Source organism: Oncorhynchus gorbuscha, linkage group LG06, assembly GCF_021184085.1.
Source record: "Oncorhynchus gorbuscha isolate QuinsamMale2020 ecotype Even-year linkage group LG06, OgorEven_v1.0, whole genome shotgun sequence".
Lineage (NCBI taxonomy): Eukaryota > Metazoa > Chordata > Actinopteri > Salmoniformes > Salmonidae > Oncorhynchus > Oncorhynchus gorbuscha.
In genome coordinates this window covers 37586184-37658272 of record NC_060178.1, presented here as the reverse complement: position 1 = coordinate 37658272, position 72089 = coordinate 37586184, and the positions used below count along the sequence as shown (strand labels likewise).

At 42.6% G+C, this 72089-nt stretch overlaps 1 protein-coding gene and 1 long non-coding RNA gene across 15 annotated transcripts in view; one reads left to right on the top strand and one right to left on the bottom strand.

The window, feature by feature from the left end:
* The window catches only part of LOC124037908 (receptor-type tyrosine-protein phosphatase F-like), a 448750-nt gene extending 424173 nt beyond the window's left edge, over positions 1-24577 (bottom strand). For all 14 annotated transcript variants that reach the window (XM_046353139.1, XM_046353145.1, XM_046353141.1 and 11 more), the window contains exon 1: positions 24247-24577. The gene's annotated coding sequence lies outside the window, so the exon portion shown is untranslated. The remainder of the gene's footprint in view (positions 1-24246) is intronic.
* Positions 24578-30565: 5988 nt separating this feature from the next.
* On the top strand, positions 30566-54401 carry LOC124037125. Its single transcript, XR_006839120.1, has 4 exons — positions 30566-30626; positions 52367-52435; positions 53177-53235; positions 53395-54401. It is a non-coding gene; the product is annotated as an uncharacterized LOC124037125 (long non-coding RNA).
* The last annotated feature ends 17688 nt before the right edge of the window (positions 54402-72089 follow it).

Sequence of the window (72089 nt, the reverse complement as noted above, 5' to 3'; positions counted from 1 at the left end):
ATGATCATTGCAACTCCACGAGGTGAGAACTTGCATGGAGCCCCAGGCCGAGGGAGATTGACAGTTCTTTTGTGTTTCTTCCATTTGCGAATAATCGCACCAACTGTTGTCACCTTCTCACCAAGCTGCTTGGCGATTGTCTTGTAGCTCATTCCAGCCTTGTGTAGGTCTACAATCTTGTCCCTGACATCCTTGGAGAGCTCTTTGGTCTTGGCCATGGTGGAGAGTTAGGAATCTGATTGATTGATTGCTTCTGTGGACAGGTGTCTTTTATACCGTAACAAACTGAGATTAGGAGCACTCCCTTTAAGAGTGTGCTCCTAATCTCAGCTCGTTACCTGTATAAAAGACACCTGGGAGCTGTTATTCTGTCTCTTACTGTTCAAATAAACCTACCATTAAAATTATAGACAGATCATTTCTTTGTCATTGGGAAAATGTACAAACTACCTTTTTCCCTCATTGTAGAACCCTCTTTGCCTTCCAAAGAATCCTTCTTTCCTTCCAAAGAATCAACAAAGGATCCTTTCTTCCAAAAATATTTTTTAGAATGTTAAAGGTTCAAGATGGAACCCTTTGCCTTACAAAGAACCCTTGTCTTCCAAAAAGGATTCTTCTGATCAAAATGGTTCTTGGATGAACCCGATCCTTCTGCAGAGAAGCCTTTTGAAACCCTTTTTTTTAACAGTGTAGGTATCCTTTGAAAATATGATCATGCCATCATGGTGATCCAGCTATCATAGCCATAGAGACAACATGGTATTGTCTAAAATACATACAGTATGTATTAATAGTGTACAGTATGACTTTTGGGCCTCTTAGCGTATTCATAAATACAGTGATATGAATTGTATTACCAAGTATGTATTTGTGCAGCACAGTGATGTTTTACCCACAGCACTGGCTTTCGAAGAAAGGAAATTCATAAATAAAAAAAGTATTCACAAATTACCAATTCCATAATTGTGAATGATTGTAATTTCTTTCATTGTGACACAGATCGGCATATTTAAAAGTGAGCTGTTAAAGCCTCTTCACAAAAATCACTGCAGCGGCACTAAACTTTAATTGACAACAAATCTGTAACAAGGGAGGAAGATCATCAGTATTCAACAATTACCACCAAAACACTTCTAGGTGATTTATCCCACGTTTCATGATTCAGATCTGTATTACAAGTAAGCAGCCTTTGAAAAAGCATCCTACCTTATGTAAACACAACAAAAAGAAAATATCTGATGCAAATTGAAACATTCACTATTAAAGCTGATTTAAGGAGAATATAGCCTGGTCTGCATCCCAAATGGCACCTGTTTCCCTATATAGTTCACTCCTTCCCCATATTTTTCACTGCTTTGGACCAGAGACCAGAGTATTTCCAAACTAGTACACTATAAAGGAAATAGGTGCTCCTGAGTGTTGCAGCAGTCTAATGGCACTGCATTTCCATGCTAGAGGCATGACTACAGACCCTGGTTCAATCCCAGGCTGTTTCACAACTGGCTGTGATTGGTAGGCTCACAATTTGCCCAGCGTCATCCCGGTTAAGGGAGGGTTTGGCTGGAGTAGGCAGTCATTGTAAAATAAGAATTTTGTTCTTCACTGACTTGCCTAGTTAAATAAAATAAAAATGTGGGGCACAGCCATTGTGTGCAGGCCATTCTGTCTTTTCCAGAGTCAGTGTGACGTAGAAGTCCGTCACTGGCCTGCAGTTGGTACTTTAACCCACGCACACATTCATCACTCCTCCCTGCTCCATTATAAGATAAGTTAACAATGTGGGTCGACACACAAATTAACTTCTGTCTTAGTACATACATTTCACACTTGTCAGTGTTCATATTTAATATAAGCAATATTTATTATACTTATCTATGTTGTGGATGAGCACGTTGTTTGTTTGTTTGTTCTGTTCCTCTCTCTCTCTCTATCTCTGTAGCTTCCGGGTATGCTGGATAAGGACCGGAGCTAAGGGAATTGGGCTGACTTTGTAGTTCCTGAATGGTTCATTCATGTAAATGGGCATATTGAAAGATATGTCATTGTAATTTGGTAAATGTTATGTTGTGAAATTGCTTCATAAACATGTTGCAATGTATATACTTTAGTATGTTTAGTTAAATGTAAAATGTAGGTTTGACTAGGTAATTGCTTAATTAATTAGGGTTAATTGTTCTGAGGGGAGGGGCTAGCCCTTCAAAAGGAGCCTATCTTTCAGTTCATAGAGGCATTTTGAATTGAGCTGTGAATGGGTAAAGTACACGTTAGCTAGTCATTGTGTGTGTGTGTGTGTGTGTGTGTGTGTGTGTGTGTGTGTGTGTGTGTGTGTGTGTGTGTGTGTGTGTGTGTGTGTGTGTGTGTGTGTGTGTGTGTGTGTGTGTGTGTGTGTGTGTGTGTGTGTGTGTGTGTGTGTGTGTGTGTGTGTGTGTGTGTGTGTAGATAGATAGATATATAAAAATAGTATGAGATGTAGAATGCAAACCCATACATCTCAACACAGCCAGCATGCTTCCTCCAATCAGTCTACATTAGAGGGAGCATCAAGGAGCTTGCTGGCTACAGCACCACTGCACCAAGCCCTGTCTCTTCTGCTCCTGCCACAAGTGTTCATCTGCCCAAATATATTTGTGCAGGCATGGATGTGCCTAAGGGCCAAAAGGGCACAGCATGGAGGCGTTGCTGTGTTTGCAAGATGAAGTCTCCCATCACATGCACCACATGCTCAGTGACCCTCTGCTTTACATCAGAAAGAGACTGCTATGGCATCTGGCATCAGCAGCAGAATATTGTCTAGAGTTTTGGCAAAGTGATGGGGGCTAGGATCAATATGTTATATCTGGAGTACTTTTCCTGTCTTATCCGGTGTCTTGTGTGAATTTAAGTCTGCTCTCTCTTTCTCCTGGAGGACCTGAGCCCTTGGACCATGCTTTAGGACTACCTGCCATGATGACTCCTTGCTGTCCCCAGTCCACCCGGCCTTGCTGCTGTTCCAGTTTCAACTGTTCTGCCTGCGGCTATGGAACCCTAAACTGTTCATTTTTACTCTTGAGGTGCTGTCCTATTGCACCCTCTACAACCACTGTGATCTCCACCCGGCACAGCCAGAAGAGGACTGGCCACCCATCATAGCTTGGTTCCTCTCTAGGTTTTTTCCAAGGTTTTTGCCTTTCTAGGGAGCTTTTCCTAGCCACCGTGCTTCTGCACCTGCATTGCTTGCTGTTTGGGGTTTAGGCTGAGGCTATATAATTAGATTTGATTTGGTAGAGGACTGAGGGTCTTCCAAATATTGAACGTGTGTAAATAGTTACCCATGTTATTTTGTAAATGTATATATATTTTTTTCATATTTGTTTATCAATAAACATTTTTTCCCATATTTTTTTTTCCCATTTATTTTTCTCAATTTTTGGGGCGGAGGGGGGTGTGTTAAAATACCATTTTGGTATTTTGTATATAGATATTTGTTTCAAAATGTATACCTTCACCAGTTTGGGTACATTTGGGCTACTTGTGTGGGACACCTGGGTGACTTCATGATAAATGTCATGTAGCACACATTTTGGAAGTTATCATTCTGAAACCTTGCACAAGTACTGTTGCCCTCTTATAGTTTTCACTGAAATTGTCCCCATCCTATCTGAATGTTTGTTTTATCTTGTTCATTTTAAAGATGATATAAAAATAAATGTATTTATTTTCATTGTATTATCTAAACCAGATCAATTGTGTTATATTCTCCTACATTCAATTCACATGTACCCAAACATCAGTGTTTTCTTTCAAATGGTACCAAGAATATGCATATCCTTGGTTCTGTGCCTGAGCTACAGGCTGTTAGATTTGGTTATGTCTTCAGGCGGAAATTATACAAAGTAGGGGGTAGCTCTAAGAGGAAAGGTAAAAGAAAAAGCAGAACTCGTCAGTGAGAGCCCAAGATTGGGTCTTCCAACACCAGGACGACAAAGGCTCGACGCAACAGGGACTTCAACTCTACAGCAGGATCCCCAAGCAGTGATGAGGCCAGCACCACGAGACCAGTCCAGCAGGGTTAAGGTCCATCTTCCAGCATTCCTGAGGAAGGAGCCAAAGATACCCTCATACCAGCTAGGGGAGGACATTGAAAACTACCTGCTGAGGTTTGAGCGTATGGCCAAGACGTGGCAGTGGCCGGAGGTAGAGTGGGCCTGCAGGCTTGTCCCATTGCTCACGGGCAAGACCTTAGAGGCTTACACAGCAATGGATGAGGGGCTGTCCAACGTCTACAAGGGTTTGAAGGAAGCGCTGCTGGTGAAGTTCGACCTCTCCCCAGAGACCTACCGTCAACGCTTCAGAGCTGCATCGACGCCATCGGGTGAGACAGAGACGTACCACCGTCTCAAGTTCTACCACATGACATACGAACCTGGGTCCGAGAGCACGAGCCCAAGGTGGGCTTATGGCACCAAGCTAGCACTGCAGTACCTTAATGCACGTAAAAGGGGGCCCACCACGACCTGCAGCACCCGCTCCATGGAGTCTCAGAGACAAGGGACATCAGAGAGGTAACTCTGGGGGTTATGTGTCTGGGAGGAGGGAGTTAAGGGATCATGCAGTTCGTTCTGATGGGAGGGGTCTGACCTGTTTTTTCTGACGGCAGCAGGGGCACAAAGCTTCAATGTGTCCGCTACATATATCCAAGCTCTCAGGTTACTGTTATGTACCCAGAGAGGGGGATGGTGTTCAGAATAGACAGACTCGGGAAGCCTTACTCGGGAAGACTCGGAAAGTCTTACTGCAATGATTGACACCGGCAGTTCCCTGTCGATAAAAAAGGTAATGTACCTGTTAATGACATTGATTACGGTCATCAGACACTGATCCAATTGGCCATGGTGACCAGTCACAGCAGCCCACAGCTGAGCTCACAGTTGAGATTCAGGGTCAGAAATACCTCCTCAAAGTTGGGGTAATGGAGAAGCTACCTTTTGAGATGATTTTGGGGAGGGATGTGCATATACTCTCTGATCTGTTGGGAACAGTGGGGGGTCAGCTATATGAGCAGTCAGTTTGCCAGTCTGATGTTCGGGTGTCATGTTCAGTTGTCACTCATGCCCAGGCCAAAGCTGGTTTACAACCTCTGCCTAACTTGTGCCAGGGGGGAACCAAAGGGCCCAGAAAGTCACGCCGCCAGGGGCGTCTTGAGAATTATGTGGCAACCCCTGTACCTGTGGCTGATGTGTCAGGGTTAGAGGTGCAATGGGATGTTCCGAAATTTTTTGTTACACTGCAGAAATCTGACGCAACCTTGAAATGTTTGTTTGACAAGGCCTTAGCTGGGGACAGTCAATATTCATGTGGGGGGATTTACACGATAGACAACCACATACTCTACCTTGGGTCAGAGGCAGATAGCAGGAAGTTGGTGGTGCCATCTACTGGTTCTCAACCTTGCACATACAGTTCCATGGCCAGGTCATCTAGGGCAACATAAGACCTATTTTAGGCTAGGCTCCCGTTTCTTTTGGCCCTCCATGTATCCCGATGTACAAACCTACTCTAAATCATGCCCCACGTGCCAGAAAACCAGTGCTGTCCGTAGGTCTGACCGGGCTCCTCTATGTTCACTGGCAGTTATCTCTACCCCATTCAAGAGAATTGCAATGGACATTGTTGGACCCTTGGAGAAGAGTAGCGCAGGTTACAAGTATATATTGATGATCTGTGACTATGCCACCTGGTTCACAGAAGCCTTCCCATTCCGGTCCAAAACCACTCCAAAAATAATCTGTGCTCTTGTTCAGCTCTTCTCTCGTGTAGAAATCCAAGATGATATCCTGACGGACCAAGGGACAAACTTCACCTGAGCATTAAAGGCTTGAGAACCACTCACTACCATCCCCAAACGGATTGGCTCGTAGAGAGTTTCAATCAAACGCTCAAGAACATGCTGAGGAAGATATGGCTGACACTGGTAAAGACTGGGATAAGTGGTTACACTTTCTGCTTTTTGCTTACAGGGAGGTGCCTCAGGCATCGACAGGTTTCTCGCCATTCAAACTCCTCTATGAATGGCCAGTGCAGGGACCACTGAAGAAGTGCTGGGAAGGTTCCCCAGTAGCTACCTCAGGACAGGGGATTGTCCAGTATGTCCTCCCGATGCGAGACAGGTTGGAGCGGTACCGTGAGAAGGCTAGGGCAAACCTTCAGCAAGCCCAGAAGAGAGGGTATGACCAGCACGCTCTCCACAGAGAGTTTGAGCCAGGACAGAAAGTCCTTCTCCTCCTTCCCTCATCTACCAGCAAGCTCCTTGCGCAGTGGCAAGGACCATACCTAATCGGGAGGAAGATGGGGCTCAGTGACCTACGAGGTGCTGCACCCGGAGTAAGGGTAAGAAGAAGCAAACCTATCATGTGAACCTCCTCAAGGCCTGGGAGGAGAAAGAGGAACTCTCCAAGGGAAAGTCCTTTCTGGTCCGCAGAGTAGAAGAAGAGGATGAGTCGGATGGGGTCACAGAGGCATGGAAAGGACGAGCAGAGGTCATACTGGCTCACCTAGAAGAAAACAAGCAAGATGAGCTGAAGCAGCTTTTTGGCAAGTATCCGGCCCTCTTCAGTCAGAGACAAGGAAGAACCAAAGTCCTAGAACACGTCATTCATTTGAAGCCTGGCCAGAACCCTGTCCACCAGCATCCTTACCGTGTGCCTGAGAGGCTGGTGGTAGCCCTCAAGGAAAAGGTCCACACCATGATAGAGATGGATGTTGTCGAGCCATCTTCAAGTGAATGGAGCAGCCCTATTGTCATTGGCCCAAAGAAGAATGGCTCTTTGCGCGTCTGCATGGACTTCCACAGGGTGAATCTTCCAGTTTGATGCCTACCCCATGCCCCGTATTTATGACTTACTGGAGGGAATAGGCAGAGCTCATTACATCACCATATCGTATGGTATATAAATTGTTGAGATGAATTCCTTCTTAGAAGCCGCAGTGGTTCTTCTTTCACTGGAAGGAATCTGGGTTTGTATTCATTAAGCATATCAGAGCAGGTGGGCTGATCTAGGATCACCTCCCCCCCTTCCATGTAATCTCATTCCATTATGCTCAGAAAAGGCCAACCTGATCAGCACTCCTACTCTGAGACGCATTACTAGACCCTGTAGTGGTAATCAGTGGGGGTCGCTGAGGCAGTACCTCTTTCAGGAGGAAGACATTTTACCTTAATAATCATGACTCCATCCACTTTGACTTGATTGATCATGCGGCAGGGTTGACAAGACACACAATTAAAACAGTGTAAGGAGAGTAATTTCACTCTAATGGCACGACTGATTCAAACGTAATGATGCATCGAGAACAGACGTAATGACCCTACTAATCTAAGTGTGATTTAATGATGCACATACCCATTGTAACTCAATTGAAAATAGAATATTCTGGCTCGATGATTGTGAGACACAAATGCATGGCAATAATGACAATATCAAAGCAATTTATAATTCCCCTCTATTCCTCCTCTCTGTATCTTTCACTGACTACTGGAGGTACAGCATTAGTCCTGGATAATGATATGCTAAAATACAACTCTCCCATCAGTGTCTGTGAGAAGAGATTGTTCTTTTGAGGCGGAAGCCAAGCCGAGCTGTATCTTTCTTCGAGGAGGCAGGAAGGTGTATTCGGGGGGAGCTGTCACTTTGCAGGAATATGTTTGGCAGGAGCACAGAGAAGGGGGACATATTTCACAGCAGAGCAGCAGCAGTGGAGCCTGCCTGCCTGGCTGCCGCTAGTGCTTGTGCCATCTCGGTCGTGCACAGACTCGCGGCAACTGTCGTCTTCCTCTTAAAGACAATCCTCTAGAGTCGACGCCTTTTGTTAACGCTCAGCCTCCTGCTTGTCACAGTCTCCTGCCTGTCACGGTTCACTAAGAGAGGATTCTTTTCACAAAGGGAAAATAGTCACACGAAGCAAACTTTTATCTGCCATTATTTGTAATATAACCAGTCCCACCCTGCAGGTTCCAATACCATATATGTTCTATATAATAAGAGCTATATGGATTCGGATATGAAAACAGTTTACACAGGAACATCTGTAGATGTTTGCAATGTGTTGAGGGAGTAAAGGTGCCTCAAGGTCAAAGTTTTTAATAGAATGTACAATTGTTTCACAAGACAATTTTTTTTATTGACAACACTGATTCCCAATCAATGCACAAGGTGTGACAAGTAATTGAAGCTTCATTCAATCGGTAAACAAATAATTTCCCCGTCTAATGCGGAGTAAAAGCACCCCCCCACCCCTTCCTCTTTCTCTCCCTTCCCTGCCTCCATCTCTCCCTCCCCTCCATGGATGTTGGGAAGTGAGGCAGAAATGTGATATTGTACAGCCGACTGTTTGGTAACCGGTCGTTCCAGACCAGGGATGGGCAACTCCAGTCCTCGGGGGTCGGAGTGGTGGCCACAATTTATTCCCATTCCTAGCAAACACAGCTGAATAAACTATTGCATTCTAAACTGAAAATGATTAGTTGATTTTTGGAGTCAGGTGTGTTAGATGGGGCAAGGCCCCTGAGGATTGGAGTTGCCCCATCCCTGATCCAAACCATTGATTATAGTTTCTGTCCCTTAATGCAAGGTTTGTTTCCCAAACTCGGTCCTGGCTCCCCCAATGGTGCACATTTAGGTTTTTGCTCTAGCACTACACAGTTTATTCTCTCCGGGGGGAGAGAGAGTGGGAGACAGACTGACAGCAGCCGGGCGCTCCAGTCTGATAGAATGCATCCCAAATGGCACCCTAGTCTGTATATAATTCATTACTTTTGTACAGAGGCCTATAGAGCCATATGAACTAGGTACTCTATGGGCCATGGTCAAAAGTAGTGCAATAAATAGGGAATAAGATGCCATTTGGGATGCAGACTGACAATCACACTGACGAGAAGGCCCGTTATCTTCCTGCTATACCCCCAATATGTGTTACTGGTTCATCCCCAGGTTAATCCATCTCATTGATCCATTGGGATCAGTTTTCTGGACCTAGACTAAGCCTATACTTAAAAACACTTTCAATTAATTAAGAATCTTGCTTTTTGTGTCCAGGAGTATGCTTAATCTGGATCTTGGAAACCAGTCATTGTTCCTACTGCACCAGATGGGAAGACAAAATATGATGTTCTAGAAATACATACACTTTTCAACAGTTTTCTGCATTCTTTTTTGTTTATGTTTATTCAAAGAAATCCAATTACACAATTGAACTAAACAGTTGAGGCGGATTCAGTTCTGAGTAACTCGGCTGTGAAGGCAAACTTTGATTGATCACCAATTACAAAATGTATGGTAATAAGTGTATGAAATAACTCCCATACTTTTCTTTTTGGCAACTGTGTGTATGTACAGTAGCTTTCTATCTTAAGGAAAAATATCTTTAATAATATACTCATGGGTTGATGGAAAAGCAATAGATAAGAGAAGAAAACAACAGTTCATCCTTGTCCTGAACACATTAAAACACAGCCTCCCTTCCTTCTGGCAGCTTGCAAACAACATCCACACGGTCATAAATCCACTCGCTCTTTTTGTTTCACGCCTTTAAAAATGTATAACTGAAATAAACTTGAACTGTGGCCATGGAAATGCTTATATCCTCTGCCAGCTCGGTGCGGCACGGCCAGTAACACTGTCGTTGCTAACTATTCGCTGCTTCGTGGCCCATAAATCACACCACCGGAAAGTCTGTACCGGAGCCCGGTGGCCAGAGGAGAGAAGTACGTTTTCAGACCCATTTAACACTGATAATGCCTGCCGTTTCCCACAGGCCCCTGTGGGCCGCAGCTAGGGCCAGTCATGAATCACTACCTTCCAGGCCCTCTACCTCCAAGCCAGCGTCCCTCTCTACGCACACACACACACACACACACACACACACACACACACACACACACACACACACACACACACACACACACACACACACACACACACACACACACACACACACACACACACACACACACACACACACACACACACACACACACACACACACACACACACACGCACACACGCACCCCTCTCGCTATACTCCCCTGCCGCTGACATTGCTCAGGCAGAGGGTCAGAACCACACAGAGCCCTGGGGAGGGGTGGAGAGGTGGGAGTGGGGGGGGGGGGGGGGCAGAGAGGGTGAATGAGGGTTAAGAGGTGAAGAAGAGGGATGATGACAGAGAGTGGTCGAGGAGGGGGTTAAAAGTTGCGGAGGGTATTTGTTTCTGTCCCTCCCTTAGCTCCTGTCTGTTATAGATCTATAATAAACAATTCTGTGCTCACTGCTGGTGAGGTACGATCTTTTAATAATCCTGTTGATGTGTGTGTGTGTGTGTGTGTTAGGTACTCTGAGTGCATTGCATTAAACCACTCAATTGGTCATGTAGCTAACACCATACAATCTGGATGTGCTGTACCTAAGCCAATAAAGTCCATCACACAAGGACAATAAATAGAGCAAAGGTTGCCGAAGAAGCCTAGTAATTCAAGTTCCTTCCTACAACGACTCATTTGACCTTTATCTCTGTCCCAGGTGACTCGGGTGTTTGTCTCCACAGGGTCACTGCAGCAGGGCCAGATATTCACAGGTAGCTTGGCTTGAGACTGTGCTGTAGACAGACCGACCCAGATGGCCAGAGTGACACGAGAACAGAGTGGAGTCTAACCATAATGCCAACACTGTGACCTTGCTACAGCTATGGCAATCTTGAAGAAGGATCCTCATATTAAATCACAAATATACTCTTAGAGCCTATCAGAGGTGTATAGCTACATTTGTACTGACAACTTTATTCTTTTGAAACTTTTCAAAAGCTTAATTTGGTGAAAAAAAACTATATCTCAGAAAATATTTAATGTCAGCATAAATGTACCTCCTGATTGGGTTTTCCTCTCCAGCTTCACTTTGATCAGGATTTAAATCTGACTTTAAACAGGTGTTGTTGGACTGCAGGGCCACACTTTACTTATCTGGTCCAATCAAATTGGTTGTCACTATCAGGCCAAATACTGGGAACTAATCAAAGAGGATGAGGCAGCATCATTTACCTAAACAACACTAGACATATCAGAAATGTCTGAAGAGACTTTTACATAATATACACTACATGACCAAAAGTATGTGGACAACGGCTCTCGAACATCTCATAAATAATCATGGGCATTGATATGCAGTTGGTCCCCGCTTTGCTTCTATAACAGCCTCCACTCTTCTGGGAAGGCTTTCCACTAGATGTTGGAACATTGCTGCGGGGAATTTCTTCCATTCAGCCACAATAGCATTAGTGAGGTCGGGCACTGATGTTGGGCGATTATGTCTGGCTCGCAGTCAGTGTTCCAATTCATCCCAAAGGTGTTCGATGGGGTTGAGTGTTAGGGCTCTGTTCAGGCCAGTCAAGTTCTTTCACACCGATCTCAATAAACCATTTCTGTATGGACCTCGCTTTGTGCAGGGGGACATGGTCATGCTGAAACAGGAATGGGCCTTCCCCAAACTGTTGCCACAAAGTTGGAAGCACATAATGGTCTAGAATGTCAATGTATGCTGTAGCTTTAATATTTCACGTCACTGGAACTAAAGGGCCTATCCCGAACCATGAAAAACAGCCCCAGACCATTATTCCTCCTCCACAAAATGTTAGTTGGCACTATGCATGTAGGCAGGTAGCGTTCTTCTTGCATCCGCCAAACACAGATTCATCCATCGGACTGCCAGATGGTGAAGCGTGATTCAACACTCCAGAGAAGGCTATCCACTGCTCCAGAGTCCAATGGCGGCAAGGTTACACCCCGACAGCCAAACCTTGGCATTTCGCATGGTGATCTTAGGCTTGGTGCGGCTGCTCAGCCATGGAAATCCAGACCATGAAGCTCCTGAAAAAAATATATTTTGCTGATGATGCTTCCAGAGGCAGTTTGGAACTCGGTAGTGAGTGTTGCAACCAAGGACACTCAGTGGTACGTTCTGTGAGCTTGTGTGGCCTACCACTTGCGGCTGAGCCGTTGTTTCTCCTAGACGTTTCCACTTCACAATAACAGCACTTATAGTTGACTGGGGCAGCTAGAGGAGGGCAGCAATTTGACCAACTGACTAGTTGAAAAGGTGGCATACTATGACGGTGCCCCATTGAAAGTCACTGAGCTCTTCAGTACTGGCCATTCTAATGCCAATATTTGTCTATGGAGATTGCATGGCTATGTGCTCAATTCTCTACACCGGTCAGCAACAGGTGTTGCTGAAATAGCCAAATCCACAATTTGAAGGATTGTCCACATACTTTTGGCCATGTCGTGTAATTATCTTCATAAGCAGCTTCATAAACTCAGCAAAAAAAGAAACGTCCTCTCATCGTCAACTGTGTTTATTTTCAGCAAACTCAACATGTGTAAATATTTGTATGTACATAACAAGATTCAACAACTGAGACAAAAACTGAACATGTTCCACAGACATTGTCACGCCTTGGTCATTGTATTTTGTGTTTTTCTATGTTTGGGTAGGCCAGGGTGTGACATGGGTTTATATGTTGTGTTTCGTATTGGGGTTTGTATTATTTGGGATCGCGGCTGATTAGGGGTGTGGTATAGGCTTGGCTGCCTGAGGCGATTCTCAATTAGAGTCAGGTGCTTATCGTTGTCTCTGATTGGGAACCGTATTTAGGCAGCCTGAGTTTCGCTTTGTATTTCGTGGGTGTTTGTTCCTATCTCTGTGTTGTAGTCACCAGATAGGCTGTAATTAGTTTCACGTTCCGTTCTGTTGTTTTTGTATTTAGATTCAGTTATTTCATGAACCGCGATTCTTTCATTAAAGTCATGAATAACCTACACGCTGCATTTTGGTCCGACTCTCTTATTTCAACAGACGAACGCCGTTACAGACATGTGACTAACATAATTAGAATAATGAGTCCCTGAACAAGTGGGGGGGGAGGGTTCAAAATCAAAAGTAATAGTCGGTATCTGGTGTGGCCACCCGCTGCATTAAGTACTGCAGTGCAATAAATAAATAGAAAATACATGTAAAAAAAATAAGTATTGCACTGCATCTACACCTCATGGACTGCACCAAATTTGCCAGTTCTTGCTGTGAGATGTTACCACACTCTTCCACCAAGGCACCTACAAGTTCCCGGACATTTCTGGGGGAATGGCCTTACTTTACACCCTCCGATCCAACAGGTCTCAGACGTGCTCATTGAGATCCGGGCTCTTCACTGGCCATGGCAGAACACTGACATTCCTGTCTTGCAGGAAATCACGCACAGAATGAACAGTATGGCTGGTGGCATTGTCATACTGGAGGGTCATGTCAGGATGAGCCTGCAGGAAGGGTATCAACTGAGGGAGGAGGATGTCTCTCCTGTAACGCACAGCATTGAGATTGCCTGCAATGACAAAAAGCTCAGTCTGATGACGATGTGACACACCGCCCCAGACCATGATGGACCCACCACCTCCAAATCAATCCCGCTCCAGAATACAATCCTCGGTGTAATGCTTATTCCTTCGACGATAAACGCGAATCCGACCATCACCCATAGTGAGACAAAACCGCGACTTTTGCGACGATGGGCATCTTTCTTTTGGTGTTTTTCAGAGTCAATAGACTCTTTAGTGTCCTAAGTTTTCATAACTGTGACCTTAATTGCCTACCGTCTGTAAGCTGTTAGTGTCCTAATGACCGTTCCACAGGTGCATGTTCATTGATAGTTTATGTTCATTGAACAAGCATGGGAAATAGTGTTGAAACCCTTTACAATGAAGATCTGTGAAGTTATTTGGATTTTTTCGAATTGTCTTTGAAATACAGGGTCCTGAAAAAGGGCCGTTTCTTTTTTTTTGCTGAATCCATGAAGGTGCTCAAGAGAAGGGGAGTTTCTTTAACATTTTATTATTTCTTGTTGTTGTTGCGTTCTCACAATGGAACCTGCATTCCTCCACACACAATCCTACCTTATCCTTGTAACCTTAGTCTGCTCTTATGGCCTGCCCACTTCAAATCAAACAACAGGTTTTCAATGGGTTTTAAGTTTGAGATGGCCATTGAATAGAAAAGAGCTCTATTTTCATGTCATTTGACCAAAGCACTGGTCAGATTACATTTGACATAATAGTACTTTTGCAGATGCTCTTATCCAGAGCTGTTTAGAAAACTTAAGGCGTTTACATTTGTTGGATGACATTAAAATAGAGCTCCTTGGCCACACACACCAGTGGTGGGATGCATAAGCAGAAAAGAACCCCATACCTTCTGTAAAATATGATGGTGGATCTTTGATGTTACAGGGCTATTTTGCTTCCACTGGTCCTGGGGCCATGTTATTAAGGTCAACAGCATTATGAACTATACCCACTGCCAGGATATTTTTGCCAAAAACTCATTGACTCTGTCAGGAGGCTGGAACTTGGCCAGGAGTGGATCTTCCAGCAAGACAATAACCAAACAATATCCAACATCCACAAAGAAATTGTTAATTGGCCACAAAATCAACATTTTGCAATGGACATCTCTGTCTCCAGACTTGAAACCCATTGCAAACCTGTGGTTTGAATTGAAGAGGTGCACACGATGGATATCAAGGATCTGGAAGGATTCTGTATGGAGGAATGTATCCAATCAAATATTTTTTTTCCAAACTCTGGCGCGTTTACCCCCTTAGTTCTATCTGCACTTGGGAGCACACTAAACAACACACGGTGGTTCTCGCAAAAAGAGTAGTCTTGGTCTGATTCAATTTGTCCTTTGGTGCAGTTTGCTGCAGGTGAGAAAGCAGTCAGAACCAAAGGCTACATCAAAAATGGCCCCCTATTCCCTGTATGGTGCACTAATTTGGACCAGGGCCCATAGGGAAGCTCATAGGGCTCTAGTCCAAAGTAGAGAACTATATATAGGGAATAGGGTGCCGTTTGGAACTAAACATATTGGTCACACTCCAACCCCTATCTATGTCTTGTCAGAGGAGAGTACCTACCATAAAACCCCTCGTATAACAGACAAACCATCGTTGGGTTCGCCTATCTGTATATATCCACAATTGCCGTTTAAACTGATGGCCACAGGCGGTGTATCTATCCAGCAGGACACTGATAAATGACAAATATCAAACCCACCCGACAACATCATAACATTTAGCTGTAGAAGATGGATTGAGAGATGGCACCCTATTCCTTATATAGCACACAACTTTTGTAGTGCACGATAGAAGGAAATTAGGTGTCATTTGGGAAGCAAGCTGGGTCTGTCATTGTGGCTAGATTACAGAGAGAGAGGACCTTTCAGATTCTAAACAAATGGGGGAGTCAGACTCTCATTTGTATGTCAGACAATCTAATCAGGATCATGGCTTTCTGGACTGGACCTTTCTAAATGGAAACAACATACACACATGGAATTTAAGTAATGTCTTCTAGAATTAAATATATTGACTCTTGTCAGTGGCAACACACTGGAATTCTAAAATGTATATATTGTAAGAGGTGAATAGTTGAAATGAATGTCAAATTTACAAACATTTGCTTTACAATTGACATAATTCATTATTATCATTAATAGTCCAGCATAATAGCAGAATGCACATTTTCACGAATTAAATATAGACATTTCTCCGTCTCCGTTGTGCTGAAGAAAACCTTCTGGGTGTTTTTTCACTAGATGTAACTGTGGTGAAGCAGCTACAATACGTTGCTCTGCTATATCCATTAAGTAGCCACAGCTGTCATGTTCAACTGTCAAAAATATGAGATTCTCTTCTACCAATCCCCTCCTGTGTGACTCCTACACCATAGAAAAAAAGGGTTCCAAAAGGGTCCTTTGGCTGTCCCCATAGCAGAACCCTTTTAGGTTCCAGGTAGAACCCTTTTTTGGTTCAGGATAGAACCATTTTGGGTTCTATGCAGAACCCTCTGTGGAACATTTTCTACATGGAACCCAACAGAGTTCTACCTAGAACCAAAAGGGTTCTACCTGGAACCAAATGGGTTCTACCTGGAACCAAAAAAGTTCTTCAAAGGGTTTTCTTAGAATGTAGCATACTGTACAGCCAGCTAATTTGGCTCGCTCTGTTTCTGGAGTCCATCCCATGTTGGCAGTGTAAAGTACCACATGGTATAGTAAGTAGCACAGATATCTGGCAAGGAAAATATAAAGATCTTCGCAAAGTAGAAGAAAACATCTATTTTTGCTAAACTGTTAAATCATCACGGTGGAATCGAATGGCTCGGGAGTAAATTGGATGATGATTGCGACACAAATGGCACCTTTTTCCCAAAATAGTGCAGTACTTCTAAAAATAATACCCTATTTTCCTATTTAGCGCTCAACTATTTAGAAGTAGTGCATTATATAAGGAATAGGGTAGTATTTTTGACACAAGCTAAATGGGATGATGTCCAAGGTAGTTGTGAAGTGGCTTACACAACAGGCCCACACTCACATACAATGCAGTACAGGCCTAAGTGCAGCTAGCTTTTAGTCTAAAGCCCATGACAATTTCACATTCTTTCTACATTAGAGCCATACACTATGTAACAGATAGAGAGCACTTGATAGTTGACAGTGTTCAAAAATGGAAAATGATAAGATCCACTGTCAGATGGAGAAAAAAAAGTGTAAAAACATTCAACCCAAGTGACGTTGACACAAGCCAAACCACACTATATATATATATATGTCATTTAGCGAATGCTTTTACCCAAAACCTATGAACACAAGACACCTGCCTTTATTTTGTCCTTCTTATAACGCAAAGGTAAAGTGTTTTCTTCTGATAAAGTGGAGGTAAAGTGTTAGGTGTTGATGGTCCTAGACTAGAGTATTATAATGGGAGATGGATAGGACTCTAGATAAGTGCTCATTTGAATAAACATCAATGTGAAATTAAGCGTTAGACAGCAGTATGCTTTTATCTGTTTCCTCTCAGATGTTAATTACACACGGTGGTCTCCCAGGAAGGACAACGCTTAGTTACTAATTTGATCTCACCCTGTAAAGAAATGCTAACCATCTTCAGTGTTGACAACAACAACGAAACTCACAGTTCTGTATTCACAGATGGTAAAGGGTTATGTTGCAATTCAACCCACTTTATGACAGATTTATTCTTAAATGTCATATTCAAAGTTGATGTGTTTCATTGTACATGAAAGATTATAGGCCAACCCAAGTTATCTGATCAGCTTTTACAGCTGAAGATAATTTGATCAGTTTACCATATGCTAAGCTGATGCGTTACTTGTTATGTACAGTATGTTGTAAGCTATTCACCAAAAAGAAAATGCTCTCAGTCACTTTCCCACTGCACAATTTACACAGTGGGAATACCTAAAGTATGCAAAGAAGAAAATGTGTTCTATCTTCAAGCAAACAAAAAGAATAAGTATAGCCCCTGTAATCTAAGGCATTTGGTGAATGTGTGTGTGTGTGTGTGTGTGTGTGTGTGTGTGTGTGTGTGTGTGTGTGTGTGTGTGTGTGTGTGTGTGTGTGTGTGTGTGTGTGTGTGTGTGTGTGTGTGTGTGTGTGTGTGTGTGTGTGTGTGTGTGTGTGTGTGTGTGTGTGTGTGTGTGTGTGTGTGTGTGTGTGTGTGTGTGTGTGTGTGTGTGTGTGTGTGTGTGTGTGTATTTCTCTCTCACCCATTCACTCTTTCTCTCTCTCTCTCTCAATTAGGTAATTACTGCCTATTTGCAGAAAGACAGACAGGAGGGTGGGAGAATAAGAGAATAGAATGACAGAGCTGCCTAGTTAAGAGACTCCGCTGTGGCAACTTTTACAAAGTAATATGGGAGAAGGGCAGGACAATCTGAATCAACAACATGCCAATCATCCTCCTCTATGGTCTACATCGCTCTAACTGAGACAATCCTGCAGGTTGAGCAATGAAAGTATAGCAACACCTTTTGGCTGTATGATCAAAAGATATCCCAATATTTTGAACAATGCAAAAGTTTTTGCTGTTATAACATTTAAAATGCATAGCTACAACTACAAAGTGTAAGTGTCCCCCTTCTCCTCCTCCTCCTCCTCCTCCTTGTACTGACAGTGTTTCACTTCAAAGTGCAGAAATTGTCTTCTCAACAGGTGAAACGGAGCCAGAGAACGATGCAGCAAAATCCTGCTATACACAGCCAAAATTGTACCCTGAGTGCAGTGGTGGAATAAGTATTCAATTGTCATACTTGAGTAAAAGTAAAGACCCCATAATAGAAAATGACTCAAGTAAAAGTGAAAGTCACCCAGTGAAATACTACTTGAGTAAAAGTCTAAAAGCACTTGATTTTAAATATACTTAAGTATCAAATGTAAATGTAATTGCTAAAATATACTTAAGTATCAAAAGTAAAAGTACAAATAATTTCAAGTTCCTTATACTAGGCAAACCAGACGGCACCGTTTTGTTGTAATTTGAATGTACGGATAGCCAGGGACTCACTCCAACAGTCAGACATCATTTACAAATGAAGGATGTGTCCGCCAGAAAAATGTGTGAGTCCGCTGGAAAAAAGCATTCAAAATTAGTACTAAGCATTCAAAATTAGTACTTTTAAGTGTCAGAGAATATATGTGGAGCAAAAAGTACATGCTTTTATTTAGGAATGTAGTAAAGTAAAAAATAAAAGTTGTCGCAAATATTAATAGTGAAGTAGGGTTCAGATTCCCCAAAAAAACGCCTTAGGTAGAATTTACACCACTGCCTGAATTCCAGTCTGCTAACCTGAGTGCCAAATTCTTGATACTCATTGTCATGCCAATGACAGCATTGAAGTTAAAAGCACAAACAGATCTGGGACAGGCTACCAAAAATGTGCATTTGTTCATCAAATGAAGAAAATAAACATCTCTGTTGAATTCAAAAGAAAACATGATTAGAAAACACCATCATCCTGTATAGGCCCACACTCCAAAATGTTGTATTTGTTCATCAAATAATGAAAATACAAGTTTCTGTTGAATTGAATAGAAAACACTATTGTATGTTGTTGCGGCACAGTGATTACAATGTATTTCTAATTATTTCCACCTATTGCCTTCTGTGACAAAGAGAGCGCTTTTAATGAAGTTTAGTCTTAATTAATGAAGTTTCCAGAATTCAAATCAATCCACTAATACCTATTCTGACATCGCAGCCATCACAGACAGAAAACACAGTGGCAGACCACCACATACACAACGACACAGTGGTAGAATTACTAGATACAGTGCCAATTGCCTTGATAACACAGTGGGGAAATCATAGCCTTTAGAATTGAGTCCCGAATGGCACCCTAGTCCCTACATAGTGCACTACTTTTGATCAGGGCAAAGTAGTGTGCTATATAGTTAGTAGGGTACTATTTTGCACTCAGTTAGGTCTGTGGCTGATAGGATCTTCCCCTTGCCCTGTGACGAGACAAAAACATTGCCAACCATACCCTGTATGCTGGTCGAACAATGGGCCGGTGTAATTGAAATCCCAGAGCCACTCTGTTGCTGTTCAATTGTTGGGAAATGAAAGCAAAGAGAGAACCTGGACTTTTCTGCAGATAGGTCAATCAGCTTCTGGCAGTTTCTGAACCCAATATTTGTATGAATTTGGCTCTAGCGTTCAAACCATTTTGGCTATAATCTTTTAAGATCCTATTCCTGGTGGGGTAAGTGTGTGTGTCAGTGCTGTGTGTACGTTGATTATGCAAACAATTTGGAATTTTCAACACATGAATGTTTCCAATAAAAACAAGAAGTGATACAGTCAATCTCTGAGACTGGCATGCATAGTATTGATATTAGCCCTCTGATTAAAGTGAAGAGAAAAACGTGCCTCTCTGTTCTGGACCAGCTGCAGTTTTTCTAGGTCCTTCTTTGCAGCGCCTGACATTATGACTGGGCAATAATCAAGATAAGATAAAACTAGAGCTTAAAGAATATGCTTTGTGGAGTGTGGTGTCAAAAAAAGAAGAACATCTCTTTATCATGGACGGACCTCTCCCCATCTTCAGAACTATTGAATCAATATGTTTTGACCATGCGTTCATCCACCTCTGGCCTGCTCGCCTCCCTACCACTGAGGAAGTACAGCTCCCGCTCAGCCCAGTCAAAACTGTTCGCTGCTCTGGCCCCCCAATGGTGGAACAAACTCCCCTCACGACGCCAGGACAGCGGAGTCAATCACCACCTTCCGGAGACACCTGAAACCCCACCTCTTTAAGGAATACCTAGGATAGGATAAGTAATCCCTCTCACCCCCCCCCCCCCTTTAAGATTTAGATGCACTATTGTAAAGTGACTGTTCCACTGGATGTCATAAGGTGAATGCACCAATTTGTAAGTCGCTCTGGATAAGAGCGTCTGCTAAATGACTTAAATGTAAATGTAATGACAGTTTACAATCCAAGGTAACACCAAGTAATTTAGTCTCCTCAACTTAGTCAACAGGCACACCATTCATTATCAATCAAATTCATTCACATGTATTATGAAGTCCTTTTTACATCAGTCGATGTCACAAAGTGCTATACAGAAACCCAGCCTAAAACCACAAACAGCAAGCAATGCAGATGTAGAATCAGTATTTATCAGATCATTATCAATCATTATCAGAGTCAGCTAAGGTCTAGAATTTAGGGAATGATTTGTACCAAATACAATATTCTTAGCGTGTTAGTTTAAGGTTTCTGGCAAGGGAAGTTATTATAATGTTAACATGTGACTGACTGAGTAAAGACTGAGTTAGCCTGTTGAGCTAAAGCATAGGCAATGGTTGACTTGGATGGGTCTCTTCAAGGAACAGTGGCAATTTTAGCATGTAAATCTTGAGATCACGGAACCAATTATCTTGAAATCACGGCCAGTAGATGGTCAACTTGATTTATGATGATGATTGCTAGCTAAGATTGTGAAAGTATGAGTATGAGTCAGTCCAATCAAAGCTACTGTACTTACACTACCGGTCAACAGTTTTAGAACAACTACTCATTCAAGGGTTTTCTTAATTTTTACTATGTTCTACATTGTAGAACAATAGTGAAGACATCAAAACTATGAAATAACACATTTTGAATCATGTAGTAACCAAAAACGTTTTGTTACGTCTGTTGTTGGAATCAGACCAAGGTGCAGCGTGGATAGCGTGGGCTGCAAGGGACTATCATTTGTTTTTCAACAGGACAATGACCCAAAACACACCTCCAGGCTGTGTAAGGTCTATTTTACCAAGAAGGAGAGTGATGGAGTGCTGCATCAGATGACCTGGCCTCCACAATCCCCCGACCTCAACCAAATTGAGTTGGTTTGGAATGAGTCGGACCGCAGAGTGAAGGAAAAGCAGCCAACAACTGCTCAGCACATGTGGGATCTCCTTCAAGAGTGTTGGAAAAGCATTCTAGGTGAAACTGGTTAAGAGAATGCCAATAGTGTGCAAAGCTGTTATCAAGGTAAAGGGTGGCTGCTTGAAGAATCTCAAATATAAAATATATTTTGATTTGTTTAAAAAATATATATATTTTTTGACAAGAGTGTGACACAGCTTTGAGATTGCCTGCAATGACAACAAGCTCAGTCTGATGATGCTGTGACACACCACCCCAGACCATGACGGACCCTCAACCTCCAAATCGATCCCGCTCCAGAGTACAGGCCTCGGTTTAACGCTCATTCTTTCGATGATAAACGCGACTCCAACCATCACCAGTGGTGAGACAAAACCGCAACTCGTCAGTGAAGAGCATTTTTTGCGAGTCCCGTCTGGTCCAACGGCGTTGGATTTGTGCCCATAGGTGAAATTGTTGACGGTGATGTCTGGTGAGGACCTGCCTTACAACAGGCCTACAAGCCCTCAGTCCAGCCTCTCTCAACCTGTTGCGGACAGTCTGAGCACTGATGGAAGGATTGTGCATTCCTGATGTAACCCGGTCAATTGTTGTTGCCATCCTGTACCTGTCCCGCAGGTGTGATGTTCGGATGTACTGTTCCTGTACAGGTGTTGTTACACGTGGTCTGCCACTGCGAGGACGATCAGCTGTCCATCCTGTCTCTATGTAGGCGTCTGACAGTACGGACATTGCAATGTATTGCCCTGGCCACATCTGCAGTCCTCATGCCTCCTTGCAGCATGCCTAAGGCACGTTCACGCAGATGAGCAGGGACCCTGGGTTTCTTTCTTTAGGTGTATTTCAGTCAGTAGAAAGGCCTCTTTACTGTCCTAAGTTTTCATAACTGTGACCTTAATTGTCTACCGTCTGTAAGCAGTTAGTTTCTTAATGACCATTCCACAGGTACATGTTCATTAATTGTTTATTGGTTATTGAACAAGCATGGGAAACAGTGTTTAAACCCTTTACAATGAAGATCTGTGAAGTTATTTGTATTTTTACGAATTATCTTTGAAAGACAGGGTCCTGAAAAAGGGATGTTTCTTTTTTTTGCTGAGTTTATAGAGTGTGCATGTTCAATATGGCATGCATAGATAGTCAATGTTCTGTGGAGATCTTCACAATCGCCTTAATATTCTAATATTCTGCGCAGAATCTCGAACGGCATTGATCTCTTGCACCATGTACTTTTATTGTAATCTCAACTGCAGTCCAGGTCATTTGGTTCTGCTATTGGAGAAAGAAGAGTGATAAACACATTATTCTGTTGCTTAAATAATAAAAATATCTGACATTGTATTCCCATTTAAACTTTGCTGTGCTTTAAAATAGTTGAACGCGCAGTGATAGACATTTGGGCGACAACTGAACCGTATATCAGACATTGTTTTCCATTGGAATTTGGTTGTGCTTCGAGATGGTTGAAAGCATAGGCGATAACACATTGGACATTCAACAAAATGTTTGCTTTAAAAAAAAGAAATACTAACCAATTATCCACATTGAAATGACGTAGTGTGCCCAGAGGGTTTTATTCTACACAAATGACAGTGGGAAAGAAATGCCTAGCCAGGCAAATAGATTCCAACCTTGATGGCATAATTTAGGGGCTCTGAAAGTAATGCATAATGTGGATTGATGAGAAATAACTGAAATAACTGAAAATAAATGATTTATCCCAATAGACCCATACATCGTCATATTCACATGTTCCATATAATGTGACAATAAAGCCATGATAGCCTGTTTCCCTATTTGCAAACAACCAGAAATAGATCAGTGCATAACGGTGAGTTCCATCACAAACACCAGTTTGCACAGACCACTACTGCGTTTAGACAGGCAAGCCCAATTCTGATATTTTTTTCACAGATCTGAAAAAGATTAGGAGTGAAAAGATCTGATGCATTTGGTCAAAAGACCAAATAGCGGACAAAAAAAAAGGAATTGGGCTGCCTGTCTAAACGCAGCCTGATTTGCTTCTTTGTGGACGGCAGATATGTGGGTTTGAATAATGGCCTTCAAGTAGCCTATGTATTAGACAGGTGTAGGATCTTAATTTGAGCTAGTTTGCTACAGCAGGATAACAATCCTGCAGCAACAGCAAATGTGAATTATTATGTGGATTATAATGGACATTTTTGTAGGGGTCGATAAATTTTTGTACCGTAAATATCAAAATGGAAATTACAAACTTCAGAAGCCTTTTTAAAACTCAAATACACCACACATTTTTTCCTGCATTGCAGGAAAGTTCGCTTGCATCAGGGTGATCAAAATAAGATCCTACACCATTATTTTAACAAATAGTCTACTAAGATTTTACAATTATGTTAATTAGTATCTTATTGGTAGCCTATCCAATAGCAAATTCGATACATGTCAAGTATTGTGCAAACAACTAGGCTGTTATAAAACGGAATAGTTCAAATAATTTACATGCCAATGTGTTGTGACAAAGGACACAATGTTTCGTTAATTGACCCCTCTCCATCCTGTAATTCACCCAACCTGTTTGTCTCTATGTAACAGGTTCAACGGGTGAACAGAGCAGAGCATAGAGCTGCTTGACAGGTGCTCCTGCCTGCTATTTGCCCGTGAGGCGTGTACACAGCCGTATTGATCTCGAACAAGCTCTGAATCGATTGACATTTGGATGTATTCTGTCATGAAGTAGCCAGAAAAACAATATCCCTCTCATACTCAGCACACAACTTTTCAAGATGACGAAATTATTCTTACCAATAGCCAGGCTATATTCCAAATCAGTGGTCATCATAATCAGTGGGCTAAAATGCGGCCACCCCTGAACAATACATGTGATTCAAATGTCAGTCAAACAAACACCACAATCATGAATTGTCAATAGTATATGAAATGCAAAAACTCACTCTCTCTAGGTCCCCTGGTCATTGGCATTTCTGTCTTAGAAAATAGCAACCACTTGGTTCTCTCGATCCACTTCAGAAAGAATACAATTCCTTTCCTTCTCAGTCCCGATGTCCACCTCTACTCTCCTCCGGGCGTGCGTCCTCTCCGTAATAGGCTACACAATGAGGAATTTAAAGTATAATCCTTGAGATGTATAGGACCTGATGGACAGTTCTGCTGAATTAGACCATATATTTTCCAAGTAGAGAAGTAATGTGTCCGAATGTCTCCTCTCCTCTCAGTAGCTCAACCGCTGTTTATCGCACAGTGAAATGCGCTCTTTCTCGCTCTCCTCTGTAGCGCTCAAGAATGCACAATAATCCCTTCTCTGCTCTCACACAAATTGTTCGCAGCATTCTCGGGCTTTGTCGGATATGGTCGATGATTTACGGAGTGATGAGGATTTAAAACAATACATATATATATATTATGGTTTAATTTTTCCTTTTCAGTTCGTCTCCATATTAAAAGTAAATAGCCTGATAACTGTGATGATGATTTTCATTTTAAATATTGAGGGTTCAGGCATTAGGCAATAGAGATGAACATGTAGCGTATAATTTATTATTTGTATTATATTTTTTCAGAGTACGCCTAATATCACTTTCATTAGGCTTTGGAGTTATCATCCAGGGTTGAAAATCAGGGTGGAGTTGTTGGGTGTAACTAAGGTAGGCAATGTGACGAATGTAGGCTAGCAGTAAGGAGGCAGACAAGGATAGAAGGCTACACTGTAAAGGGGCTACCATGAATTTGACAGTACAGTAGCTTACAGGCAGCTTGGTGGCAAGTAAAATTCTGTATTTCATATTACAGTACAATTACTGTAACATAAATATGTTATCAAAGCAAGTACTGTGTAATGACACACAGTATATTGTAACGGTCTGAGTGTAGTGGGTGAGGAGTCAGGCGCAGGAAGAAGAGAGTTCAGGGGAGTGCTATTTTAATGCACTGAGAAACGGCCAACATAAGCCAACCCTCACGAAAACACAGGGCGTAATGAACAAACAAATGCCCCAAAAAAGGGGACTTAAACTGTCCAGGAAAAAACCCACAAAATGGGAAAACACAAAACCCATAGACGTGCACACAAGTACACCAAACAGACAGTCACAATAATTAATCCCGCACAAGGAACCAGGCGGGCCGGCTGACTAATAAAGCCTTACTACTAACTACCTAACTCAAAACAGGTGCACTCAATAAACACATAAGGAGGGGGAGGAAATAATCAGTGGCAGCTAGTAGGCCGGCGACGACGACCGCCGAGCGCCACCCGAACGGAAAGGGGAGTGTAATTCGGGCAGAGTCGTGACAGATACCATGAAATGTATTGTATTATACTGTAAAAACATATATACTGTAACAAAAAAAAGTAAACGCTACCTTAATCGGAAAGAATGAATGAAAGGATGAAGGAAGGGGAGGGGTTTGTATTTCACAGTATTTTACTGTAATTACAAAGAAATGGTGCAAACCGGTTAGCTGCTAGGTAGAATGTTTTGAAACATTACAGCATGTTTTATATCCATTGCGCTTTTAAAGGCCTTAATAACTTCTTATGGCTGCAGGGGCAGTAATTGAGTAGCTTGGATGAAAGGTGCCGAGAGTAAACGGCCTGCTCCTCAGTCCCAGTTGCTAATATATGCATGCTATTATTAGTATTGGACAGAAACCACTCTGAAGTTTCTAACTGTTTGAATGATGTCTGTGAGTATAAATGAACTCATATGGCAGGCAAAAACCTGAGAAGAGATCCAAACAGGAAGTGAGAAATCTGAGGTTGGTCGTTTTTCAACCCAGCCCCTATTGAATACAGAATGGGATATGGATGAAGTTGCACTTCCTAGGACTTCCACTAGATGTCAACCATCTTTGGAAACTTGAATGAGGCTTCTACTGTGTTGTGGGCCTGAATGGGAGCTGAATGAGCCAGGTGTCTGGCAGAGAGCCAAGGGCTGGTCACGTGCAATTCACATGATAGCGACCTGCGTTCCATGGCTTCTCTATACACAAAGGAATTCTCCGGTTGGAACTTTATTGAAGACTTGTGATAACAACACCCTAAAGATTTATTCTATACTTAGTTTGACAAGTTTCTTCGACCTGTAATATAACTTTTTGAAGTTTTCATCCGACGTTCGGATGGACCTGCACGAGCGTTTGGATTTGTGTACAAAACTCGCTAACAAAAGTAGCTACTTTTACATAAATAATGGACACTATCGAACAAATCAAGCATTTCCTGGGAGTGCATTCTGATGAAGATCATCAAAGGTAAGGGAACGTTTATCATGTCATTTCTGATTTCTGTTGACTCCAACATGGCGGATAATTTTATTTATTTTCTGAGCGCCGTCTCAGATTATTGCATGGTTTGCTTTTTCCGTAAAGTTTTTTTGAAATATGACACAGCGGTTGCCTTAAGGAGAGGTATATCTATAATTCCATGTGGAAACTTGTATTTTCATCTACATTTATGATGAGTATTTCTGTTGAATTCATGTGGCTATGCAAAATCACTGGATGTTTTTGGAACTAGTGAACGTAACTCGCCAATGTAAACTCAGATTTTTTATATAAATATGAACTTTATCAAACAAAACATACATGTATTGTGTAACATGAAGTCCTATGAGTGTCATCTGATGAAGACCATCAAAGGTTAGTGATTCATTTCATCTCTATTTGTGCTTTTTGTGACTCCTCTCTTTGGCTGGAAAAATGTCTGGGTTTTTCTGAGAGTTGGTGGTCACCTAACATAATTGTTTGTGGTGCTTTCGCTCTAAAGCCTATTTGAAATCAGACACTGTGGTGGGATTAACAACAAGATTACCTTTAGAAATACAGGAATTTTAATGAATTTGAATTTGGTGCCCTGCACTTTCACTTGTCATAACATCCCGTTAACGGGATTGCAGCCCTAAGAAGGGATCCGCCCCTTTAAAAAAAAATGTCACCTAAAATGTCATACCCAAATGTAACTGCCTGTAGCTCAGGCCCTGAAGCAAGGATATGCATATTCTTGATACCATTTGAAAGAAAACACTTTGACATTTGTGGAAATGTGAAAGGAATACAGGAAAATATAACACATTAGATCTGGTAAAAGATAATACAGAGAAAAAAAAGTGAATTGTATTTTTTTTGTACCAACATCTTTGAAATGCAAAAGAAAGGCCATTATGTCTTATTCCAGCCCAGGTGCAATTTAGATTTTGGTCACTAGATGGCAGCAGTGTATGTGCAACATTTTAGACTGATCCAATGAACCATTGAATTCCAGTTTAAAATGTTGTATCAAGACTACCTAAATGTGGCTAATTTGTTTATTAATAACTTTTAAAGTTCAAAACTGTGCACTCTCCTCAAACATATGCTTTCACTGTAATAGCTACTATAAATTGGACAGTGCAGTTAGATTAATGAGAAATTAAGCTGTCTGCATATTTAGGTCTACTTTGTAGTTGTCATTTTTTATCAACTATTGCATGAATGGAATGAGTATTAGTATTAAAGCCAAGGTCTGCTTGATCTGAAAATGTGGTCAGAAGCTTGGTATGGAGGGTGTGACGCAATTGCGGAGCCTCAGGAGGCATGCAGAGGCCAAATTGAGCTTTGTACCGCATCGCTGTGCTCCTCCCAAGTATTGTAACACCATGGATGGGACCTTACATCTCCGCATTGACATGATTGGTTGACGGTAGGTGGGGGAGGGTGGGAGGTCCTATATAAACACAAACTCACTTCCTTGACAACTTTCTTCACAACAGCCCTGATCCGTGAAGCGCAATAATTATGAATGTTCTGACTTCTGCAGAGGCCACATTGCAGGAAATGCTGTACGAACACCGCAGATGTCAGATTGACCATGCAGAGCGTTTTAGTGTGGCGTGCAAAATGTATGGCGCAAAATATGTATGAAATGACCACATGCCAGTAGAGAACCGCTGCTGCATTTACAAAGCATTTTCTCAACAAAGAGTTTTGATACATTACGTTTTGATGGATTTCTGTGGCATTAGTTTGTGGTTAGGCTACAGCTTTACAGGCAAATACAAATTGGTAAGCAAGGGTCAGAGAGTGTTAAATCACTGACCAACTACGTTTAAAAAAACTAGATAAAACAGACCAGATAAAACATACTTTTTTCTATAAACACTTATGTGATAACAAGTTTAGCATGTCTTCCAAACCTAATTAGCTTATTCAATAAAGTGTTAGAATAACTATATTTGCTAAAGATATTTGGAATAAGTTTATGAAAGTCAATGTGTTTATGGTAATTTAGCCTACAGCTAGTCTGTTTACTTTCCTTAGCCTAAAAATACCTTGACAGATCACATATGCATTTTTGTGAGAAGTAGACTGGACTAGTGCTTCTGCCACAGTCAAGCCCCAAGTCTTCCCTCCCTGCTTTGATACTCTGATGAAGGTCCTATGAGATCTATGAACCAGTAGTCTGCATCCCATGGCACGCTATTCTCCATATAGTGCAGTACTTTTGACCGGAGTGCTGGTCAAAAGTAGTGTACAACACAGTGAATAATTAAGGTGCCATTTGGACTACAGTACATGTATATTGATGGCCCTGCTAAGAGCTAATGTGTGAGACCCCAGGAGGAGTTAATGGGACAGTGTACCACAATATTCAGACGTTTTCATAATACCTAAGAGGTGGTCGAAGGTCAAGTTGGGTCAACAGACTTTAGGGTGAACTCTCACTTTAATAGACAATAGGGACAATATAAATAGTACAGAACAAAATACAATCGGAAATTATTTTATCTCTATGGCCTGAGGTCAAGCTGAGACCACTTTTTGACTTGTGAGCTGACTTGACCATAGAGATAAAAAAAGATGATGCAGATACATTTGATTCATCTATTTATGTATTTGATTTATCTATTTATCAAAAACATTATTTGATTTTCCATGTGAGCTTGGCTGCCCCTCACATGCTCTAGTATTGCGGCCGGGGGCATTTTGAAACCACAAAGCGTTGTGGACAGAGATAGCTTTTTAAATGCGGACCTCAGAGATAGCTTTTTAATGCAGACCTCATCCAATATGACTGATGGTTGAAGAGGGGGGAAAAAAACAATACGAAGGATTTTGTTCACTGAGTGCAGCTCTCATTGAACATCAATCTTTAATCCACTCAAATTCTCAGAGCACAGGGACCAGATTGATGTGTATAATAGACACCTCACCTTAGCCCTCTAAGAACCGTGCTGGGCCCAAATGGCTTCTTGTTCCCTATATGGTACATGGGGTGCCATTTGAGACACAACCTCTGTCTTTGTGAGGAATCAAATGCCAGAGATTAGCCATACATTCAGTCTGGCAGACAGACATATCCACTCAAAGACAGACGGACAGACGCAGGCTGGCAGGCAGACAGACAGACAGACAGACAGGCAGGCAGACAGACAGACAGACAGACAGACAGACAGACAGACAGACAGACAGACAGACAGACAGACAGACAGACAGGCAGGCAGGCAGGCAGGCAGGCAGGCAGACAGACAGGCAGGCAGACAGACAGACAGACAGACAGACAGACAGACAGACAGACAGACAGACAGACAGACAGACAGACAGACAGACAGACAGACAGACAGACAGACAGACAGACAGACAGACAGACAGACAGACAGACAGACAGACAGACAGACAGGCAGGCAGGCAGGCAGGCAGGCAGGCAGGCAGGCAGGCACACAGACAGACAGATACACACTGTTTCAAGTCAATAATTTAAAAAAATGCAACCAATATCCTCTTCAGAATTCATTCTAACAAGGCTCTTAGTTTCTAAAACTGCGAGACCATTGTATCCAAAGGAGGCCAACAAATGTTTTTGAGTTGATGGACTTCAAATGTCATGTTTGGGAAGATTGGGAAGAATTTGGGAAGATTCAACCTTGTTTAACCCTTTGGAAACTGCCCCTAGTAGCAATATGATAAGAAAAACATGCTGACCACCAAAATGAATGTACACCTACATGTTATTCAATCGTTGCACCCACACTGATCGCACGCATCTGCAAGCGTCTGCCACTAAAATAGAATAGGTTATATAATAGGTTCTGTTTGTGACGCTCAACGAGCTGAAAGTCCAGCCTCTCCCATCTCCTCATTTGTTTTTAGGAGCATATACCCACGTGAGTGATTGAAAGATTAACTGAGGTCCTCACTCCAGTCAGTTGTAGTAATGCACCATAAAGTTGGTTGCCAACCGTCATATAAAGTCCAAAGAAGAAAAAGAAGCCTGAAGGAAGGTTTACCGTTTTATCTGTGGATTAATTGTCGGAGTAGTGGACCTTGTGCAGTTCAGGTAAAGTAACAACCTAATGTTTATATCCCAGGACAAATTAGCCAGCAACAGAAAGCTAGCTAGCTAAATTGCCATAAATGTATAATGCTTTTTGACCTTTCCCCAAATTAATATAATTGGTTCAGAGTTTGTTTTGATATTTCAACCTGCGCGTCCTGATCGCTTCTGGTGTGGGTGAACAAAATCAACGTGCGCGATGGCGCACACGGATGCACGTGCACGTCTGGTTTGATGAGCATGTAACCCAACGGTTTAGAACAATTGCTCACAACATGTGGGATATATCACTGACCCATGCTGGGGCAACATTGCAGTCAACGGGGAAAAAATACAGTATGTGTCAGTGTTGTACACTTATGTCAATACATTGTATTCAAGGGGAAAAGATGGGTGTCAACCAATTGACGCTTATGTCAATACATTCCAGTTAATGGGAAAAGATGAGCTTAGACCAATCGATGCTTATGTCAATACATTGCAGTCTATGGGCAAATATGGTGAGAAACTGGCTTTTCAAAAACAGCTTGAAATGTGGCCTAAACATTTTGTGCTCTAATAGGAAGAAGTTACTCCCCATTGCTGGACTATACTTATCTAAAAACAAGGCTAATAACTCGCTCACTAGTAAAGAATATCAACAATGTGCACATGCATGGCTTTGTGCTCTGATCTGAACTGATCTGAAAAGTGCAAAGCGCATTCACTTGCAAGTGATTGAAAGACTGCTCACGGGCTACCCCATATATTCTACTCCATTGAGCTCTGGCTCCGCCTATAACAAAATCACAGACTCTTCCAAAGTTAGATTTGTTTTTGGTTTGTTGTATTGAAAAGGGGCTGATTGATTCAATCACGAAAAAAAATCACAAAAAAAATATTTGATCTATGCAGTATAATGAAAGCTAATGGGGCGAACTCAGTGAAGTTCAATCTCTTCTCTGTGTCTCTTGTTCTCTGTGTGTTCTCTGGCCTGGTATTTCTTCTGTGTGGCAGTCCTGGAGGAGGTGAGTGTGTGCAGCTTAGAGGGGACATGTGGAATCTGTTTCTGATGATCAATGATAGATTGTCAAAGAAGACACATTTATATGTGTTGTATTGTATACAACAAATACAGTACCAGTCAAAGGTTTGGACACGCCTACTTATTATTATTATAATTTTTTACAATTTTCTACATTATAGAATGATAGTGAAGACATCAAAACTATGAAACAATACATAAGGAATCGTGTAGTAATGAGTAGGACACACCTACTCATTCCAGAGTTTTTCTTAATTTTTTACTATTTTCTACATTGTAGAACAATAGTGAAGACATCAAAACTATGAAACAATACATATGGAATAGTAACCTATGAAACAATACATATGGAATAGTAACCTAAAAAGTGTTAAACAAATCAAAATATTTATTATATTTGAGATTCTTCAAAGTAGCCACCTTCGCCTTGATGACAGCCTTGCACACTCTTGCAAAACATATGTGTCACAGTGTCGATGCTTATATCAATACATTGCATTGAATGGAAAAGATGAGTGTCAACCAATTGATGGTTATGTCAATACATTCCAGTCAATTGGAATAGATGAGCTTCAACCAACTGACACATGCCAATACATTGTAGTCAATGGGCAAAGATGAGTATCAACCAATTGATGCTTATGTCAATACATTTGCAGTCAATCAGAAAAGAGGAGTCTCAACCAATTAACGCTTATGTCAATACATAGCATTCAATGGGAAAAGATAAAAGTTAACTAATTAACGCTTATCTCAATACATTTCAACTCAATGGGAAAAGATGAGTATCAACAAATCGATTTGTACGTCAATACATTGCAGTCAATGGGAAAATATGGTGATACGGCTGCAATCGGTAAATTGATGAAAGACTTCGTTCCAGTACTCTGCTGCCTGTGACTGGAACGAATTGCAAAAATCGCTGAAGTTGGAGACTTTTATCTCCCTCACCAACTTCAAACATCAGCTATCTGAGCAGCTAACCAATTGCTGCAGCTGTACATAATCTATTGGTAAATAGCCCACCCATTTTCACCTACCTCATCCCCACAGTTTTTATTTATTTACTTTTCTGCTCTTTTGCACACCAATATCTCTACCTGTACATGATCATCTGATCATTTATCACTCCAGTGTTAATCTGCAATATTGTAATTATTCGCCTACCTCCTCATGCCTTTTGCACACATTGTATATAGACTCCCCTTTTTTCTCTACTGTGTTATTGACTTGTTAATTGTTTACTCCATGTGTAACTCTGTGTTGTCTGTTCACACTGCTATGCTTTATCTTGGCCAGGTCGCAGTTGCAAATGAGAACCTGTTCTCAACTAGCCTACCTGGTTAAATAAAGGTGAAATAAAATAAAAATAAAAAACTTACAGACAGACATACCTATAAACTCACAGACAGAAATAAAGACATAGCTCGCTCTTGCTCTCTCTATTCTCTAATTCCCCTTCTTCCTCTTTAATAATCTCTCCCTCTCCTTCCTCTGTCCCACCACTGTCTGTTGACTCTCTCTCTCCCATCCATCCTCTCTCTCCCCCCTACAACCTTCACTCCCTCCATCCCCTTCCATTCTCTCTCCCTCCTTCCTTTCCTCCCAACCCCTACTCTCATCTCTCTCCCACCTCCACAGACAGGATATTGACATATTGATATGCATCAAGTGCATTGATGCGTAAGTCCACAGCCGAAATGGGTAAATTGGTGAAAGACTCAGACACAGTCAGACAAAAAGACAAACAGACAAACATACATATACACTCACAAACAGACAGAGGGACAGACAGCCAGACAGACATCCAGACATCACAGACATACAGACAGACAGACGCCAGCAGAAACATTTGCACTGAATTTGAAATCAAATCAAACTTTATTTGTCACATGCGCCGAAAACAACAAGTTCAGACCTTATCGTGAAATGCTTACTTTACAAGCCCTTAACCAACAGTGTAGTTCAAGAAGAGTTAAGAACATATTTACCAAAGAGACTAAAATAAAAAATTATAATAAAAAGTAACACAATAAGAATAACAATAATGAGGCTATGTAAATTGGCACTCTGGTAGCGCTTGCCTTGCCGTAGCAGAGAAAACAGTCTATAACTTGGGTGACTGGAGTCTTTGACAATTTTATGTGCTTTCCTCTGACACTGCCTATTATTTAGGTCCTGGAATGCACGAAGCTTGGCCCCAGTGATGTACTGGGCCATACACACCACCCTCTGTAGCACCTTATGGTCAGATGCCGAGCAGTTGCCATAACAGGCGGTGATGCCACCGGTTAGAATACTCTCGATGGTGCAGCTGTAGAACTTTTTGAGGATCTGGGGAACCATGCCAAATATTTTCAGTCTCCTGAGGGGGAAAAGGTTTGAAAGAAATTTAGACAGTTGAAAGACCATTTTTTCCAGATTATAAACCATATGACATTATTTTCGACAATATTTTTATATATAGATGTTCATTCAGATTAGATTCTCTCTGTTCTTTGGACAAAATGTGTCCATTGCATGATTGCGCATGATTAATGACCTTTTACTCCATGAGATAATATATCTGTTTGTTGGATAGGCTTTGTATAGTGTTCTTCCCCTGTAATGTGTTTTTAAATGGCAAATGTAGTCTATATTAGATTAAAGGATGAACTATAACCAAACAGGCACATAGGATTCAGTTCCTTGATGTGCTCGACTACAGAAAGCAATATTGAATTGATGTGGATGTGTTTGCTGCTTATTGTGTAGACTGCTGTCTATCTGATCTTGCATGATTGATGTTATTTTGTTTACTGTCAAACTAGGGTAAAGAACAAGGTGTAGCCTGGGCCTAATTATTTCTACATAGTTCTGACTATTTCTCCATAGTCTGTTAGTTGCACATTGCCTTGTCAATCTGTGCCCTTCATAATCCGGGTATACAGTTGAAGTTGGAAGTTTGCATGCACCTTAGGCAAATACATTTAAATTCAGTTTTTCACAATTCCTGACATTTAATCCTAGTAAAAAGTCCCTGTCTTAGATCAGTTAGGATCACCACTTTATGTCAAGAATGTGAAATGTCAGAATAATAGCAGAGAGAATGATTTATTTCAGTTTATATTTCTTTCATCACATTCCCAGTGGGTCAGAAATGAACATACAATCAATTAGTATTTGGTAGCATTGCCTTTAAATTGTTTAACTTGGGTCAAATGTTTTGGGTAGCCTTCCACAAGCTTCCCACAAAAAGTTGGGAGAATTTTGGCACATTCCTCCTGACAGAGCTGGTGTAACTGAGTCAGGTTTGTAGGCCTCCTTGCTCGCACACGCTTTTTCAGTTCTGCCCACAAGTAGATAGAACTGAGGTCAGGGCATTGTGATGGCCACTCCAATACCTTGACTTTGTTGTCCTTAAGCCATTTTGCCACCACTTTGGAAGTATGCTTGGGGTCATTGTCCATTTGGAGGACCCATTTGCGATCAAGCTTTAACATCCTGATTGATGTCTTGAGATGTTGCTTCAATATATCCACGTAATTTTCCTGCCTCACGATGCCATCTATTTTGTGAAGTGCACCAGTCCCTCCTGCAGCAAAGCACCCCCACAAAATGATGCTGTCACCTCTGTGCTTCACGGTTGGGATGGTGTATTTCAGCTTGCAAGCTCTCCCCCTTTTTCCTCCAAACATAACAATGGTCATTATGGCCAAAGAGTTCTATTTTTGTTTCATCAAACTAGAGGACATTTCTCCAAAAATGTGGATCTTTGTCCCCATGTACAGTTGCAAACCATCGTCTGTCTTTTTTATGGTGGTTTTGGAGAAGTGGCTTCTTCCTTGCTAAGCAGCCTTTCAGGTTATGCCAATATAGGACTCGTTTTACTGTGGATATAGATACTTTGTACCTGTTTCCTTGCAGCATCTTCACAAGGTCCTTTGCTGTTGTTCTGGGATTGATTTGCACTTTCGCACAAAAGTACATTAATCTCTAGGAGACAGAATGCATCTCCTTCCTGAGCGATATGACGGCTGCGTGGTCCTATGGTGTTTATACTTGCATACTATTGTTTGTACAGATGAACGAGGTACCTTCAGTTGTTTGGAAATTGCTCCCAAGGATGAAAAAGACATGTGGAGGTCTACAATTATTTTTCTGAGGTCTTGGCTGATTTCTTTAGATTTTCCCATGATGTCAAGTAAAGAGGCACTGAGTTTGAAGGTAGGCCTTGAAATACATCCACAGGTACACCTCCAATTGACTCAAACAATGTCAATTAGCCTATCAGAAGCTTCTAAAGCCATAACATCATTTTCTGGAATTTTCCAAGCTGTTTAAAAGCACAGTCAACTTAGTGCATCTAAATTTCTGACCCACTGGAATTGTGATCCAGTGAATTATAATTGAAATAATCTATCTGTAAACAATTGTTGGAAAGATTACCTGTGTCATGCACAAAGTAGATGTCCTAACCGACTTGCCGAAACTATAGTTTGTTAAAAGGAAATTGTGGAGTGTTTGAAAAACGAGTTTTAGTGACTCCAACCTAAGTGTATGTAAACTTCCGATTTCAACTGTATATCCTACTTCATAAAGATTGACGACAATTCAAATATTAAAGGATTTCAGATACCAGCTACTTTTGAAGTTATTAGCCGTAACTGAAATTCTAAACAAAATGTGAGAACAAATTCTTGCATACATACAATAACAGCCTGGAAAGATGCAAAATGCCTACTGTTTGCATGGGAGCTGGGATAAAACAAAACAAAAAATACAATGTAAAACGAAATGGACAACACAGACAGAAGACACTGGCATCAGTACAAATACAACAGCAAACAAACAGTGGATGTGTATGTGTGCATGCAGGCATGTGTGTAGTGTGTGTGAAGTAAAACAACATGCTTCCCTTACATAAGGCATTGGATTCATGTGAACCAAATGTAAATCAAAAGATGTTGAACTGATGTCTGTGCCCAGTGGGCAGTGACATCGGGTGACAACTAGAAACAACTACATCTCTCAACAACCTGTTCATCTATTTATCCTTTGAAATCCTCCAGGGACACCAGTTTTAGGTTGGGTTGGAGGGAATTCCAAAACCAGGGGGGCTGGGTAATTAAAGGAACGTTTTCCATGTTCAGTTCTAATTTTGGGACTGTTAGCATGAAACAAGTTTGAGATCTGACCATTTCTGTGTTTATAAATAAGAATGTACCAGTGTTGCTAGTGATGCCCACCCGACATCACTGTCGAGATTACAATGGTGACTTAGACGTCTCTGATTGGTGACAAAATGAAGGACTGTATGATACACAGAGTCAATAGCCTTCAGTGTAGCGCTTGAGGCTTGCACATAACACTGGGAGAAAAGTGCAACAAATCAACTATTTTCTATCAAACAAAAAAAGCTTTGTGCCGGTAATAAAACCCAATACGCAGCTTGAGTTTCCTGACAAAATGTCCTACATGGGTGAAGCTCAACGTCTCATTCACCGAAACTCCCAAATATTTGTATGTTTTGAGTTGCTCTATATAATGTCCTTCCAAGGTAGTAATTGCATATTTTTTTTTGCCAAAGTCAGACTGCTGCCACTTGAATAGAGAACAGTGTCATCCGCATAAAATATGTACATCAGCTGTCTCAATATGTCTCCCAATGTTGTTGAAATAATCATGAAGTGCTTTGAGAGACTAGTCAAGGATCATATCACCTTCACCCTACCTGTTACCCTAGACCCACTTCAATTTGCTTACCGCCCCAATAGGTCCACAGACGATGCAATAGCCATCACACTGCACACTGCCCTATACCATCTGGACAAGAGGAATACCTATATAAGAATACTGTTCATTGACTACAGCTCAGCATTCAACACCATAGTGCCCTCCAAACTCATCATTAAGCTTGAGACCCTGGGTCTTGACCCCGCCCTGAGCAACTGGGTCCTGGACTTCCTGACGCGTCGCCCCCAGGTGGTGAAGGTAGGAAACAACATCTCCACTTCGCTGATCCTCAACACTGGGGCCCCACAAGGGTGCGTTCTCAGCCCTCTCTTGTACTCCCTGTTCACCCACGACTGCATGGCCATGCACGCCTCCAACTCAATCATCAAGTTTGCAGATGACACTACAGTGGTAGGTTTGGTTAGTGGTGAGGGCCCTCGGAGTGTGGTGCCAGGAAAACTTGGTTTGTCACGGAAAACCCTCACTAATCCTCACTAACTTTTACAGGTGTACAATTGAGAGCATCCTGCCGAGCTGTATCACCACCTGGGACGGTAACTGCACCGCCCACAACTGCAGAACTCTCCAGAGGATGGTGCGGTCTGCACAACGCATCACCGGGGGCAAACTACCTGCCCTCCAGGACATCTACAACACCCGATGTCACAGGAAGGCAAAAAAGATCAAGGACAATAACCACCTGAGCCACTACCTGTTCACCCCATTTCCATCGAGAAGCGAGGTCAGTACAGGTGTATCAAAGCTGGGACGGAGAGATTGAAAAACAGCTTTTATCTCAAGGCCATCAGATTGTTAAATAGCCACCACTAGCACAGAGAGGCGGCTGCCTACCTACAGACTTGATATCATTGGCCACTGTAATAAATGGAACACTAGTCACTTTAATAATGTCACTTTAAGAATGTTTGAATATCTCGCATTACTCATCTGATATGTATATACTATATACTATATCTTTCACTATCTATTCTTTAATATCTATTACATCTTAGTCACTCTGTCACTGCACATCCATATATTCTAAACTTATATATTCTCATCCCATTCCTTCACTAGATTGTGTGTATTAGGTTTTGTTGTGGAAATGTTAGATATGACCTATTAGATACTGCTGCACTGTCGGATCTAGAAGCATAAGCACCTCGCTACACTCGCAAAAACATCTGCTAACCATGTGTATGTGACCAATAAAATTTGATTTGATTTGATAGACAATAAACAACAGGGGCCCTAAAATGTATCCTTGAGTCACACCCGAGCACAACTCTATGGTGTATAACCATCTGCTTTAACAAACTCCAGTTGGATGCAATGTATTGACATAAGTGTCAATTGGTTGATGCTCATCTTTCCCATTAACTGGAAGGTATAAGCATCAACTCTGGGTCACTCACAACCTAACATAACATTAGCTAGCCTAGCTGGACTAGGTATGTTATCTAGCTAGCTAACATTTCAGTCCTGTATTGAACTCTGAAAGTCATCAGCTAAATCAACATTTTTATTTTACCAGGCAAGTCAGTTAACTTCTTATTTTACAATGACGACCTACCCCAGCCAAACCCTCCCCTAACCCGAATGATGCTGCCAATTGTGCACCGCCCTATGGGACTCCCGATTACCGTTGGTTGTGATACAGCCCGGGATTGAACCAGGGGATGTAGTGACGCCTCTAGCACTGAGATGCAGAGCTTTAGACCGCTGTGCCACTTTTGTGTTTTTGTATCTTTTGGAAACAAACTGTCAATCAATTTTGCCTATGCCATGGTAGTCACTGCTAATCTGATAGTTACCTTCAGCAGAGTAAACATGTTTTTTTGTTCATTCTTTGATAGAGATGTTAGCATGTTCCATTAGTTTAAGCAGACTGTGTTTGTCTATTGTTGTGACCTAGATGAGATCAGATCAGATTTTATGACCAATTTATGCATACATCCAGGTATTTCCAAAGGGTTCACATACTTTTTCTTGCTACTGTATCCAAAGAATGTTTATTTGTCAAAATCTAAAATACAAGTTAGTGTACATTATTTAATGCTAACTGAAAAATGAACTGAGTATTCAACAAGAATATTATATGGTAAACATAACAAAACAAAATACAGTATGAACAGTGTAGTACAGTTCAGTGTGTCTGAGTGTGTCTCAGGTGTAGTAAAGTGCAGAGAACTGTAGCAAATGATTTTTACATCACATAATGTGATTAAACCAAATATGTTGGTTTCCATTACTGGGAGTTACAGGATAAGTAGTGTTTGGTGTAGCACAGAGAATTTCCGACTAACTTTAGAGATACAGTAATAAATACAGTATGATAAGTGTAGTAAAGTTAAAGAGTGATTTAGAGAGTGTCTGAGGTTTAAAGTGCAGACATCTGTTGATCAGAAAACTATGGGAGGGGTTTTGTCATGATCCAACTGTCATTCAGCTCCTCTTGAGAGATCTACTGCTTGAAATCCAGAATGATGTCCAATCCATTGAGAGGGATACAGTTCACTGGATACAGTTCTGCTACAATGACACATGCAGGTAAAATTATTGTGTTTTTCTCCATCTAGAATCCACTCCAGGAAGAAGCCCAGGCACCACACGGTACTGTCTACACTACAAATATATATATATTATACTCCATTATACAGCATAACATCAACATTAGGGTAGGCTAACTGAACGTGCACAAGCACAGATATTTCATTTAGAACAATATCTAACAGCATAAACAGAAATATGGCATAACCCTCAACTTTTGTATAGTGAGCAGACCGTGTCCCTTGCTGATTTATGGTGGCTTGTTTCTGTCCCAGAGACAGTATCTAGCTACAGCCATGTCTATCAGGCATGCTTAGTTAAACATTTTTCTAATAAAACCAGCTTGTCAGTTTTAGAGATTTACAACAGTAAATTGTTGGATTGTTTTTCTACAGTGTAAAATTAGCTACCTAGCTTGCTGGATAGCCAAATATTGTTATTTACACCTGTTTGGAATCATATGTTGCGTCATGCCTAGGAAGTATGATGAGATTGTAATCAAATCAAGTTTTATTTGTCACATACACATGGTTAGCAGATGTTAATGCGAGAGTAGCGAAATGTTTGAGCTTCTAGTTTCGATCATGCAGTAATATCTAACAAGTAACCTAACAATTTCACTGTCATAATCATAACCAATGTCAACCCTTGTCAATTATGTTACCTAGCTACTTAGTAAATGATTTACAGTTGCTGATGTTATACTTTTTTGCCAGCAAGTTACAAACGTGAGACCTCGCACATAGCAAGTTAGGAGGCGCCAGGCTAACTAGCTAGCCAACTCCGGTCATTTGCTAATGTTTGCTGGTAAACCTAGCTTTAGGTGGCTGGTTGTAACTTTGTAGCATGCTGTTTAGTAGCCATACCTACTACTAAAAAGAGAAGAGGTTTTTACAAAAGAGATACAATAGATCTCTGATTTTAAAACCTCTTCTCTTTTTAGTCATAGTTATGGCTACCGGTAGTTGTTTCGCTAAATTAACTAGTTAGCTATCTAAGTTAGCAAATTGAAAAATGTAACACAGTAGAATGTTAGCCAGCGATACACAATATGGGATTCAGTAGATCAACTAAAGTTAGCTAGCTAGGTGGCTTGCTTGAAAATAACTTATACTTAGCTATCCAACGTATTTGTGATCTTCCCACTTGGTGCTGGCATTGGCTGTAGCTGATCTTCTAGAAAAATCAAACTCTTTGTTTTGAATCCTCTTCACTATATTCAGGTTGAACCATATATGGTTGAATGTCACCATGTAGCTAATAGAACATCAAAAAATGCTCCATCGTCAAATTCGTGTTGGTGAAAGAAATCAATTGAAGCCATTACAGTCTGGACAGTTCTTTCAGTTTTTCCCCAAAGATTTTGTGTTGTTAGTGTCCAGGTCCCTTTAATAAAAGCCAACCTTGGAGGAGAGACGGAGCAAAAGCACGATGCACCGCTCCACACGAGTTGTACTCTTTCATAGACTGGAACAAATGTATATATATATTTAGCAATGAATCCTGTGACACTTTCCTTTTCCCATTGAATGCAATCTATTGGCAGAAACATCAAGTGTTGGAAGCTAATCTTTCCCATTGACTGCAATGTAATGACATAAGCATCAACCTTGTAACACTCATCTTTTCCCATTGAATGCAATCTATTGGCAGAAGCATCAAGTGTTGGAAGCTAATCTTTCCCATTGACTGCAATGTATTGACATAAGGGTCAATTCGTTGACATCTTTTTCCATTTAATGCCATGTATTGACATGAGCGTAAACTGGTTGACACTCATTTTTTTGCCATTGAATACAACACATTGAAATAAGCATCAATACTGTGACACATTTTTTCCATTGACTGCAATATATTGACATAGGAATCAACCCTTTGAAACTCATCTTTTCCCATTGAATGTAATGACATAAACTTAATTCCCGCGACACTTATCTTTTCCAATTGACTGTAATGACTTCCATATGTTGATATAAACTTCAATTTGTTTACACTCATCTTTTCCCATTGGCACTGCAAATTCTGCTGGAAGTATGACCATTTGACATAAGCATCAATGGGTTGAAGGCTAACTCATTGAAACAACTTGACAGGATGAGGTTTTGATGCTGATAATGGGCTGGCTGGGGAATATAATATCTGTTACACACTGTGTGGAGTTTTAATAACCTTGTCCTACTCTGGCGGTGCAAAATTATTCAACGCTGCTTGGTTTATTTTTTTGTTGTCAAGCTGGGCTATTTCTGATCCTGCTGTTTTTGAAGGAGAAAAGCTCAGGATAAATAAGAGGAGACAAGGAAGAGAGCATATTGCTTTGATGGGGTTAGGCTGGTAAATAAGCACAATAACCCCTCCCCCATGGCTTACATTGTATGGTGCCTCTCAAGGGTTGTTATAACACCAAGCTTCCCCTCTTAGAGAAAAACGCTGTTGGTTAAAGTAATTGAGGAGATACTGTACATGAAAACACAAAAGGCATAAAAAAGTTTGACACACCTACTCATTCGAGCGTTTTTCATTGTACGTTGTAGAATAATAGTGAAGACATCAAAACTATGAAATAACACATATGGAATCATGTAGTAACCAAAATAAGTGTTAATCAAATCAAAATATACTTTATATTTGAGATTCTTCAAAGTAGCCACCCATTGCCTTGATTACAGCTTTGCACACATCTGGAATTAGTAGGTGTGTCCAAACTTTTGACTAGTACTGTACATAGCACTGTAGGTGGAAACCAATACACTGATAATTCTATTTCTGGTCTTGTCCTTGTATGTTGTGTTACTATCCTATTTAATATCATAACATTTTTGATTATGAATGTTTGGTTATGTATGACTCATTGGTGCTTACATCAGACACCTACACATCAATGGGCACTTGATAGGGATTTATGCCAAAACCTTTTTTGAAAAACATATAGCGTGATTGCCTGTGCCTAGTGTAACATTGTAATTAAGTATATAAACCAATAATTACAAGTGTTGCTTGTTTCTCCTTTGTATATCCCTTAGAGACAGGCAATAATGTGACTAATTTAGAAGTAGTACAAGAGCATCACCATCCTACAACCTCCCCCTACTCTAATCACACGCACATATACACAGACACACAAACACCCGCGCGCAGACCCCTCCACACACACATACTCTAATTCAGTCGATTAAGCTGGATGGCCTTGTAATGGACTTAGAGAAGTATGCATATGGAGGCACAACAACGGAGGGACAGTACCATCCCTACCTTCACAGTGCCACAGTGACAATGTCTTTCCTTCATATCCAGCCCTACAGCTCACTGCATGGCTTATGATCCTTAGTGCTATCTCCCCAATCACTTAATGGAAGAGGAACAAAGGCTTGGTCAAGCTGAAATGTAATTACACTTGTTGACACGCCCACAAATCACATCAGACAAGAGAAACCAGTGGTATCGTCAGTTTGTGTGTCCCTCTTCATAGGATGTTTTTATTGTTGTTGTTAGCCTTTAATATCGGGCATCTGTGGTCCACTTAAAGGATTGCTGTAGATTGTGAGTTATTCTTCCTATTGACATTATTGAGTTTTTTTCAACAATAATTATAGAGTTTTTAGAGTGTTCTGAATTATTTTTTTGCGAAGGGGGCACTGAGTTTTCAGTATTGGTCAGGTGTATCAGGAGATCATCTGCAAATGAGTTTAGTTGATATTCATGTTTAGCAATACTGATACCTGTCTAATTGTTTCTGAAAGTGGGTCAATGGCCAGTGCAAACAGGATGGGGGAGGGGACATCCTTGTCTTCTGCCCCTTTCTAAAGCCATTTCATAAGATAATGTATTATTTGTGTATATTTTTGCTTTACAACATTTTTATTAAACATATTATTTCAACTGCAAAGTTGAATGATTCCAAACTTTTGAAGAGAAAAGGCCATTTAAGACGATCAAAAGCCTTTTCGGCATCAACAGCCGTTATTGATTGTGTTCCGGAGTTCTAAATTGAGCAGCTGCTGAAAAATGAGCTCCTGTATATATTGAGATTTAAATGTTTTTTTAGAGTGAAGTACATCGAAAAAATCAAGAGAAAACTGCAAGACTCAATAGAAGACAAAACAAGGAACAAACCAAAAAAGACAGGCTTTTGAAAAATTTACTATTTTTCATAAAATTGTACAGTTATCTTAGCTAGCTGAATTGCTAGCAGAATTGTTTACTTGTTGCTAAGCAGTTGCTAGGGACTCTCCTGGAAGAAGCTAGCTAGCTTACAAAGAATAACAACAAAAATATCTAGTTAACAGAAGAAAGGAAGACAAAATAAGGACAAAAGAAGGACAGAAGAAAAAGGAAAAGAAAGAGGACAACAAAGTGAAACAGTCAGCACTTCTATTGCAACTTCGTATTTCGTCGTCCTAACGTAGTCTACACTGCTATCTGCCCAGCAGCTAGCCAGCTAGCAAACGTCCACCGTCTACCGAATAGCAGCACTGTAGAAACTATTACACTCAACTGAACGACTTGATTAGTGTAGTGTTAGCTAGCTACATAGTTGTCTTTGCTGTCTTCGTATCCAAGATAATTGTGTAGTTTAGAGTGTGTAGAACTATAGAACTTCCGCACTCAACAACCCGGTCGCATTCCGCTTCCCTCCACAGGTAGTATCACATTTTTCATTTCATTTCTTTACAGCACAACGGTTTGATTTGTTTGATCGTAGCTAGCTACATAGCTAGCTACATAGCCGTCTTTGTATCAAAGATAATTGTGTAGTCTAGAGCGATTTTCTAGGTTAGCTAGCCAGCTATTGTCGTTCTTTTAACGCAACGTAACGTAATCAACACTGCTAGCTAGCCAGCTAGCCCCCGAATAGCAGCACTGTAGAAACTATTACACTCAACGGAACGACTTGATTAGTGTAGTGTCAACAACGCAGCCACTGCCAGCTAGCCTACAAAGTCAACAACGCAGCCACTGCCAGCTAGCCTACTTCAGCAGTACTGTATCATTTTAATCATTTTAGTCAATAAGATTCTTGCTACGTAAGCTTAACTTTCTGAACATTCGAGACGTGTAGTCCACTTGTCATTCCAATCTCCTTTGCATTAGCGTAGCCTCTTCTGTAGCCTGTCAACTATGTGTCTGTCTATCCCTGTTCTCTCCTCTCTGCACAGACCATACAAACGCTCCACACCGCGTGGCCGCGGCCACCCTAATCTGGTGGTCCCAGCGCGCACGACCCACGTGGAGCTCCAGGTCTCCGGTAGCCTCTGGAACTGCCGATCTGCGGCCAACAAGGCAGAGTTCATCTCAGCCTATGCCTCCCTCCAGTCCCTCGACTTCTTGGCACTGACGGAAACATGGATCACCACAGACAACACTGCTACTCCTACTGCTCTCTCTTTGTCCGCCCACGTGTTCTCGCACACCCCGAGAGCTTCTGGTCAGAGGGGTGGTGGCATCGGGATCCTCATCTCTCCCAAGTGGTCATTCTCTCTTTCTCCCCTTACCCATCTGTCTATCGCCTCCTTTGAATTCCATGCTGTCACAGTTACCAGCCCTTTCAAGCTTAACATCCTTATCATTTATCGCCCTCCAGGTTCCCTCGGAGAGTTCATCAATGAGCTTGACGCCTTGATAAGCTCCTTTCCTGAGGACGGCTCACCTCTCACAGTTCTGGGCGACTTTAACCTCCCCACGTCTACCTTTGACTCATTCCTCTCTGCCTCCTTCTTTCCACTCCTCTCCTCTTTTGACCTCACCCTCTCACCTTCCCCCTACTCACAAGGCAGGCAATACGCTCGACCTCATCTTTACTAGATGCTGTTCTTCCACTAACCTCATTGCAACTCCCCTCCAAGTCTCCGACCACTACCTTGTATCCTTTTCCCTCTCGCTCTCATCCAACACCTCCCACACTGCCCCTACTCGGATGGTATCGCGCCGTCCCAACCTTCGCTCTCTCTCCCCCGCTACTCTCTCCTCTTCCATCCTATCATCTCTTCCCTCTGCTCAAACCTTCTCCAACCTATCTCCTGATTCTGCCTCCTCAACCCTCCTCTCCTCCCTCTCTGCATCCTTTGACTCTCTATGTCCCCTATCCTCCAGGCCGGCTCGGTCCTCCCTCCCGCTCCGTGGCTCGATGACTCATTGCGAGCTCACAGAACAGGGCTCCGGGCAGCCGAGCGGAAATGGAGGAAAACTCGCCTCCCTGCGGACCTGGCATCCTTTCACTCCCTCCTCTCTACATTTTCCTCCTCTGTCTCTGCTGCTAAAGCCACTTTCTACCACTCTAAATTCCAAGCATCTGCCTCTAACCCTAGGAAGCTCTTTGCCACCTTCTCCTCCCTCCTGAATCCTCCTCCCCCCTCCTCCCTCTCTGCAGATGACTTCGTCAACCATTTTGAAAAGAAGGTCGACGACATCCGATCCTCATTTGCTAAGTCAAACGACACCGCTGGTTCTGCTCACACTGCCCTACCCTGTGCTCTGACCTCTTTCTCCCCTCTCTCCAGATGAAATCTCGCGTCTTGTGACGGCCGGCCGCCCAACAACCTGCCCGCTTGACCCTATCCCCTCCTCTCTTCTCCAGACCATTTCCAGAGACCTTCTCCCTTACCTCACCTCGCTCATCAACTCATCCCTGACCGCTGGCTACGTCCCTTCCGTCTTCAAGCGAGAGTTGCACCCCTTCTGAAAAAACCTACACTCGATCCCTCCGATGTCAACAATTACAGACCAGTATCCCTTCTTTCTTTTCTCTCCAAAACTCTTGAACGTGCCGTCCTTGGCCAGCTCTCCCTCTATCTCTCTCTGAATGACCTTCTTGATCCAAATCAGTCAGGTTTCAAGACTAGTCATTCAACTGAGACTGCTCTCCTCTGTATCACGGAGGCGCTCCGCACTGCTAAAGCTAACTCTCTCTCCTCTGCTCTCATCCTTCTAGATCTATCGGCTGCCTTCGATACTGTGAACCATCAGATCCTCCTCTCCACCCTCTCCGAGTTGGGCATCTCCGGCGCGGCCCACGCTTGGATTGCATCCTACCTGACAGGTCGCTCCTACCAGGTGGCGTGGCGAGAATCTGTCTCCTCACCACGCGCTCTCACCACTGGTGTCCCCCAGGGCTCTGTTCTAGGCCCTCTCCTATTCTCGCTATACACCAAGTCACTTGGCTCTGTCATAACCTCACATGGTCTCTCCTATCATTGCTATGCAGACGACACACAATTAATCTTCTCCTTTCCCCCTTCTGATGACCAGGTGGCGAATCGCATCTCTGCATGTCTGGCAGACATATCAGTGTGGATGACGGATCACCACCTCAAGCAGAACCTCGGCAAGACGGAGCTGCTCTTCCTCCCGGGGAAGGACTGCCCGTTCCATGATCTCGCCATCACGGTTGACAACTCCATTGTGTCCTCCTCCCAGAGCGCTAAGAACCTTGGCGTGATCCTGGACAACACCCTGTCGTTCTCAACCAACATCAAGGCGGTGGCCCGTTTCTGTAGGTTCATGCTCTACAACATCCGCAGAGTACGACCCTGCCTCACACAGGAAGAGGCGCAGGTCCTAATCCAGGCACTTGTCATCTCCCGTCTGGATTACTGCAACTCGCTGTTGGCTGGGCTCCCTGCCTGTGCCATTAAACCCCTTCAACTCATCCAGAACGCCGCAGCCCGTCTGGTGTTCAACCTTCCCAAGTTCTCTCACGTCACCCCGCTCCTCCGTTCTCTCCACTGGCTTCCAGTTGAAGCTCGCATCCGCTACAAGACCATGGTGCTTGCCTACGGAGCTGTGAGGGGAACGGCACCTCAGTACCTCCAGGCTCTGATCAGGCCCTACACCCAAACAAGGGCACTGCGTTCATCCACCTCTGGCCTGCTCGCCTCCCTACCACTGAGGAAGTACAGCTCCCGCTCAGCCCAGTCAAAACTGTTTGCTGCTCTGGCCCCCCAATGGTGGAACAAACTCCCTCACGACGCCAGGACAGCGGAGTCAATCACCACCTTCCGGAGACACCTGAAACCCCACCTCTTTAAGGAATACCTAGGATAGGATAAGTAATCCCTCTCACCCCCCTTTAAGATTTAGATGCACTATTGTAAAGTGACTGTTCCACTGGATGTCATAAGGTGAATGCACCAATTTGTAAGTCGCTCTGTATAAGAGCGTCTGCTAAATTACTTAAATGTAAATGTAAAATTAACTGTGCAAGTCAGTTTAGAAAAAAAGCTTATTTACAATGACGACGTAGGAACATTGGGCTAACTGCCTTGTGTAGGGGCAGATCAACATATTTTTGTAAGGTCGAGGATTTGATCTAGCAACCTCCAATGCTCTAACCACTAGGCTACCTGGCGCTCCAATGAGGAATTGAACTACATTAAAAAAAACTTCATTAGGGTAGGGGGCACTATTTCCACCTCCAGATCAAAAGCGTGCCCGAAGTAAACTGCCTGTTACTCAGGGCCAGAAGCTGGTAGATTTGGATAGAAAACAATCTAAAGTTTCCAACTGTTAAAATAATGTCTGTGAGTATAACAGAACTGATATGGCAGACGAAAACCTGAGAAAAATTAATCCAGAAGTGGGATTTTTTTTATGTTTGTAGTTTTCCATTGACTGCCTATACAGATTTCATTGACTTATGGCTCAAATTGCACTTCCTATGGCTTCCACTAGATGTCAACAGTCTTTTGAAATTGTTTCAGGCTTGTATTCTGAAAAATGAGGGAGTAAGACCACTCTGACACTGCAGTGTCACAGAGGTTTTTCATGCTCATGACTGAGAGCGTTCCTTTCTGGTTTTCCTTTTATATTAACAAAGCTTTTGTCCGGTTGAAATACCATTGATTATTATGACTAAAAACAACTTGAGGATTGATTATAAACATCGTTCGACATGTTTCTACGAACTTTACTGATGCTTTTCAGATGTCCCGTCTACCTGTTTTGACTTCCTTTGAGCCTGTTGATAACTGAACAAAAAGCGCGAACAAAACGGAGGTTTAAGGATGTAAAGAGAGAATTTATCGAACACAACAAACATTTATTGAGTAAATGGGAGTCTTGTGAGTGCAACCATATGAAGATCATCAAAGGTAAGTGATACATTTTATCGCTATTTTGACTTGTGTAAGTCCTCTACTTGACTGGTAACTGTTTGTAATGATTTGTCTGCTGGGTGCTGTTCTCAGATAATCGCAAGGAATGCTTTCACCGTAAAGCATTTTTGAAATCTGACACCATGTTTGTATTAACAAGAAGTTCATATTTAAACCGATGCATAACACTTGTATGTTTTCTTAATTTTTATCATGAGTATTTCTGTTTTTGAATTTGGCGCTCTGCAATTTCACTGGATGTGACCCCCTAGAGAGGTTGAGCATTTCCCCCCACCCACAAGGAGTATAAGCAGCAACAATGAATAAAATAAGATAATAGATACAAAACAAAAACTGGAAAAACATAAATCAATCAACTCTAATTAGCACATGTAGGACAGTATGCACGTGTGTGTAAATGGACTTTGCAGATGTATTTCTCACATGTGCAGCACATAGTATTTGTTTTACAGTCCTTCGTGGAGGGGGGGGGAATTGGCATCTCCTCCTCTAGCCTGACCCAGCTGCAGCCTCAGGTGGATCAGGACAAGATTCAGCCCCCTGAACAGCTTTCACAAGCGCTGCAGAGGCTGCTGTGCGGGGGAGGTGCTCCGTTCTTTGAATGTGTGGGGTTACAAGTGCCTTTCCCAGCTGCTCTAGGAACACCCTCTTCTTGTTCTGCTTATCAGGCATCCAGGTAGGGTTGGTCTTGTTCCATCACAAAGACATTGAATGATTTGTCTGCTGGGAGCTGTTCTCAGATAATCGCAAGGAATGCTTTCACCGTAAAGCATTTTTGAAATCTGACACCATGTTTGTATTAACAAGAAGTTAATATTTAAACCGATGCATAACACTTGTATGTTTTCTTAATTTTTATCATGAGTATTTCTATTTTTGAATTTGGCGCTCTGCAATTTCACTGGATGTGACTCCCTAGAGAAGTTGAGCATTTCCCCCCACCCACAAGGAGTATAAGCAGCAACAATGAATAAAATAAGATAATAGATACAAAAGAAAAACTGGAAAAACATAAATCAATCAACTCTAATTAGCACATGTAGGACAGTATGCACGTGTGTGTAAATGGACTTTGCAGATGTATTTCTCACATGTGCAGCACATAGTATTTGTTTTACAGTCCTTCTTGGGGGGGGGGGGAGAATTGGCATCTCCTCCTCTAGCCTGACACAGCTGCAGCCTCAGGTGGATCAGGACAAGATTCAGCCCCCTGAACAGCTTTCACAAGCGCTGCAGAGGCTGCTGTGCGGGGGAGGTGCTCCATTCTTTGAATGTGTGGGGTTACAAGTGCCTTTCCCAGCTGCTCTAGGAACACCCTCTTCTTGTTCTGCTTATCAGGCATCCAGGTAGGGTTGGTCTTGTTCCAAATCACAAAGACATTGAATGAGGACACATCAATGATGTTATGGAAGATGACCAGGGGCCAGTGGACAGTCATCCTCCTACAGCTTCCAGTCACCTTGTCAAGGTTGTCCACTCCTGCTTTTTTGTGGTTGTAGTCCAGGATGATATCTGGCTTCATGTCCTCCCGATCACTAATCTCAGCCATTTTGTGCAGTGTCCTCAGGAGGAACACATACTTGTTCCTCTTTGGGAGGTAATAAACTAGAGTGGTGGTGGGGGTGAAGACAAACTTTGATGAGAAGGCCTCTCTCCCCCTTGTTGTGAGGAGTGTAGGGGGGAGCTCAGGTTTGTTCTTTCTAACTGTGCCAACCATGGTGATCTTCCTCTTCAGGAACTGCTGGCTGAGTTCATAAGAGGTGAAGAAATTGTCACACGTTACATTGTACCCCCTCAGTCCACCTGTCACAACCCCTATCCCCTGGTTCTTCTCTGCGCCTCCATTGGTTGGCTTCCCTGTGTAGACTTGCATCTTCCAAGCGTAGCTGGATTGTGCATCACAGGCCACCCATATCTTGATGCCATACTTTGCTGGCTTACTGGGCATATACTGACAGAAAGGACAGCGACCTTTTGAAAAAAGAGATTACTATCAGTAATTAGTATCATAGAAAACAATCAGATATATCAATGATATTACAGCAATACATAATAAAATTAACTGTGAAAATCACTTACATTACATACATGAAAATACAAATGTACCTCTGAATAGAATCAGTTGCTCATCCACTGTTACTTCAGGCCCAGGGTTGTAGCGTTGGCCCAGGGTTGTAGACCTCTCTTATGGCCGCTAGTTTGTCTCTCGCATGTCTTGCAGGTCTTGACTCGCGGTTATCAAATCATAGCATTCTTGAGAAAGTGTGAAAGGCATCGAGGCATGGAAAAATCGCCCTTCCACTCTGCATCCCAGGAAACTCCATGTAGCCTCGCCTCACAACCTGTAGACACCCGCAAAGATTAGCAGCCCGATGTAGGCACGCAGATCAATCTCGTCCATCCTTTTCCAGTTGTCTCCATATTTATGGAAACCCTCCAAATTTGTTATCTTATTGGGCACTGAAACATGCACTCATGTCTTCAGCAAAGAGACTGTGGGGACTGTTATCTGCCGTACCTTTATAGCCTTTGACTGCATTCCCCATAGGTAAACAATGCTTTCAAGACATTTTTATTTTGTCTGAAATGTTGTTTATTTTACCAGATTTTAAAAATATTGTCTGTGAACTTGAGTCATGTGTGGGGTCGTGGAGGGGAGGTCCTGCACATGCTCAATAACATTTTAGTTTTGAGTTCAATCAGTAGCACACAATCGCAATTTCTCATTGTGTGACCCTAAGACAATCTTTGTACCCTGGTGGTGTACAGCTTTCATGGAAATATGAACAAAGGCGATGTTTCACTTTTTCTAACAGGTTCACTCTAGGAAAAGTCATCAAATTTCAAGTTGAAAAAATATAATTGAGCTTTTTTTCCTCTGTGGTTCTACATAGTTGGGGTCATTTATTACCCTTAAAACAACACAAGGGTTAAAGAAAGTAAAGTCACGACAGTGTATATAAAAAATACACTTGTAGATGTTAAATATGCGCTCACTCGGGGGTTCTGTCATGGTTGTCACATTAACAAGCTTTGTAAGATTGTAAAAAAAGATTTATAAGTGAAAATGTGATTTGCGCACTGGGGGCAGGACCTTTTAATCATGACCAATCAGTTCCCTCTGCCAAAATCACAACTATCTAACCATTGGCTGGATTGTTCCATCAATCAAATCTCAGGAAGTAGCTCCCCACAAGCAAGACAGGATGGGGTAAATTAAACTCAAATGGATCTTCTTATTAAGTAATTGCCTATTTTGTCTGTGTGCAATTTTTTGTTGTGAAAATGCATTACAGTCGTTGCATTACAGTCGTACTTATCATGTCAAATATAATTATATATTTCAGACTGATAAAACTGACGATGGTGATGAGAAACTGGTACGGGAAGTTGAACATTTAATGCGGAACAGACAGGTAACAAGACAAGAACAGCGTCAGCACATAGGTAACAATGCCATACAAACATTAATGCAGCAGCAGGGAACAGAGCTGGGGAACTGGGGGGGGGGGGGGCAGGTGTGCGTACTGATGTTGGCAGGAGTGCATAATGCTGGGGAGCCTGTCCCCTTCGAGCACCAGGGAGGGGCAGCGGGAGCAGGCGTGACACTGACGAACTCCAGAACAGCCATTGCATTGACAGCCGCTATTGCGTTAGCTAACTGGCCTTTGACATTCATACTAGCTTTACTATGAACTGTTTAGCTTTAACAGGCAGGTTTAAATGACAGTGGAAATTGTATATATTGGTCATTTAGTTAAACATGTGATTGATTACAAAATCCATTATTTAGCTAGATAGCTAAATTGAAACTAATGGGGGGAAAAGATTGCTAGCTATCTAACTCACAACACCGTCATTGCAGCGTAGCTATGTTAGCTAGGTTTCTAGATATTTCAAGCTATATTTTGAAGACTTTATTACTGACTTGTGAACACTTGTGAAACTACTTCATGCCACTGCCTGTTTATTTATTAATTAATGACTGAAAAAGTTTGCAAGAAAAATGCCCCTCACAATTTCACTGCTAGACTATTAGGGTGGTTGGGTATCATTTGGCTGATGTGCACATTTACATGAGTATTTAATTAGCCTAGTTAGCCAAGTTACTGACTGACAAGGATTATTGTTATTCATGTTTTGTTATTGCATTTCAGATGGAGAGGTAAGACTACTAGAAAGCAGCATGTTGCCAGACCACCAAAGGACCCTGGAGGTATTATAGTCAATGCTTATGAACTGGAAGTTGTATTTGAATTGCCCATTTATATCAATGAAACTAACAAAATGGTTGGATTTTTCAGCAACGTGCAGTAAATACTAACACGGCTTTGCTGGTGAAATGTACATGTTGTATTTGTCATCTCCCTATCAGGCCACTGCATGCTGTGACAAGGGCCTGGATGGTGAAACACACGAGCTTCAAGCTGCCTGCCTGAATACTGAGGCCTTCAGTGGTACCTTCCCTTTGATTACAGCAAGAGTCTCCTTACTTCTTTTTCGACATTTAACATATACTTTATGTAACCACTCAAGAGCGTCCCAAAAATGCACCATGGGTGAACTGTCTGGTAAGTATGAAGGCCATTGAAGAACTGGGACATTTTCAACTTCCAGGAATTGTATAAAGATCCTTGTGACATGTGGCTGTGCATTATCATGATGAAACATGAGGTGATGGTGGAGCATGAATGGCACGACAATGGGCCTCAGGATCGTTTCATGGTATCTCTTTGCATTCAAATTGCCATCGATAAAATGCAATCGTATTCATTGTCCATAATTAATGCCTGCCCTTACCATAACCCCACACCACCACAGGGCACTCTGTTCACAACATGGACATAAGCAAACCACTTGCCCACACAACACCATTCTCTGCAGTTGTGAGGATGGTTGGACATATTTATTAGACACTTTATTACAGACAGAAATACTCCTCAGTTTCATCTGCTGTCCGGGTGGCTGGTCTCAGATGCTGGTCCTGGGCTGGCATGGTTATATGTGGTCTGCGGTTGTGAGATGTACTGCCAAATTCTCAAAACAACGTTGGAGGCGGCTTATGGTAGATAAATTAACATTAAATTCTGTGGCAACAACTGTTACATCTGCTCCTGCCGCGCCCTATACTTCTCCTCCAGTGTCTCCCTAACATGCCGCCACTCCCCCAGTGCTCTCTCCCTCTTCCTCTCTGTGTTTGTGATTGTGTGGGCGGAGACAGGTGTGCTGGAGGTAGAGCAGATCCCCACCAGCTACAAGAATGCTACAAATACTCATCCCTGCCAGATCGTAACCTCTGCTCATTCTGCCCGCTCTGCAACCAGCCCAAGCTTCCCCTGGCCTGTACCCCATCTTCCCCCTGTGTTTCAATAAATACCTTGGTTACCTCATCCTTCGTTTTTCTGCATATGGAACAATTCTTGAATCTTATTTTAGCTCATGAAACATGGGACCAACACTTTAATGTTGTGTTTTAATTTTTTGTTCAGTGTATATTTACTTGTCCTTGGTTGTGTTGAGACAGGCAGCCCAATTATGATGTTTTTTCCACGAATTGGTATTTTGACCAATCACGTCACATCCTTTTCACATTGTGAAAAAAAGCCAGCTCAAGACTGACCTATCTAAACAGCCTATTTGTCCTATTCTTCAGTCTTGCCTGGGATATACACTACCATTCAAAAGTTTGGGGTCACTTAGGAAGTTTTGTTTTTGAAAGAACATTTTTTTGTCCATTAAAATAACATCAAATTGATCAGAAATACAGTGTAGACATTGTTAATGTTGTAAATGACTAGTGTTGCTGGAAACGGGCATATTTTTTATGGAATATCTACATAGGCATACATAGGTCCATTATCAGCAACAATCCCTCCTGTGTTCCAATTAGCTAATCCAAGTTTATAATTTTAAAAGGATAATTGATTATAAGAATAGCCTTTTTCAATTATGTTAGCACAGCTGAAAACTGCCTAGGAGGCCAGCATCCTGGAGTTGCCTCTTCACTGTTTTTAATAGGTTACAAAACAGTATCTCTTTCTTAACCTGTTCTCATTTTTATTAACTACTACTGTAACTTAAACATCTGACAACATGCAGACTTTATCCATCAAGACAACACGTAGAGCTTATGATTTAAAGTCTAACATCAATACGAGTCTCAAAACCAAGTTTAGTATATTTTTATTAACGTATAAAGGACATCACACAGGTGTGCCAACTAAAATATACACTACCGTTCAAAAGTTTGGGATCACTTAGAAACATCATTTTTGTGGGTACTATTTACTTGAGGACTTGTGACGCGGCTATTTCTCAAACTAGACACTAATGTACTTGCCCTCTTGCTCAGTTGTGCACCAGGGCCACCCACTCCTCTTTCTATTCTGGTTAGAGCCAGTTGGCGCTGTTCTGTGAAGAGAGTTGTGCACAGCATTGTACGAGATCTTCAGTTTCTTGGCAATTTCTTGCATAGAAAAGCCTTAATTTTTTGGAACAAGAATGGACAGACGAGTATCAGAAGAAAGGTCTTTGTTTCTAGCCATTTTGAGCCTGTAATCGAACCCACAAATGCTGATGCTCCAGATACTCAACTAGTCTAAAGGCAGGCAGTTGTATTGCTTCATTAAACAGAACAACAGTATTCAGGTGTGCTAACATATTTGCAAAAGGGTTTTCTAATGATCTTTTACACTGATAAATATTGATTAGCTAACATAACGTATCATTGTAACACAGGAGTGATGGTTGCTGATAATGGGCCTCTGTACACCTAAGTTTATTTAAAAAAATGTTCACCTTCATTTAACCAGGTAGACAAGTTGAGAACAAGTTCTCATTTGCAACTGCGACCTGGCCAAGACAAAGCAAAGCAGTTTGACACATACAACAGAGTTACACATGGAATAAACAAACATACAATCAATAAAAAGGAAAATAAATCTATATACAGCATGTGCAAATGAGGTAGGATAAGAGAGGTAAGGCAATAAATAGGCCATGGTGCCAAAATTATTAAAATATAGCAATTAAACACTGGAATGGTAGAATGTGCAGAAGGTGAATGTGCAAGAAGAGATACTGGGGTGCAAAGGAGCAAGATAAATAAATAAATACAGTATGGGGATGAGGTAGATTGGATGGGCTATTTACAGATGAGCTATGTGCAGGTCCAAAGATATGTGTGCTGCTCTGACAGCTGGTGCTTAAAGCTAGTGAGGGAGGTAAGAGTCTCCAGCTTTAGTGATGTTTGCAGTTCGTTCCAGTCATTGGCAGCAGAGAACTGTAAGGAAAGTTGGCCAAAAGAAGAATTAGCTTTGGGGGTGACCATTGAGGTATACCTGCTGGAGCGCGTGCTACGGGTGGGTGCTGCTATGGTGACCAGTGAGCTGAGAAAACGCGGGGCTTTACCTAGCAGAGACTTTTAGATGACCTGGAGCCAGTGGGTTTGGCAACTAACACGGAAGGAGAGTTGTATGTCATTGAAGCTCATCTGGAGGTTAGTTAACAGTGTCCAAAGAATGGCCAGAGGTATACAGAATGGCGTTGTCTGCGTAGAGGTGGATCAAAGACACACCAGCAGCAAGAGCAACATCATTGATGTATACAGAGAAAAGAGTCGACCTGAGGATTGAACCCTGTGGCACCCACATAGAGACTGCCAGAGGTCCAGACAACAGGCCCTCCGATTTGACATACTGAACTCTATCAGAGAAGTAGTCGGTGAACCAAGTGAGGCATTCATTTGAGAAACCAAGGCTGTTGAATCTGCCAATTAGAATGTTGTGATTGACTGATTTGAAAGCCTTAGCCATGTCGATGAATACAGCTGCACAGCAATGTCTCTTATTGATGGCGGTTATGATATCGTTTAGGACCTTGAGCGTGGCTGAGGTGCACCCATAACCAGCTCTGAAACCAAATTGCATAGCGGAGAATGTACGGTGTGATTCGAAATGGTCGGTAATCTGTTTGTTAACTTGGCTTTCGAAGACCTTAGAAAGGCAGGGTAGAATAGATATAGCTCTGTAGCGGTTTGAGTCGAGAGTGTCTCCCCTTTGAAGAGGGGGATGACAGCGGCAGCTTTCCAATCTATGGGAATCTCAAATGATACGAAAGAGAGGTTGAACAGGCTAGTAATAGGGGTTGCAACAATTTCGGCAGATCATTTAAAAAAGAGAGGGTCCAGATTGTCTAGCCCGGCTGATTTGTAGGGGTCCAGATTTTGCAACTCTTTCAGAACATCAGATATCTGTATTTGGGTGATGGAGAAGTGGGGGAGGGTTTGGCGAGTTGTTATGGGGAGCGCAGGGCTCTTGCCCGGGGTAGGGGTAGCCAAGTGGAAATCATGGCCAGCCGTAGAAAAATGCTTATTGAAATTGTCAATTCGATTAGAAAGGCCTGCTCGCTGAAGTGTTTTAGGGAGCGTTTGACAGTGATGAGGGTTTGACCACAGACCCATTACGGATGCAGGCAATGAGGCAGTGATCACTGAGATCTTGATTGAAAACAGCAGAGGTGTATTTGAAGGGCAAGTTGTTTAATATGATATCTATGACGGTGCCCGTGTTTACGGATTTGGGGTTGTACCTCGTGGGTTAATTGATAATTTGTGTGAGATTGAGGGCATCAAGCTTAGATTGTAGGATGGCAGGGGTGTTAAGCATGTCACAGTTTAGGTCACGTAGCAGCACGAGCTCTGAAGATAGATGGGGGGCAATCAATTCACATATGGTGTCCAGGGCACAGCTGGGGGCAGAGGGTGGTCTGTAGCAAGCGACAATAATGAGAGACTTGTTTCTGGAAAGATGGATTTTTAAAAGTAGAAGTTCGAATTGTTTGGGTACAGACCTGGATAGTAAGACAGAACTCTCTGCAACACCACCCCCTTTGGCACTTCTATCTTATCGGAAAATGTTACAGTTAGGGATGGAAATTTCAGGGTTTTTGGTGGACTTCCTAAGCCAGGATTCAGACACGGCTAGGACATCTGGGTTGGCAGAGTGTACTGAAACTGTGGATAAAACAAACTTAGGGAGGAAGCTTCTTTTGTTAACATGCATGAAACCAAGGCTTTTATGTTTACAGAAGTCAACTAATGAGAGCACCTGGGGAGTAGGAGTGGAGTTAAGAACAGCAGGGCCTGGATTAACCTCTACATCACCAGAGGAACAGAGGAGGAGTAGGATGAGGGCACGGCTAAAGGCTTTCAGGACTGTTCGTTTAGTGCGATCAGGGCAGAGAGTAAAAGGAGCAGGTTTCTGGGCGTGAGAGAATAGATTCCAGGCATGATGTACAGACAGAGGTATGGTAGGATGTGAGTACATTGGAGGGAAATCTAGGCATTGAGTTATGATGAGAGATAAACCAGGTGATATCACCGCATATGTGGGAGGTGGAATAACATGGTTGGTTAAGGCATATTGATCAGGGCTAGAGTCTCCACAGTGAAATAAGACTATCACTAACCAGGACAGTAATTGCCAAGGCATATAGATATTAGGGAGGCATGGATAGCCGGGTGATCAATAGGGGTCCAGTGAGTGGTTGTGCTGGCTGGAGACATGGCGATCCAGACAGCTAGCAGGCTGGGGCTAGCAAGTTAGCAGACCTGGGCTAGCAGACCGGGACTAGCAAGATAGCATAAGGGCCTTAGAGGGAGGTCTCAGAGGAAAGTCTGTTTTGGCCTCATGGCGTCGTGATGGAATTAGTAGGGTTCCGAGTAGCAGAGGGGTCAAAGTTCAATTGGCAAAATAGGTATAGTGGCCCAAGAAATTGACCAATGGATCTATAAAGCTAACAGCTAGAGGGCCGCGCCTATCGGATGGGTATTCAGGGGTGGTCAGTGTAAAGGCCAGTTGAGTACCCCATCGAGCAGATTACGTCGTAGTCCAGTCGTGAAGGATCAGCGGGGTTCCCTGCCCCGTGCCGGCAGTAGAAAGGGTCCGGGTATTGTAGCCCAGGAGTGTCGGACGGGCCTCTTTTAGCTAGCCGGGAGAGAAGGGCCTAGCATGGGCTAGCTCCAGGCTAACTGGATGTAGATATTCAATTAAAAATAAAGCTGTTTCCAGCTACAATAGTCATTTACAACTAACAATGTCTACACTGTATTTCTGATCAATATGTTATTTTAATGTGCTTTTCTTTCAAAAACAAGGACATTTCTAAGTGACCCCAAACCTTTGAATTGTAGTGTATATTTTAGTAGGCACGTCTGTTTGATGTCCTTTATACATTAATAAAATATACTAAACTTGGTTATGAGACTCGTATTGATGTTAGACTTTTTTAAATCATAAGCTCTAAGTGTTGTCTTGATGGATAAAGTCTGCATGTTGTCAGATGTTTAAGTTACAGCAGTAGTTAGTAAAAATGAGAACAGGCTAAGAAAGAGTTATTGTTTCGTAACCTATTAAAAATGAATGAGTAGTTTATACAGTACAAAACTTTATTGCATTTGGTGGTCATCCCCCAAATTTGACCATTTAAAATCTTCATAGTTGCATCCTTCCTCAGAGAACAACAACATGTTGGAATGTTTTTTCATGATCTGCTCTAGAGTTCCTTGGCCCAGCAGACTCCTGGGAATAGAGTGTCACGAACCGGCTCGAAGCCCGTAACAAAAAGGAGACAACCTGGAGATAAGGAATAACAAACATATATTTATTAACTGAGGTAACCTATATACAATTAATTCACAATTGTGTGGTGTCAGTAATCAGTAGTGTAATTGAGTAGTTGCGTGGATAGATGTGGTAATGAGGAGTGTTGAAAGATGCCAAAGCAAGCAAAGAAACAAACCAGCCACAAAAAAAAATGCAACAACTAAAATCCAACAGCGTGTCTGCATGGAGAGAGTCTCCTCAATGAATGGGGAAAAGGTGTTTTTATCCTGTGACATACCCGGGCCCGGTGTGTCCCATTTTGCTGACAACCCTTCCGGCTCCTCCCACCGACACCCTAATAAGGAAAACAAGCGCAAAGGAAAATAATACGGCAGACAGAGTGGGAGGGTTGTCACCCCCCCCCCATTCCCTCCCCCCATAAAACCGGGGACCAACAAGGACTCCGGAACACGACATCAATCACACAAAAACAACTTAATACTGCCCTGGATCCTAGTAGAAGACCCAGCCTGCGTCCCAAATGACCCAGCCTGCATCCCACATCCATGAGGGGGTACGTGTTCACACTTCTACTTTCCCCAGCCAACATCATCCTCCCCAAACCTCAGCAATCTTTTCACACAGGAAGAAACCTTTAAAAGGAAAGATGAAAATGAGACCAGAAGGGAACATACATGTGCGACAGAACAATACCAAACAAAATTAACAATGGTACATCACGTATACATTCAGGAACAGGGTGCTTGAGAGAATGCATCATCAACAAGCTCCAATGAAAAGAACATCTCTGTAACTGGTGTCGTCGTCTGAAGAGGAAGAATCTGACCAAAGTGCAGCACGTGTTCATGATTTTTATTAACTGAACACTGAAATAACAAAAATAACAAAAGAGAATAAACTAAACCGAAACAGTCCTGTCAGGTGCAGAAAACACTAAACAGAAATAACTACACACAAAACATTGGTGGGAAAAGCTACCTAAGTATGGTTCCCAATCAGAGACAACGATAGTCAGCTGTCCCTGATTGAGAACCATACCCGGCCAAAACATAGAAAAAGGAACATAGAATGGCCACCCAAATCACACCCTGACCAAACCAAAATAGAGACGTAAAAAGCTATTCTCTGATTGAGAATCACACTTAGGTAGCCTGGGTTGCACTGTTTGTTTGTGGGTGATTGTCTATGTTGATGGCTTGTTTCAGCGCAGCTCGCATTAGCGTCACGGTTGTTATTTTGTTTACTGTTTTTGTATAGTGTTTCAGTGTTCAGTTCTTTAATTAAACATTCAACATGAACACATATCACGCTGCGATTTGGTCCTCCGATCCTTCTCGCCTCTCCTCTTCAGATGAAGAGGAGGACAACCGTGACACTCAGGGTCCTTCTCATTACATTTTGGTAATAACCGTAAGTTTCCAACAATATCAAATGAGTCTGGGGCACGACCGAGAGAGGAGGTCACCTTTGCAGAGAGCTTTCCTTCCCTAAACAACTCTAGTCGCTCTTGTTGCAACTTGATTTTAGCACTCTCCAAATCCTGTTTAAATGCCAATTCCTTTTCATACTTTACACGATCATGCTCTAGCTTAACACAATCATGCTCCAGTTGTTTTCTAAAAGACAGATCACTAGGTCTAACAGATGGAGCGGCCATTGAAACAAAACGGGGAGATGACTGGGGAGGTGACGAGTCCTTGGCAGAGGCTACCCCAGGAGGTAAATTAAAGAATTACCACTCTCCATCAGATTGGCCTTCAATATCAACCTAACATAATTTTTGTTAACGTTTTTATCACTAATTACAACCTGGTAGTGATCAGCGGTTTTCAACAGCTGTTCCTTTAGTACATAACTCTAACAGTTCCACTGATAGAAAGCCTCCCCAGCACGCTGGCAGATTCCCCCCAAGCCACGGATGTGCCCCCCGAGACCACTGCTCAGTCCACGGACACCACACAAAAATAACAAACAAAATAAACACGCCCAACGTATTCCAACGCGAAACATGTTGCTAAGGGGAAAAGAAAGGCTATAGCTCCGGGTACCAAATGACAGTACCCTACCCAAATCTCCCACTGAGGTGCACAGCAGATTGTATTCACCGCAACTGCGAGTAGAGCAAGAGTTTCTAGCTTGGGCAGGGGCCTGAAAACTACCCCCGTGTTACTCTCTACAATGCAGCACACAACCAACTATCAACCGCAGTGGCAAGTTTACCAAACAAATAAAGGCAACCAACACTGGGCCTAACAAACATTACATCTCAAAAAAGCTGTAACAAAAGATGCAAACCAGCACCTACAGAGTTTATCGAACAATAACTCCACATTTTAGCCAAAACAAAATACTCATACTAGTTAGCCTACCGATACAAGTATTAGTCCTTCATAATGCAACAAAGTGCTATACACCAAATGTCTAGGAACCAATGTTAGGATCTCGAACGAGCCTCCGCTTTTCATGAACCGGCTCAAAGCCCATAACAAAAAGGGAGACAATGTGTAGATAAGGAATAACAAAAATATATTTATTAACTGAGGTAACCTATATACAATTAACAATGGCGTGTGTAATCAGTTACGTAAGTGAGTGGTTGCATGTATAGATGTGATAATGAGGAGTGTTGAAAGATGCCAAAGCAAGCAACCGGCCACAACCAAACTCCAACAGCGTGTCTGCATGGAGAGAGTCTCCTCAAAGAACGGGGAAGAGGTATATTTACCCCTGGACACACCCGGGCTGAACAACTCAACTGAAATGTGTCTTCAGCATTTGACCCAAACCTTCTGAATCAGAGATGTGCGGATAGCTGCCTTAATTAACATCAATGTCATCGGGGCCCAGGGAACAGTGGGTTAACTGCCTTGTTCAGGGGCAGAATGAAAGATTGTTTACCTTGTCAGCTCGGGGATTTGATCCAACAACCTTTTGGTTACTGGCCCAACAATACTACCCGCCAGGTTACCTGCCACGAAGAATGTGTTGGGCAGGGGGTTGTCTGTCAAAATAGTTGCAAAGACTATCCAACCAGATAAAAACTTAAAACTGTGTTTTTTGCCACCAAGCAGCTGTGTTGGACATGCATTTCATGCATCTTGGTTTGAAGGTAGCCTTATTCTGTGGTTGAAGTTGTATCTTCATGTCTATAACTTCACTCTCTCTCCCTCTGACCCCTGAGCCCTCACCCCTGACCTCCTTTGGCCCAAGGTCTCCAGCAAAACCCTCTAATCAGACAGGGAGTTACTCCAGAAGTAGAAAGGTTTATGGTGCATAGGGCTTCTCCACTCTTTATATGAGTGGAGTATTAGCTATACAGGATATACTGGATATATAAAAATATGCATGACTTACTGACATGCAGTGCTCCATGTTCCTGCTGGTAGCAGGCCTCAACCTGGATGCAGGGAAATGTCCTGCCTTGGATTCAGTGGTGTAAAGCACTCAAGTAAAAATACTTAAAAGTACTACTTAAGTAGTTTTTGTTGGGTAGCTGTACTTTACTACATTCCTAAAGAAAATTATGTACTTTTTACTCCATACATTGTCCCTGAAACCCAAAAGTACGTATTACATTTGAATGCATAGCAGGACAGGATAATGGTCCATTTAGACACTTATCAAGAGAACATCCATGTTCATCCCTACTGCCTCTGATCTGGCGGACTCAGGAAACACACATGCTTCAATTGTAAATGATGTGTTGGGGTGTGCCCGTGGCTCTCCGTAAAAAAATATATAATGAAATACATACTGTGGAATCTGTGGGATTTGAAATTATTTATACTTTTGATACTTAAGTATATTTAAAAAAATATATACTTTTAGACTTTTACTCAAGTAGTTTTTTATTGGGTGACTCACTTTTACTTGTAATGAATTTCCTCCTCTTCTTCCGAAGAGGAGAGGCGAAACGGATCAGAGGACCAATACGCGGCGTGGTAAGTGTCCATGGTTCTTTTTAATACGTTAAGGTACACATGAACAACTGACTACAAAAAAAACAATAAATGTGAAAACTCAAGCCAGTCCTATCTGGTGCAATCACAGAGACAGAAACAATCACCCACCAACACACAGTGAAACCCAGGCTACCTAAGTATGATTCTCAATCAGAGACAACGAATGACACCTGCCTCTGATTGAGAACCATACTAGGCTGAAACATAGAAATACCCAAAACATAGAAAAACAAACATAGACTGCCCACCCAACTCACGCCCTGACCATACTAACTAAATACAAAACACAGGAAATAAAGGTCAGAACGTGACATTACTTGAGTCATTTTCTATTAAGTTTTCTTTACTTTGACTCAAGTTTGACAATTGGGTACTTTTTCCATTACTGCTTGGATTATGGTTTTGTCCATCTCCACCAGGCTCCTGGAAATCATATGACAAACCTGCATAGAGTAACAAAAGAAAATAGTAACTATATTTAGTCAGTTGAATTCATGACAGCCATAGCTTCTTTACACAGGAGTGTACAGGTTTTTGTTCCAACACTTTAATAACACCTCATTCAACTAACTGTGGTCTGAATTCAACAAAAACCTGCTCAAAGTTCAGTCCCCTATGACAGAAATCACCCACGTCTGTAATGAAAGAGCCTCCCAAGGTAAAAGTTTAGAGACAATTCTGCATGATAGAAACAGATCCACACATGTTATTCTCTATCTAACCTTGTGAATAAAGTCCAACAAGAACAAGATGATTTTCCTGGTGGCAGGGAGGTTGCAAAGTTCTTTATATCTGTCTGGGTGTTAAGGATGTGCTTCAACCTGAGGAGAACCATAACTACCTTTAATGTGCCATCACTTTGTAAACAGTTTTATATATTCATAAGCTTGATTAAGTTGTCATTCAGTTTACTTTTAGGTAGCTAAAATATTTGCAGTGAAATCGAAAGGGTCATTTTTCTTGCCAACTAGTTCAGTCACCAATTCATCAGTAAACAGGCAGTGGAATGTAGTTTCACAAGTGTTCAAAAGCCAGTAACAAGATGTGTTTCACGGCATGCAAATACATTATGTATGTTTCACCACCAAAGCCGTGTTAGCATTTACTGCACGTTGCTGAACATTCCAACCATTTTGTTTGTTTCTTTGATATAAATAGGCAATTCAAATACAATATCCAGTTCATTAGCATTGACTATAATACCTCTAGGGTGGTCTGGCAGCATGCTGTTTCTAGTGATTTACTTCCTCTCCGCCTGAAATGCAATAACAACAAAAACATGAATAACAATAATCCTAGTCAGTCAGTTACTAGGCTAACTAAATACTCATGTAAATGTGCACATCAGCCAAATGATACCCAACCACCCTAATAGTCTATTTGCAGTGAAATTGGGAGTGGCATTTTTCTTGCCAACTTTTTAGTCACCAATTAATCAATAAACAGTCATTGGAATTAAGTAGTTTGTTCAAAGGTCAGTAACAAGTCTTCAAAATATATCTTCAAATATACAGTACCAGTCAAAAGTTTGGATACAAGGATTTCTCTATATTTGTACTATTTTCTACATTGTAGAATAATAGTGAAGACATCAAAACTATTAAATAAAACATGGAATCATGTAGTAACCAAAAAAGTGTTAAACAAATCTTCAAATTAGCCACCCTTTGCATTGATGACAGCTTTGCACACTGTTGGCATTCTCCCATCCAGTTTCACCTGGAATACTTTTGCAAAAGTCTTGAAGGAGTTGCCACACATGCTACGCACTTGTTGGCTGCTTTTCACTCTGTGGTCCAACTCATCCCAAACCATCTCAATTGGGTTAAGGACAGTGATTGTGGAGGCCAAGTCATCTGATGCAGGCCTCCATCACTCTCCTTCTTGGTCAAATAGTGCTTACACAGCCTGGAGGTGTGTTGTGTCAGTGTCCTGTTGAAAAACAAATAATAGTCCCACTAAGCGCAAACCAGATGGGATGGCGTATCGCTGCAGAATGCTGTGGTAGCCATGCTGGTTAAGTTTGCCTTGAATTCTAAATAAATCACAGACAGTGTCACCAGCAAGTACCCCCACACCATCACACCTCCTCCTCCATGCTTCACAGTGGGAATCACCCATGTGGAGATCATCCGTTCACCTACTCTGCGACTCACAAAGACCCGGTGGTTGGAACCCAAAATCCCAAATTTGGACACATCAGACTAATGGACACTGTAATATCTCATGTTTCTCCGAGACTTGGTTGAATGATGACACAGATTATATAGAGCTGACTGGTTTCTCAATTTTTCGACAGGACAGAGAAGCAACATCTGGTAAGACGAGGGGGGGGGGGTCTATTCGTCAATAACTGCTAGTCAGCGATGTCTACTATTAAAGAAGTTTAGAGGTATTGCTCGCCTGAGATATAATGGCTCATGATAAGCTGTAGACCACACTATCTACCAAACGGTTTCACATCTGTATTATTTGTAGCCATTTGTAGCCATCTATTTACCACCACTAAGACTGAACTCAACGAGCTGTATAAGGCCATAAGCAAACAAGAAAATGCTCATCCAGAAGAGGCGCTCCTAGTGGCAGGAGACTTTAATGCAGGCAAAATTAAATCAGTTTTTACCTAATTTCCACCAGCATGTCACATGTGTATCCAGAAGGAAAAAACTCTAGACCACCATTATTCCACACACAGAGACACATTCAAAGCTCTCCCTCACCCTCCATTTTGACCATAATTATATCCTCATGATTCCCGCTTACAAACAAAAACTGAAGCAGGAAGTACCAGTGACTCGCTCGATACAGAAGTGGTCAGATGACGTGGATGCTACACTACAGGACTGTTTTGCTAGCACAGACTGGAATACATTCTGGGATTCATCCAATGGCATTTAGGATATACCACCTCAGTCACCTAATGCATCAATAAGTGTATCGACATCATCATCCCCACAGTGACCGTACATACATTTCCCAACCAGAAGCCATGGATTACAGGCAACATCCACACCGCGCTAAAGCCTAGAGCCTCCAAACAGACCATAGTCCCTGTACCCAAGATAGCGAAGGAAACCTGCCTAAATAATCACTGACCCGTAGCACTCACGTCAGTAGCCATGAAGTGCTTTGAAAGGCTGGTCATGGCTCACATCAACACCATCATGCCAGAAACAATAGACCAACTCCGATTCGCATACGGCCTCAACAGATCCGCAGATGACGCATTCTCAGTTGCACTCCACACTGCCCTTTCCCACCTTGACAAACGGAACACCTACTTGAGAATACGGTTCACTTACTACAGCTCAGTGTTCAATACCATAGTGCCCACAAAGCTCATCACTGAGCAAAGGACCCTTGGACTAAACACCTCCCTCTGCAAATGGATCCTGGTCTTCCTGACAGGCCACCCCCAGGTGGTACGGGTAGGCAACAATACATCTGCCACTCTGATCCTCAACACTGGGGCCCTTCAGGGGTGCGTGCTTCCTCCCCTCCTGTACTCCCTATTCACCCATGACTGCACGGCCAAGCACTACTCCAACACCAACATTAAGTTTGCTGATGACACAACAGTGGTAGGACTGATCACCGATAATGATGAGAGAGCCTGTAGGGAAGAGGTCAGAGAACTGGCAGTGTGGTGCCAGGACAAGTACCTATCTCTCAATGTGAGCAAGACAAAGGAGCTGATCGTGGACTACAGGAAAAGGAGGGCCAAACAGACATTAACACAGACGGGACTGAAGTGGTGCAGGTCAAGAGTTTTAAGTTCCTTGGTGTTCACCAACAATCTATCTTTGTCCAAACACACCAAGACAGTTGTGAAGAGGGCACGACAACACCTTTTCCCCCTCAGGAGACAGAAAATATTTGGCATCGGTCCCCAGATCCTGAAAAAGTTCTACTAGACGGTGTCAGAGGAAGGCCCAAAAAATGTCAAAACTCCATTCACCCAAGTCATAGACTTTTCTCGTTTCTATCACACGGCAAGAGGTACCGGAGCGCCAAGTCTAGGACCAAAAGGCTTCTTAACATCTTCTACCTGCAAGCCATTAGACTACTGAACAACCAAAGTAATCAAATGGCCACCCGGACAATTTACATTAACCCCCCCTTTTTGCTTTTACACTGCTGATACTCGCTGTTTATTATCTTTGCATAGTCACTTTACAAATTACCTTGATTAACCTGTACCCCCGCACATTGACTCGGTACCGGTACCCCCTGTATATAGCCTTGTTATTGTTATGTACATTTATTGTGTTACCATGTGATTAATTTTTTATTAACTCTATTCAGTGAACTGCATTGTTGGCTTCTAAGTAAGCATGTATTCGGCTCATGTGACAAATATCATTTGATTTGACTTGTGTCTGTTACTTGAACTCTGTGAAACATTTATTTGGGCTGCAATCTGAAGTGCAGTTAACTCTAATAAACTTATACTCTGTGGCAGAGGTAACTCATGGTTTTCCTTTCCTGTGGCGATTCTCTTGAGATCCAGTTTCATCATAGTGCTTAATGGTTTTAGAGACACTTGAAGAAACTTTCAAATTTCTTGAAATTTTCCAGATTGACTGACCTTCATGTCTTAAAGTAATGATGGACTGTCGTTTCACTTTGCTTATTTGAGCTGTTCTTGTCATAATATGGACTTGGTATTTTACTAAACAGGGCTATGGAGGCCATGAAGGCTTGATTCACCCTAACAAATTTATTCTCTGCAGCAGAGGTAACTGTGGCTCTTCCTTTCCTGTGGTGGTCCTCATGACCAGATTCATCATAGCGCTTGATGGTTTTGAGATTGCACTTGAAGAAACGTTCATAGTTCTTGACATTTTCAGGATTTACTGACCTTCATGTCTTAAAGTAATGACAGACTGTCGTTTCTCTTTGCTTATTTGAGCTGTTCTTGTGATAATATGGACTTGGTCTTTTACCAAATAGAGCTATCTTCTATATTGTTATGCAGGTGAATGAGGACCCAAAAGCGACTTGGCGAAAACAGAGTCTTTAATCCAGTAAAGATACTTTACAAAACAAAAGGCATAATACTACTCGTAAAGACGAGAACAGACTGGAGACTTGATCAAGAACTGCAGGTTGCCTCGGGAAGGCACTTGAACCTAGCAGACTCAGACACCTGCTCACCACGCAGCATCTGAGGGAAACACGACACGACAGGGCAATACATAGACACAGCACGGTGAATATAGACAAGGATCCGACAGGGCAGGAACGGAAAACAAGGAGAGAAATAGGGACTCTAATCAGGGAAAAGGATCGGGAACAGGTGTGGGAAGACTAAATGATTGATTAGGGGAATAGGAACAGCTGGGAGCAGGAACGGAACGATAGAGAGAAGAGAGAGCGAGAGAGTGAGAGAGGGAGGGGGAGAGAGAGGGATAGAAAGAGGGAAAGAACCTAATAAGACCAGCAGAGGGAAACGAATAGAAGGGGAAGCACAGGGACAAGACATGATAATCAATGACAAAACATGACAGTACCCCCCACTCACCGAGCGCCTCCTGGCGCACTCGAGGAGGAACCCTGGCGGCAACGGAGGAAATCATCAATAAGCGAACGGTCCAGCACGTCCCGAGACGGAACCCAACTCCTCTCCTCAGGACCGTAACCCTCCCAATCCACTAAGTATTGGTGACCCCGTCCCCGAGAACGCATGTCCATGATCTTACGTACCTTGTAAATAGGTGCGCTCTCGACAAGGACGGGAGGGGGAGGGAAGACGAACGGGGGTGCGAAGAAAGGGCTTGACACAGGAGACATGGAAGACAGGATGGACGCGACGAAGATGTCGCGGAAGAAGCAGTCGCACAGCGACAGGATTGACGACCTGGGAGACACGGAACGGACCAATGAACCGCGGAGTCAACTTACGAGAAGCTGTCGTAAGAGGAAGGTTGCGAGTGGAAAGCCACACTCTCTGGCCGCAACAATACCTTGGACTCTTAATCCTGCGTTTATTGGCGGCTCTCACAGTCTGTGCCCTGTAACGGCAAAGTGCAGACCTCACCCTCCTCCAGGTGCGCTCACAACGTTGGACAAACGCTTGAGCGGAGGGAACGCTGGACTCGGCAAGCTGGGATGAGAACAGAGGAGGCTGGTAACCCAGACTACTCTGAAACGGAGATAACCCGGTAGCAGACGAAGGAAGCGAGTTGTGAGCGTATTCTGCCCAGGGAGCTGTTCTGCCCAAGACGCAGGGTTTCTGAAAGAAAGGCTGCGTAGTATGCGACCAATCGTCTGATTGGCCCTCTCTGCTTGACCGTTAGACTGGGGATGAAACCCGGAAGAGAGACTGACGGACGCATCAATCAAACGACAGAACTCCCTCCAAAACTGTGACGTGAATTGCGGGCCTCTGTCTGAAACGGCGTCTAACGGGAGGCCATGAATTCTGAACACATTCTCGATGATGATTTGTGCCGTCTCCTTAGCGGAAGGAAGTTTAGCGAGGGGAATGAAATGTGCCGCCTTAGAGAACCTATCGACAACCGTAAGAATCACAGTCTTCCCCGCAGACAAAGGCAGACCAGTAATGAAGTCTAGGGCGATGTGAGACCATGGTCGAGAAGGAATGGGGAGCGGTCTGAGACGACCGGCAGGAGGAGAGTTACCCGACTTAGTCTGCGCGCAGTCCGAACAAGCAGCCACGAAACGGCGCGTGTCACGCTCCTGAGTCGGCCACCAAAAGCGCTGGCGAATAGACGCAAGAGTGCCTCGAACACCGGGATGACCAGCTAACTTGGCAGAGTGAGCCCACTGAAGAACAGCCAGACGAGTGGAAACAGGAACGAAAAGGAGGTTACTAGGACAAGCGCGCGGCGACGCAGTGTGCGTGAGTGCTTGCTTAACCTGTCTTTCAATTCCCCAGACTGTTAACCCGACAACACGCCCATAAGGAAGAATCCCTCGGGATCAGTAGAAGCCACAGGTGAAGAACTAAACAGACGGGATAAGGCATCAGGCTTGGTGTTTTTGCTACCCGGATGGTAAGAAATCACAAACTCGAAACGAGCGAAAAACAACGCCCAACAAGCTTGACGGGCATTAAGTCGTTTGGCAGAACGGATGTACTCAAGGTTCTTATGGTCTGTCCAAACGACAAAAGGAACGGTCGCCCCCTCCAACCACTGTCGCCATTCGCCTAGGGCTAAGCGGATGGCGAGCAGTTCACGGTTACCCACATCATAGTTGCGCTCAGATGGCGACAGGCGATGAGAAAAATAAGCGCAAGGATGAACCTTATCGTCAGACTGGAAGCGCTGGGATAGAATGGCTCCCACGCCTACCTCTGAAGCGTCAACCTCGACAATGAATTGTCTAGTGACGTCAGGAGTAACGAGGATAGGAGCGGACGTAAAACGTTCTTTTAGAAGATCAAAAGCTCCCTGGGCGGAACCGGACCACTTAAAACACGTCTTGACAGAAGTAAGAGCTGTGAGAGGGGCAGCAACTTGACCGAAATTACGAATGAAACGCCGATAGAAATTAGCGAAACCTAAAAAGCGCTGCAACTCGACACGTGACCTTGGAACGGGCCAATCACTGACAGCTTGGACCTTAGCGGAATCCATCTGAATGCCTTCAGCGGAAATAACGGAACCGAGAAAAGTAACGGAGGAGACATGAAAAGAGCACTTCTCAGCCTTTACGTAGAGACAATTCTCTAAAAGGCGCTGTAGAACACGTTGAACGTGCTGAACATGAATCTCGAGTGACGGTGAAAAAATCAGGATATCGTCAAGATAGACAAAAACAAAGATGTTCAGCATGTCTCTCAGAACATCATTAACTAATGCCTGAAAAACAGCTGGCGCATTGGCGAGACCAAACGGCAGAACCCGGTACTCAAAATGCCCTAACGGAGTGTTAAACGCCGTTTTCCACTCGTCCCCCTCTCTGATGCGCACGAGATGGTAAGCGTTACGAAGGTCCAACTTAGTAAAGCACCTGGCTCCCTGCAGAATCTCGAAGGCTGATGACATAAGGGGAAGCGGATAACGATTCTTAACCGTTATGTCATTCAGCCCTCGATAATCCACGCGGGGGCGCAGAGTACCGTCCTTCTTCTTAACAAAAAGAACCCCGCCCGGCCGGAGAGGAAGAAGGCACTATGGTACCGGCGTCAAGAGACACAGATAAATAATCCTCGAGAGCCTTACGTTCGGGAGCCGACAGAGAGTATAGTCTACCCCGAGGAGGAGTGGTCCCCGGAAGGAGATCAATACTACAATCATACGACCGGTGAGGAGGAAGGGAGTTGGCTCGGGACCGACTGAAGACCGTGCGCAGATCATGATATTCCTCCGGCACTCCTGTCAAATCGCCAGGTTCCTCCTGAGAAGTGGGGACAGAAGAAATGGGAGGGATGGCAGACATTAAACACTTCACATGACAAGAAACGTTCCAGGATAGGATAGAATTACTAGACCAATTAATTGAAGGATTATGAC